This window comes from Melospiza melodia, chromosome 22 (genome assembly GCF_035770615.1).
Source record: "Melospiza melodia melodia isolate bMelMel2 chromosome 22, bMelMel2.pri, whole genome shotgun sequence".
Classification (NCBI taxonomy): domain Eukaryota; kingdom Metazoa; phylum Chordata; class Aves; order Passeriformes; family Passerellidae; genus Melospiza; species Melospiza melodia.
Genome location: NC_086215.1, coordinates 1,462,894 through 1,534,982, shown reverse-complemented (window position 1 = coordinate 1,534,982; position 72,089 = coordinate 1,462,894).

Sequence of the window (72,089 nt, the reverse complement as noted above, 5' to 3'; positions counted from 1 at the left end):
CCTTTTACTTTTCCCTCAACTGTATGCCTTCATGGCCTCTTTCTTAAAGCCATGCTTGAACCAGACTCTCCACAATCTTGCATCTCCGTGCCAGTGTCCATTGTCCCTTCCCCACAGCTGCATTACCAGCTTATTGCTGGGGACATGCTGTTGCCTTCACCATCCAGAACAGGACCCTCTGTCCCCAAAGGTGCTGGCCCTGGTGTCCAGCCAGGCCAGGAGGTGCAGTCCTCCTGCCAGGAAAGGGCCTGAGTCCACCAACATCTTTGGCCTTCAGCTCAGGTGTCTGTGTGCTACCACCAGTGCTGGCAGAGCTGCTTGTCTGGGCACAGCCAGGGCTGGGCAGACAGCAGCTGGGCACGGGGCTCCTGAAAAAAAGCGACCCCATTTTGTCTTCATTTGACATTTTTACAAAGCAGAAATTGTTCACAATATTCAGAAACAGTTTTTGTTGAAAAAAAATCCCCATATATTTCTTCCCTTTTCCCACAGGAGTTCAGGATTTTTCAAAGTAGTTGTAGAATTCTGAAAAATCTAGAACACTTTAATACTTGCAGAATAAAAAATAAAACTGCATTTAATTTGTGATCTTTACTCTAAGAAGAACTAAGTCATCACCAGGCACCCAGCATACTGGAGAGGCTCTTTGCCCACTGGACATTCTTACCGAGCAACAACAACCAACGTAAAACCTTTTCCCTGATATTTTCTGGGATTTCTGAGAAGCTCAACTCTCAGTCTTCAGAGGCAAACTTTGAGCACAGTGGGAATCTCCTGCTGGGCAGGAGGGTCTCTGTGTGCCAGCTGCAACTGGGAGCTCAGCAACCTCCTGTCTCAATAGGCGTCCATCTGCAGCTTCACAGGAGCGGCCAAACGCCTCAGTCTGGGACACCTGTTCCAGACATTCCCCATTGCCATGCCCATGCCCGATGCCCCTGTCACAGTTGCTTTACCAACTTGTTGCTATGCAGGTGCTGCCACCACCCAAACAAGGTCCTCTCCCCCTGAAGGCACTGGCCCTGATCTCTGGCCCCTACTGAAGGTGGGCAGAGCTTGGCCCAGCATTTCTGTTGCAATAAAGAGATGGAGCTGTCACCCCAGTGTCTGGGTGGCAGCAGCAGCAAAGCCCACCTGGCAGCCGCACTGGCTCAGCTCCGGTCCCAGGAGCAGCCATGGATCCCCACGGTGTGGGCAGGCAGGAGCCAGGCAGGGGCTGCTGTGACCAGCGGCGGGGTCCCGAGGGCTGGGGGAGCCCATGCTGAGCGTCTCTGGGCTGAGGGCACATTTCCTTCCCTGGCATCATCTGGGCCTGGACCTCCTCCAGTGGCAAGCCCAGGAAAAGAGGGAAGCCATCAAGAGCATCTCCATGGACACAGTCTTACCCACAATGTCAGCAGGTGACAATTAAGGTTTTGCTGAGCAATGGACCTGGGATACACAAAAACAATCAAGGCAGTCCATTTGTACAGATGCGGGCACACTCTGGGGGTACAGCTGAGGCCATGAGGTCACAGCAGGCTGAGGTCACAGTTGGCTCTGAGGTCACAGAGGTGCCAGACCCAGTGGTTGCACAGCAGCACAAGGAGCGAGCAGTCAGTCCTTGAGCACAACTGTTGCGGCAGCAGCGGCGGTGGCAGCAGTGGTGCTGACATTGGGACAGCACTGTCAGGACAGCTGTGGCAGCAAGAGCTGTGGGACTGGTAGAGGGCAAGGCACCATGGCCCTTGCTCTGCGCCTCTTCCTGCTGCTCCTCCTGGCCATGGCCCTGCCTGCCAGGGCTGCCCAGGCTGCTCCGCTACAAGCGTGGCGAGCACGTGAGCCGACAGCCTGGCTCCCCTTTCCTGGGACAGCGCTCCCTGCTCCCCGGGAAGCGCTGGGGATGGTTTTCCCCAGGGCTTTAGGGAGGGTTTCCTCTGGGGGAGGGAGAGAGCTCCCATGACCCTGGGCAGCCTCAGTTTCCTTGCCAATGATGTGTCACAGGGCCGTCATAGAGGGTGCAGAGCCCGGAACAGCAGGAAGGGATTCATGGCAGCCTCACTGCCCTGCTGTTGCTTCCACGCCCTGCAGGGCAGTTTCCCCGCCTGGCCTGGCTGCAGCTTCTCCCCCGCCTCTACAGGAAGGCATTGGGCATCAGCTGACAGGCAGACCAAACCGCAACACAGGCATGAGATGCCCCACAATTTCCCATCTCCAGGCAAATCAGAAGGGGCACCTATATGGAGAAGGGAGAGCCCTGCCCTACCCAAAAAGTTGAAAGGGATTTCCTGAATCTTAACCATGTCTTTGAGAGGCATTGCGTCCTGAAGATGCCACTGCTCCAATGGGGAACAGCCCAATCTGATCCAGCTCTCTCTTTTCTTTTCTCCAGAAGCAGATGGAGAGGCTGTGCAGAACAAAGCATTTCCTAGAGGAACCAGTGGCTCATGGACAGCCTCTTCTGCAGGAAGGGAGGCGATGCCAGGCACAGTCACACGAGGTAATTGCTGTGCCTCTGGGCCTGAGCCTTGCTGAGGCTTGAGCTGCCCTCTCTGCTGCTTGGCACTGCGGGCACAGCCCACACAAGATGGGCACAGCCCAGAGGAATTATCCCGAGCAGGCTCAGGGCACTTGGGTACCGAGCTGTCCTGGTGGGCTCCCTCCGTGGGAGACACGTCCTGAAACCTGGGAGCGGCTGCATGGGGTGCCCATGGTGGGGAAAGTGTAGAGGGGGAGAGCAAGGCTCCACTGTTTCCTGAGAGAGCCTGGTCATGTGCCCGTGTGCTGGGGAATTTGTCCCAGGGGAAAGACGGTTGGAGGGATAGAAGTAGGTTGAAGGAGAAGGAGAAGGGGCAGGAGGGATGGAGTGGGACAGGGGGATAGCTGTGGCACTGCCTGCTGCAGTTTTCCCCAGGGATTTAGCAAGAGTTGCAGCTGTGGAAGTGAGAGCTCCCAGGGCCCTGGGTTGCTTCAGCCGCCCCACCATGGATGTTGCACAGGGCATGGAAAGAGGGTGCAGAGTGACCAGGAGCCTGCCCAGAGCTCCCGAGGCCCCTGTGCAGTTTGACGTTACCCATTTACATCTGGGTCCCACAGCCATACCTGACCCCCTTGCAGTGCCAATTCCCAAAGGCAGAAGGGGATCCCAACACACTCTGAAAAATGTTCTCATCTCTGCTCTGTTGTAGATGAGGTTGCTCGAAAGGCTTCCCCATTCGATTGGTTGAGAAAAGTGTTGAAGCCTTTGGAGCCTCCTTCAGGTATGTTCTCACTGTCCTACACAGTAATAATTGTTGACAACTTCACAGCAACCAGGTTATACAAGCTACTGTGGCTGTTGTGTTCCAGATGTGTCTGCAGGGAGGACTTTTCCTGCCCCTTTGCTGATTTCTACAGAGAAGCCTGGCTCCCATCGCTGGGGTGAGTAGTGCTGTCCCGGCTCACCCCACAGGCTGAGCCCTGCTTCTGTGGCCTCCATTCCTAGGAAATGGAACTACTTTCCATTAAGGTCCTCTGAGAGGGAAGAACAAAGCCCCAGGACACAAGAAACCACATGAGCCAAACAACATCTTGAAACGAATAGTGACAGAACTGCTCAAAGGGAATGGTGAGAGCATTTCCCTCAGCCTTGTCCTGGGGCTCAGCAGCTGAGGGCTCTGGCTGCACGTCTGGACACGCCGTGCCTGGAACAGCGGGAAGGGATCCATGGCAGCCTCGCTGCCCCGCTGCTGCTTCCATGCCCTGCAGGGCTGTTTCCCAGCGTGGCCTGGCTGCAGCTTCTCCCCAGCCTCTGCAGGAAGGCATTGGGCATCAGCTGCCACACAGCCCAAACTCACCAGGGATCCCCTGCATTTTCCCAGTCCCCAGTCACATCCTGAGGTGTGGCTGCTTGGAGGAGGGAGGGCCATAGCCAGCCCCAAAGGCCTGGGGGGATCAGAATTTTCCTGATCCTTATCCATGTTTTGGAGAAGTATTGCCTCCTGAAGAGGCCACCTCCTGGATGTGCAATGATTCCATCTGATCCAGCTGTGCCTCTTCCTTTCTCAAGGGATGGACAGAGAGGCTCTATGGAAGGTGGCATTTCCTGCAGGAAGGGAGGCGATGCCAGGCACAGCCACAGGAGGTAATTGCTGTGCATCTGGGCCTGAGCCCTGCTGAGGCTTGAGCTGCCCTCTCTGCTGCTTGGCACTGCGGGCACAGCCTGGACAATACAGGAACAGCCCAGAGGAATTATCCCGAGCAGGCTCAGGGCACTCGGGTACTGAGCTGTCCTGCTGGGCTCCCTCCGTGGGAGACACGTCCCGAAACCTGGGAGCGGCTGCATGGGGTGCCCATGGTGGGGAAAGGGCAGAGGGGGAGAGCAAGGCTCCAGTGTGTCCTGAGAGGGCCTGGCTATGTGCCCGTGGGCTGTGGGAGCTGTTCCATGGGCAGGTGGGCAAGCAGGAGGGAGGGATGGAGGTTGGGAGAGACAGCAGTGGCACTGCAGATTTCCCCAAGCATTTAGTGAGAGTTTCCTATGTGGGAGGGAGAGAGCCCCAGGGCCCTTGGCTGCTCCAGCTGCCCTCCAGGCATGTTGCACAGGACCTGCAAAGAGCGTGGAGAGTGACCAGGAGGCAGAGGATCCCAGAGCCTTATCCCACCCCCTTGCAGTGCCCAATTCCCCAAGGCAGAAGGGGATCCCAGCACACCATGGAAATGGTTCTGTAGCATCTGTGCTCCCTTCTCGACTAGGATCATGACTTGGATTAGTTGGAAATGCTGGTGAATGGTTCTTTGAAGACCTTGCCAGATGTTGGAGGCAAGTTCTCAAAGTACCTTTCCTGACAGAATAATCCGTGGCTGTGTGGCAAGATCTCACTTGTGCCATTTCCCTTAAATTTCACTGAAGGTTGATCAGTTCTGGAAACCTTGCCCTGCTCCCTTCTGGAGCCCTGAGGGATCCCACAGGATTGCTGTCAGTTGGAGGAAGGGGCATTTGGCTGTCCATCCTCCTCCCATGTGCAATGCCACTGTGTCCTTCTGTGTGCTCTGTGCATTCACAGAGAAGAGCAGAGAGGGAAGGGACTGGCACTGTGCCCCAGGGCTGAGCCTTTCTCAGCTCCTTTGGTGTCCCCAGGGAGCCTGAGCTGCTCCTGCTGCCACTGCCAAGCCCTGGCCCTGCCTGGGGCTGGGTTTGGAGCTGCTGGCAGCTCCAGGGAGTCCTTTCTGCCCCAACAACCCCGCAAGGGGCTCCTTCCATCCATGTGGGGCCACTGCAGGCACGAGGTCCTCCTGGCCCTGCTCCTGAGTGGAAGGCAGAGCCAAGGGAGTGCCTTGGAGGGCACCCATCACCCAGGTGCCCTCACTGCCACTCGGGCCTGAAGGAGAATCTTCAGCAGTGCCATTGGAACTGTTGTGTCCTGCCTTTCGTTGCAGCTGAGCCTGTTGGTAAAGGTGATCTGGCTTCCCAGCCCACGTTCAGGATTGAGCCTCTGGGAGATGGTGAAGGTAGGTCAAGGCCTTTCCCCTGGGAGAGCTGCCAGCTCAGAGCCCAAAGCTCAGCCAGGGGGCATTGCTGCAGGTGCCAGGACAGAGCCATGCACGTGTGTGCCCTCGCCCTGCATGATCCACTCACAACTTATGCTCTGCACTGGCAGCTGTTTGCAAGAAGGTGGGCCCTGGCCCAGCAGAAAAAGCCTAGATGATTTGTTGATTTTACCTGATTTTGCATAAGCATGACGTCCTGAACATGCTATCAAAGTAATGGAGAATTGTTCCGTCTGTTAAGGTACACTTTTTGTTTCTCAAGGGATGGGCCAAAAGTCAGGACAGAAGGAGGTGTTTCCCCAACAAAGCAGAGGCCGATTGGCAGCCCCTGCCGCAGGAAGGAAGGCCAAGCCAAACACAGGCATGGGCATGGGCACAGGCTCAGAAGGTAAATTGCTGTGCCGGGCTCAGCGGGGCTCAGCCATTGGCAGGGCTGTGTGGCAGCAGCTCTTCCCCCAGGGCCTGCCCTTGCATGGCCCAGCAGCAGCCAAAGCTGGAGGTGCCTCTGGAACTCGTTCACAGCCCCGGGGAAAGGGGACTCGTGCACCAACGTGCCTCCCGCTGCAGCTGCTCTGGAGCTGGCCCTGAGTGCCCAGAGGCCGAAGGCACAGGAGCAGCCCCGAGCGGGAGCCCTGCCGCGAGCCCAGGGCCAGAGCCAGCCTTGGCTCCTGACTGGGCAGGGGCTGCACTGGGTGCTGACTGGGCCTGACTCTGTGCCCTGGGACTGGGGGAGCTGTCACGGGGCAGGGAGGGCCAAGGCTGGCAGTGGCTGCTCAGGGATGGGTTTGGCCTGTGTCCCTCCAAGCAGCGACTGCCCAAGAAGCTACGCTGCCCCTGGGCTCTCCTCCCGGCCTGCTGGGCTTTGTTGGGTGGCATAGCCTGTGCCAAGTGGCAGCAAGTTGCCTGAAGGCCCCAGCTCTGGGGCAAACGGAGAATGTCCTGCCTGCATCCACCGTGCTGCCAGCTCAGCAGTGCAGCACAGCACGGACTGACGCTCCCCATTGCTCCCACAGGTGCAGCTGGAACCACAGCACATGTTCCTGATGCTCAAAAGGGCCTTGGAAGGGGTTTCTGTCAGGGAACAGGCTGCTGGCTAGGGTTACTGGCAGGCCTGCCTCTCTTGAATCTGATCTTCATCTTATGCTGTGTCCAAATTTGGACTTGCTGGAAGAGAAAAGGGTGAGTGTTTAGTTCACCTCTCCCTCAAACAGCTTCTTTTGAAATTGTACTTCAGACAGAAAACATTCCCAGTGAGGCTGCAGTGTAGGTGTGGCCAATCCATGATTGTCCAAAGAACTCTGCTGAGGGTTCTGCTGCTGCCCAGAGCTTTCATTGGCCTCCTAATTGCTTGGCCTTGTCCTGGGGGGCCCGCTAGGGCTGCAGCCAGTGCTGGCTCCCACTGAGGCTGCCTGGCCTAGAGCAGCCCCAGGGGCATGGGCCAGAGGCAAAGCACGGTGGGGAGGAGAAAGAGAAGGGACCAGATTGCCCTTGAAAGGCAGAGGCGCTCTGGGGCCCGCTCCTGTCCAGGGAGCCTGCCCAGAGCCGTGCCCTGCTGGCCGGGGTCTTGAGGGGCAGCTGTGCAGCTGGGCCAAGCTGTGCCAGCAGCTCCAGCCGTGCTGTCCCCAGCTCTGGGCCAGCTGTGCAGGAGGGTCCCTGTGTGCCACTGGCAGCTGGGGCCTCAGCCACCCCCTCTTTCCACAGTTCCACCTCTGGACAGGAGTTGTAAGACAGTGGCTGCCCCTCACACCCAAACAGCAGGAGCAGCTCCTCCAGCAGTTAGAAGGGCCTGCACAGCCCTGTCAAGAGTTCTGAGAAGAAGACTGCAGAACAGCCATCAACAAGGAAATCTCCTATTCTCCTGGAGATCCCACTGACACCTCCTCTCTCCATGTATATCCCCAAGCTACTTCCATCTCCGTTTTGATCCTCTTCTGTCCCGTCCCAACTTCTTCTACAGATCCCAGGAGCAGCCCAGCAACCTCCAGCCCCTCCTGAGACTAACATGTCCTTTCCTCTGCCCCTGAGACCCCTGGTCCTGCCCTCTAAAAAACACTGAAGTTATCCCCGCTCTCTGCCAGGCCAAGTGATGGCCCTTTCTTTTGTTGCACTAAAGGGAAGGTGCCGTCACCCCAGTGTTTGGGTGGCAGCAGCAGCAAAGCCCAGCCAGCAGCAGCACTGGCTGAGCTCCATGGCCAGAAGCAGCCGTGGATGCCCACGGTGTGGGCAGGCAGGAGCCAGGCAGGGGCTGCTGTGACCAGCGGCGGGGTCCTGAGGGCTAGGGGAGCCCAGGGGGCAGGCAGCAGCATGGGGCTCCCAAGAAAAAGAAACCCCATTTGCTTGGTTTTTCAGTTTTAGAAATTAGAAATTTGTAGAAATATTTCAAAATATATTTTCTGTAGAGAGACACCCCCAAATATATCTTCCCAATTACTATAATGTTTAAAGATTTTTGTAAGTAGTTTTAGAATCGAGAGAACAAGTGACCTCATTTTGTCTTCACTTTTCATTCTTAGAAATATTTAGAAATATCTTTTGTAGAGAGAAATCCCCAAATGTTTCATTCCTGTTTCCACAACACATCTCTATATTTGAAACTAGTTTTAGAGTTCTGGAAAATATTTCCCCCTTTTACAATAAAAAATAAAATTGCATTTCAGTGGTAATCTTTCTTCTAGGAAGAAGTAAGACCCCTTCAGCCAGCCAGCCTGCTGCAGAGGCTCTTTTCCCGCAAGAGCTTTGTACCTAGTCGCAACCAACATACATAAAACCTTTTCCCATATATTTCCTGGGATATTTGACAAGCTCCCGTCTTAGTCTTCTCAGACAAACTTTGAGCGCAGAGGGAATCTCTTCAAGTTACCATCTTTGTTTGCTTCTGGTGGAACTCCCTCAGTTCTAGAGCAGGGCCTTCTCTCAGCTTCCTGCTGGCCCCGGGCTCTGCTCCCGGCCTGCTGGGCTTTGTTGGGTGGCACAGCCTGTGACATTGCTCCCACATGTGACTGAGGGCACAGCTTAAGCAGAACCTATCCATCCTGTCTGCAAAAACATTTATCACTGAAAGACACCAGGTTTCTGAAATAATTTGGGGAAAGTCTTGGTCATGAAGCTTCTCCAACAAAGGTGGGCCTTTCCAGGTGATATCAGCCCACCTTTCAGGGTGGGCAGGTGCCTTACTGTGCAGAGAACTGTCTCCCAACCCACTGGGCCTGAGGGGCATTTACTCTACCGCAATGCCAAGATTTTGGCTGCAGCAGGAGGAGGAGCTCTGCTGAGTGAGAAGCTGAATCAGAAGCTTCAGAGTGCTCAGAAAGTCCTCACAAATAGGTACCTGTCAGTGGGGATGTGGATCATTCCTCTTGGGTTCAGGTGCAAACTGGGCATTTTGAGTAACATTTGCAGCCTGTACTGGCTCCCTCAGGCCTTACACAGCCCAAGGCAGCAAAGGAAGCTTGGAAAAAAACATTAATTCCATAAAAGTGGTGTTAGGAAAGCAGGAGATAGCAAAGCACTGCTGAAAGCATGCAGTGTATATGATGTAAAATTATTGTTTATTGATATACTGCAACATATTGTTCTAATGGTGGGAGGTAAAAGAAATAATGATCAGTTATCTCATTATTAATAATGTTCATTTTCTCTTCCAGTATTGCCAGCGGGTTGAGTTAATTATTAAGCATGACAGTTGGGCTTTAATATATCAGCTGTAGATTCCAGTCACAGCAGTCTAGTTTATTAACTGGGTTTCTTTCTCCCTCATTTTGACTATAGCATACTTATAGCAATTATTAAAATTCATCATATCACAAAAATAAAGCATTTGAAACCTCACCAAAAATTGCAGCACAACAGAGCTCTGCTTAGCATTTAGTGGAGAATTCAGAACAGTTTCTTGGAAAACAAGGAACAGCTTCTCTGATAATTCAACAGCCACAATGTGAACATGGACACTCAGTGAAAGTCAAGAGTGCTTCAGGTGAGCCAAGGCAGTGTTGAATAGGCTGCTATCATTAAAAAAGTGCATTCAAACTTCACAGGAAATTCCCTCTGAAAATGCAAATTCATATGTGGTTCTTTAGCTATAGGTAGTTCAGCCAAGCCATGGCAGTTTACCAGCACTGGCAGAAAGTTGTTTCAACACTGCATCATCAAACTGTTCTGGAGACTTCACAGTCTGCCTTGGAATGGCTGTAGGTGCCAAGTGGACACAGCTTCTGCTGTGAGGAACTTAAAATCCTCCTTACTCCTCCTCCAGACTCTTTAAAGGCAAGGTTTAACTTCCAGCATGAGCACAGCTCTGCAGAAGCTCATTGACCCCAAAACCTATAGGCATCAAGGCACCCAGCAGAAATCCTGCACATTCCCACCATGCCAGAGAGAAATGGGGATTATTCAAGGACTGACAAATAGGCAAGACTTTGAGGGGTGAGAGTGGAATGAAAATAGAAAACTTGAGAAAAGCCTGGTGTTTATAGTTTTGGGAGAAAGGGCAGCAGGACTGTAAGCTGCATGCTCACCATCTCCTCCTCCAGGTGCACACAGGGATGGAGCAGCCCCAGTGAGTGGTTTCAGGCATTGAAACCACTGTAGACTTGGAATCAATTCACAAGTGAAAATAAAGACAGAATAATCACATAATCCCAGACTGGTTTGGGCTGGAGGGACCTCAAAGCCCACCCAGTGCCACCCCTGCCATGGCAGGGACACCTCCCACTGTCCCAGGCTGCTCCAAGCCCCAGTGTCCAGCCTGGCCTTGGGCATTGCCAGGGATCCAGGGGCAGCCACAGCTGCTCTGGACACCCTGTGCCAGGGCCTGCCCCCCCTCACAGGGAGGAATTTCTTCTTAACATCTGACCAAGTACCTGGTTACACAGACACCAGGAAGTGTCTCACTCTGCAGCAGGCTGCAGTGAATGTCTGCTGAAATATGATGCACAGAATCCACCACAGGTTCCTCCTGCACGCATTGCCTGCACTCCTCTCAGGACACAGCTCTCAAAACCAGTCCCAGAGTGCTCCTGCTGCCCAGGAGGAGATGGGAAAGGGCTGTGCCCTGGCTACAGCCTTGGCAAGAGCTCAGCAAGAGCCATCGGTGTCACTGCAGCCTGAGAGACAGAACAGGGAGAGAATTTCTATTTGCCCTTTGAAGCTGAGAAGGGACCACTTTGTGTCTGAACAGCATTCCTTCACACCTCCCCATATTATCTAAAAGTAGGAGACCTGGCAATTAAGCAACCCTCAGATGAATAATTGAGGAAAGGTAAAGACTGGAAAGATACCAAAGGTTTCCCTCACAGGACTGCAGAGTGATGCATTGCTTTGGAACTGCAGATAAACCAGGCCACAACCAACCTCATCCTCTGGCCACTATCTAAGAGCCAGGAGGAAAAGACTGGAAGCAAGAAAACACCAGCTTACTACAAGTTTTGCCCTGAAACTCCAATGGCACAGGGGCCCCAGGCTTTCCTGCATGATGCTTCGTGACTCCACGATGCTGTTACAGCCATGCTCATCTGCTGCACAGCCCATGCATCGTTCACTTGAGCAGCCTGAGCCTGCGAACACCAGAGAGTATTATCAGAGCACAGGGAATGCTGCTCTAATTGTTGGTTTGCAATGTTATGTGGATAAATGATCATCTGGGGAAAGAAACATGGTGTATGTATAGCTAATCTACTTAGAATTTGTTGTAAATTAATCTTATTGAATATTAAAACTATTCCCTATTCTCACATTCAAATAACTCCTCAGTATTTTCATCTGATCTTACCAGAAATGATGAAGCTGGACTTTTCTATCCACCTCTCCCATTCTTACCTCTTGCACTGCCAGGAAAGTGCTAAATAGATGAATTGCCAGCTCCCTGCAGCAGAGAGCTGATCTTCTGGGCCCTGTGACACACAGACAAGGGAGTCAAACCACAGAAGTCTTTGAAGGCTAAAATCCTGTGTCTGTGGTGCTCACAGCAGCTGGTCCCAGGCAAGAGGTGAGCAGCTGCACAGGTGACCCAAGGTCTGTGGGGAGTTTGAAATCCCACATATTTTGTTCATGTGTCAAATCTGGGCTCTGTTTCCTGTGCTAACCCCATAAACTCCATAGGTGAATGTGGAAGGGGCTAGCAGCGGGCCTGTTAGTTAAAGGAGCGAGAAGTAAGAAGAAGAAGAAGCAGATAAGGAGCTTTCTCCAAGGCCGTAACCAAGGAGATAGAGAGAAGATAGATAAGAGCATTCTGCAGCTGGATGAAGCATTTTTAGAAAGTTAGGTGGAGTCAGAATAACTTTTCACCAATGGCATGGTATTGAATTATTGTGGCCAATAGCTAAGGTAGAAGAAGGATAAACAACTGGAAAGTGTATAAAAGATCAGCCATTTTCACTAATAAACTGTTGTCAAGTGTTGCCAACTGAAACTGCTTGTGGTCTCTGCTTCATGTCGTGACTGCCTCGACTGCGACAGGTGAACTCACTAAAAACGGCATCACAGAGATCCCTGCAGATCAGCTAAGTGCAGATATCAGGTATAAGACTGGACTCACTCACCTTGGAGATCCTTTGTGATGCCTGACTGTATAAACTGAAGCTGGTCTTTTGCTCATACTGCATTTTTGTCATAGCTTCTGAATCAATTCCTTCAGAACATCAGCTAAACAAGTATTGCTCTCCAGGCAGCTTCTCACACAGTGGAGGGATGGGCAATAGAAACCACACAATTTTTTTTTACAAAGGTGTCTTTGTTCTTTTCTAGGACAATTTTGGAATCAAGTGCTGTAGCACAAACATGTTTTTTCAGGTTTACAATAGCCTCTCACCTTTACTGGTTCTGCAAAGCCAATTGGGTGCTGAATACCACTCACACATGAATTAGTGGCCAATTGGCCAAAACTCCTCTTTCTTGTCTCCAGCCCAGCTTTAGCCATGACTCTGCACACTCAGAAATCACAGGGCAATGGAAGATTTGTCCTCTTAACAGCAGTAATGCAAGATGACTGCAGATGAAATTTTACATTCTAATTAAATGCTTGGTCCCCAGTGATGCTCCTGAGGGTCCTGGCTGTTCAGAGGTGTCCCAGATCCCTCAAATACAACTGCACCAGCCAGGACATCTCATTTCATGGCCTGTGGCAGCAGAAACGCACTGCTACAAGGCTCTGATGCCAGTGGGCTGCAGCTACAGAGCAGATAATCTCCAGCAGGGGTTGGAAGAAGAGTTCTGCTTTGAGCTCACCTGAAGATGATCAATAGCTGCACCCACCAAATTTGTTTATTGTTGCCCATCAGAACTAAGGAGAAGAATTTCTCAGGAGCTCCTGCCAACCACTGTCGTGAGCTATTTGAACTCATGTCCTTGTCCCTTTCCCAGGTCTGCTGTGTGAGGAGCCACCTCCACAGTGCTGCCGGACACCCTGGGGCCACCAGCCCCTCGCTGGAAGGGTTCCAGCCAGGTACTGCCAGCTCTGCCTGTGCTGGGGATGTCACCTCCTGCACACACACCTCGTAAACGCCCCATAAACCCCCGGCACTGGAGTGGTGCGTGTGCATTACTATCAAGTTATGTCACTGCTTCCATAATAAAATTATTTCAGTGGGTTGTAAGTCAGCTATAAAACTTTCTTTGGGCTAAAACTTGGCATGTCCACATATGCAAACACACTCACACAGCCTGATTTCTGGGAAGGGGAGAGACTGTGCATTACTCCTGAATTCTGCACAGGGGCAGAGGGTATTCTCACGGGGAGAAGCTGCAGAGCACCCGTGAGGCCAGTGGGGGAAGGCAGAGACTGCTGGAAATGGGACGGCCACAAACCCACCCATCACTGCCATTCCAGCCTCCTTTTTCTCCCCCAGCTCCGGGAAAGGGGGACAGCATCTTGTCTGCTCTTGGGGACGGTGAGCGGAGGGTTACATGTTTTCCCAGCTCTGTCTGAAACTCAGAGGGTGCAGGGACACTTCAGAGTCCCCCTGCATAGGCTGCTTCAAAGGAGTCGTCCTTGGAAGCTCACTGGCACGAAACCCATTCTTTAAACAAGCTTTGCTTTGCAAGAGTTTGGATGCTCCTTGACTGTTACTGCAAACTGCAGAGGGAAAACGTTTGCAGTGCCAGGACTGTCCTGGGATGTTGTGTTGTTTCTGTATCTGGACTTTTCTGTTCCCCCTATCATGTAATGGTTCTGCGCTGGTTATCTTCTTCCCTTGTGCCACCAGTTATCCCAACTCCTTCCCAGTTGCCTTGGAAACTAATTTATCCTTTCTCAAATCCCTCCCTGGTGCCCTGTCCGTCACTTGGTGCTCTCATCCTTCTCTCTAGAAACTTCCAGCTAGAGCGTTGAGTGATTGGTTCAGGGACCAGGGCCCCACCCTCAAGTTATCCCCATTGGGGTTCTCCCTAAGTCAATCTTTTGTATCCCGCTCCCCTCTAAAACTCTATTCGCCAGAGGGCCGACTCCTCCCCTGTCTCCCTCCCTCCTTAGAAGCTGTTACAAGTGCATCCCACTCCTTCCCTGTCCAGCTGTCGGTTCCCCTGGGACCCAGTGTACCTGGATTCCCCACAGCTGGAGAGCGCTCTCTTTTTTCTGCTGGCTGCAGCCATAAGCCATGCCACGTCCCACTGTAAGGTGTGACTGCTGTCATAGCACAGGGCGTTTGCCTCAGGCGCTGTCCTGAGCCACGGAGATTGGGATTGGGACAGTGCTGCCCTGCTGCTAGCGGTGCTGGCCGGGCCATCCGAGAAGGACAATCCTTCCCCAGCTTGACCGCTTCACTGGGACATGGCTGCTGTTAAACAGTGTAAATCCCACTGCTCACAGAGGTCCCTCCTGCAGAGCCCTGCGAGCTTGGCACTATCACAGGAAGAAGAAATCTGCCCCTGGAAGCTGCATCCAACAGTGCCTGCACAGTTAATGGGAAGAGGGGAAGGATTTTTAAGAACCATAAAGAAAAGGGGAGCATAGAGAAAAATGGAGCCTCCTGCTGTCTCTTGAAATCTTCCCCCAGCCTGAACAAGCTCTCTTTGGGGCTAGAGACTCCCAGAAGCAGAATGGGGCAGTGCCTGCTGTAAACACAGCATCCTTCTGATGTCTGCAGCTGCAGGTGTTTGTACACTCCACCTTTTGTGATAAACAGTAAGGACGTTTCCTTCATACTTACTTTGTAAGTCTTCTAGGAAACACACCAAACTCCAGGTAGTCATTTGCTGTGATGTTTTGTTCCCTGAATAACACAAAACTCCACCTTTATGTCAGTGTTGCTCTGGTTTGTTGGGCCAAAATCCACGTCTGGCCTGAGGGAGATGAGTCACTTGCCCAGGTGCTTCCACTCCTGCTGCAGCCCTGAGATGGTCCACATATAGAAAGAAGAAATATAGGGAAAGAATGATAACAACATATTATCATGTAATCAGGTGGTAAAAAAGGGGAGTGTAATTGAAAGTAAGGGTATTCTTCTTTAATTTCATGCAACTATATTTAGTGATATTAGTAGTTTGAGCATTGCTGTGCATCCTCCCAGCTAGAAATTATCTGGTTCCACCATGTGGACTCAGGAGAATGTAACAGCTCCATCTTTTCAGGGAGGAGGCAGCACTTGGACCACAGTGATTGTTTCACGCAGTAGACCTGAGCACACAGTTTGCTCCAGCTTGGAGCATGGGCTCATCCCAGCCTAAGAGCTCCTGAAGGCTAAATTATTAGAAATAGCATTACCACAGGACCTATGATGGCTATCATGAGATAATCATCACACATCTGGATTTTTAAGACACAGAGCATAGTCTGGTGCTTTCCAGTCCCTGGTGACATGACCTAATAGCAACACGTGCCTGGAGCTGCACTAGTGCAGCACTCTGTGCTGGGGGAAGGAGGCACTGCTGGCCTGGGAGAGCACCCAATTGGCAGCCCATGACTGTGATTTACACAAAGCTGTTTGTGTCTTGTAAATAGATTTCTTTTCCTTCAGTGGTAGGGAGCCAGGAGATGCATTGGTCAGCAGCAGAACAGAGAACATCTTGGTGCAGAGCCAGGAGCAGGGGAAGGAAGGAAGGACAAGCCTTCCAGCACAGGGTACTCACATGGCTTTTGAAATGAAGAGCTGCAGCAAACATGGAAGAGTAAATAAGGCCAGGAAATCTTTTGCTGTATGAATGAACTCCCTGCTATTTATGATGCAGAGTTTCCAGGGATGTTGCTGTGGAGCTGGGCTCCTGCTGGGCAAATGATTCTTCCCAAACTGAGGTGGGTGCCATGTTATCATTCCCTGGCTCTACCTGTCCGTGTCTGGCTGCTCCTCAAAGCTCTGGCTTCAGCCCAGTCTTTTTCCTTCTGAACAGCAAGATTTAAATGGTCCTTATCATTCAAATGACTTGACTTCAAATTGAAATGATTTGATTATTTTAACAACTGATTAAATCAGCTCCCTCTGATCTAATGGTGTTGGTGTCTGGGAACAGTGCAGCCAGGACTGGGATGCTCAGTACAGGCTGCAAAACCTGCTGGAAATGCACTACAGTATTTAGGTTGTTTATGACATTCACCTCCCATTTCCTCATGCTGTTCCTGCACCTGTACTGGGTGGGCGAGGCTGTGCATGCCCTTTGAGCAGAGATGAACTTTTGGGGTCAGCTGCCAAATGGCCAGGAGGTGCCAAACTGTTTGGGTCACTGGTGTCCTCTGCCTGCCCTGCAATTCACAGCCACCATTTCTCTCACCTCTTACTTCTTCTCCCTGGTACCTCTGCCACTACTTCAGCTTCTCAAACCTTTTTTTCTGTGTCTCCTTCCCTCTGGAAGTTGCCGGATCTTCTCTTCTCTTCCCAAGGAAGTGATGTGGCTCATTTTCCTTCTCCAGTCTTCACACCTGGTTTGTTCCTTCCATGTGCTGGAAGATGCATTGGCACATGGATGTGGAGAAAACATCAGAGAGTGAACCAAGTCGTATACACCAAGAGAGATTAGATTATGTTATCACTGGGTTGTTTAGAATCATGGAATCAGAGAATCCTTAAAGTTGGGAAAGACCTTCACAATAATCAATTCCAACCATGAAGCACCACCATCACTATGTTCACCACTAAACCACATCCCAAGTCCCGCATCAACATGTCTTCTGAGCTCTTCCAGGGATGGTGATTCTACCAGTGCCCTGGGCAACCTGTTCCAATGCTTTACAACCTTTTCCAAGAAGAAATGTTCCCTAATTTCCAATCTAAACCTCTCCTGGTGCAAGTTGAGACCTTTTCCTCTTGTCCTGTCCCTGTTCCCATGGGAGCAGAGCCCCACCTGGCTCCAACCTCCTGTCAGGGACTTGTGGAGAGCCACGAGGCTCCCCCTGAGCCTCCTTTTCTCCAGGCTGAAACCTGGAGAAACTCAAACTCACAGTTTCAGTTGATTCAGAGGAACCAACAAATCTGTTTTAGGTACTTTTAAATGATGCTACCTGCTCTTAGTAGTAAAAACCAGCAAACAAACGAGATATGCCCAGGAGCTCAGTGTGGTGAGTTGTGCTAGGAAAGAGCCCACTCCAGACTCCAATGGCACAAGCATCAGCACGAGATTCTGCCTGGGATAACCTCTGTGAATTCCTCCCTCAACTTAGGCAGCTGAAATAATAACTGATCCACATGAACCAAATCTTGACAGTGGGTACATTTTTTCCCTACTGTTTCCAAACAAAAATCAAACATAAACAGCGAGAAATTATTTCATCTCTACTAATGAGTGGCAGCATGAGAACTCAGCAATATGTTAAGAGAAAATCTCCCTGGTACTCTGAATTACACTTCTCCTGGAGTGAAGCAAGAACCCTTGTGATTGAAAAACTCCCTTTCCAGATTCAGAGATTGTTTTTTATAAAGTATTTTTAAAAAGTATAATGTTCCAAAACTCAGCCAGGAAAGCAGTGGTAGTAATTCTTCCCTAATGCCTCTGAAATTAAGCTACACTTAGCCTGAATTTTTTCAATCTGGAGTGTATGTGCACACAATATTGCTAACATATCCCTGCGGTAGATGTGTGCAGTGTGTGCTGCACTGCCCAGCTGCTGGCTCTGTCACCCCAGAAACTGCTGCTCCATGCTCACAAGCTGCAGGCCCCCATGGGCAGGGCGGGGCCGTGGGGGCTGCTCCCCTGTAAGGCCTCCCCTTCACATCCCTGCCAGAGCCATGGGCAGCTGCCTGTGGCCCCCGAGCACACTCAGGAACTGAACATTGCTGCTGGAGGTCTTGGTGCTGAGCCCCTGAATCATCTCTCACTGGGACATGCTCACAAACAAAGGAGGAACAGGGCCTCAGTGGCCCGAAGAGCTGCCCACAGAACCAGGAGGACCTGGACGAGTGGGATTGCAGAAGCGGCACGGGGAGAACATCCAGGCAGGCTGCCAGGGGCTGAGCCTGGGGCAATGGAAAATCTGCAGTGGGAAGGAAACAACACAGCATCTGGTATTTTGAAACACAGCTAGAGTTTTCCTGTGCATTCTAACTAGGAGTCACCAATGGTAGGCTGTGAAATTCCTAATACCTGTCTGGCCCTTGGGGCTTAGCTGTGGGATGAAGCTCTGGGAGGAGACCTGGGAGAGATCCTAGAGTGAGCCAGGGTCCCCCATGTCAGAGCAGAGCCCAGAACAGCAGGAAGAGATCCATGGCAGCCTCGCTCCCCCTCTGCCCTTTCTCCACCATGGGCCAAAATACATCCTGAAGCACATCGTGAGAGAACCGCTCAAAGGGAATGGTGGGTGCATTTCCCTCAGCCTTGTCCTGGGGCTCAGCAGCCGAGGGCTCTGGCTGCACGTCTGGACACGCCGAGCCTGGAACAGCGGGAAGGGATCCATGGCAGCCTCACTGCCCCGCTGCTGCTTCCATGCCCTGCAGGGCAGTTTCCCAGCCTGGCTTGGCTGCAGCTTTTCCCCAGCCTCTGCAGGAAGGCATTGGGCATCACAGCCCCAACTCACCAGGGATCCCCTGCATTTTCCCGGTCCCCAGTCACATCCTGAGGTGTGGCTGCTTGGAGGAGGGAGGGCCATAGCCAGCCCCAAAGGCCTGGGGGGGATCAGAATTTTCCTGATCCTTATCCATGTTTTGGAGAAGTATTGCCTCCTGAAGAGGCCACCTCCTGGATGTGCAATGATTCCATCTGATCCAGCTGTGCCTCTTCCTTTCTCAAGGGATGGACAGAGGGGCTCTATGGAAGGTGGCATTTCCTGCAGGAAGGGAGGCGATGCCAGGCACAGCCACAGGAGGTAATTGCTGTGCCTCTGGGTCTGAGCCCTGCTGAGGTGTGAGCTGCCCTCTCTGCTGCTTGGCACTGTGGGCACAGCCTGGACAATACAGGAACAGCCCAGAGGAATTATCCCGAGCAGGCTCAGGGCACTCGGGTACTGAGCTGTCCTGCTGGGCTCCCTCCGTGGGAGACACGTCCCGAAACCTGGGAGCGGCTGCATGGGGTGCCCATGGTGGGGAAAGGGCAGAGGGGGAGAGCAAGGCTTCAGTGTGTCCTGAGAGGGCCTGGCTATGTGCCCGTGGGCTGTGGGAGCTGTTCCATGGGCAGGTGGGCAAGCAGGAGGGAGGGACGGAGGTTGGGAGTGACAGCTGTGGCACTGCAGATTTCCCCAAGCATTTAGTGAGGGTTTCCTGTGTGGGAAGGAGAGAGCCCCAGGGCCCTTGGCTGCTCCAGCTGCCCTCCAGGCATGTTGCACAGGACCCGTAAAGAGCGTTGAGAGTGACCAGGAGGCAGAGGATCCCAGAGCCTTATCCCACCCCCTTGCAGTGTCCAATTCCCCAAGGCAAAAGGGGATCCCAGCGCACCATGGAAATGGTTCTGTAGGATCTGTGCTCCTTTCTCAACTGGGATCATGACTTGGATTAGTTGGAAATGCTGGTGAATGGTGCTTTGAAGACCTTGCCAGATGTTGGAGGCATGTTCTGAATGTACCTTTCCTGACAGAATAATCCATGTCAGTGTGGCAAGAGTTCACTCATGATCCAGTTCCCTTAAATTTCACTGAAGGTTGATCAGTTCTGGAAACCTTGCCCTGCTCCCTTCTGGAGCCCAGAGGGATCCCACAGGATCGCTGTCAGTTGGAGGAAGGAGCATCTAGCTTTCCATCCTCCTCCCGTGTGCAATGCCACAGTGTCCTTCTGTGTGCTCTGTGAAGCCACAGAGAAGAGCAGAGGGGGAAGGGGCTGGGCCCAGGCCTGTGCCCCGGGGCTGAGCCTTTCTCAGCTCCTTTGGTGTCCCCAGGGAGCCTGAGCTGCTCCTGCTGCCACTGCCAAGCCCTGGCCCTGCCTGGGGCTGGGTTTGGAGCTGCTGGCAGCTCCAGGGAGTCCTTTCTGCCCCGACTGCCACGCAAGGGGCTCCTTCCATCCCAGTGTGGGGCCACTGCAGGCACGAGGTCCCCCTGGCCCTGCTCCTGAGTGGAAGACAGAGCCAAGGGAGTGCCTTGGAGGGCACCAATCACCCAGGTGCCCTCACTGCCACTCGGGCCTGAAGGAGAATCTTCAGCAGTGCCATTGGAGCTGTTGTGTCCTGCCTTTCTTTGCAGCTGAGCCTGTTGGTAAAGGTGATCTGGCTTCCCAGCCCACGTTCAGGATTGAGCCTCTGAGAGATGGTGAGTGTAGATCAAAGCCTTTCCCCTGGGAGAGCTGCCAGTTCAGAGCCCAAAGCTCAGCCAGGGGGCATTGCTGCAGGTGCCAGAACAGAGCCATGCACGTGTGTGCCCTCGCCCTTCACGATCCACTCACAACTTCTGCTGAGCCCTGGCAGCTGTTTGGAGGAGGGAGGGCCCTGGCCCAGCTGAAAAAGACCCGATGATTTGTTGATTTTACCTGATTTTGCATAAGCATGATGTCCTGAACATGCCATTAAAGAAGTGGAGAATTTTTCCGTCTGTTAAGGTGTACTTTTTGTTTCTCAAGTGATGGGCCAAAAGGCAGGACAGAAGGAGGTGTTTCCCCAACGAAGCAGAGGCTGATTGGGATCCCCTGCTGCAGGAAGGAAGGCCAAGCCAAACACAGGCATGGGCATGGGCAGAGGCTCAGAAGGTAAATTGCTGTGCCGGGGTCAGCAGGGCTCAGCCCTTGCCAGGGCTGTGTGGCTGCAGCTCTTTCAATAGAGCCTGCCCTTGCACGGCCCGGCAGCAGCCAAAGCTGGAGGTGCCTTTGGAGCTCGTTCACAGCCCCGGGGAAAGGGGACACGTACACCAACGTCCCTCCTGCTGCAGCTGCTCCAGAGCTGGCCCTGAGTGCCCAGAGGCCCAAGGCACAGGAGCAGCCCCGAGTGGGAGCCCTGCCGCGAGCCCAGGGCCAGAGCCAGCCTTGGCTCCAGCCTGGGCAGGGGCTGCACTGGGTGCTGACTGGGCCTGACTCTGTGCCCTGGGGCTGGGGGAGCTGTCACGGGGCAGGGAGGGCCAGGGCTTGCAGTGGCTGCTCAGGGATGGGTTTGGCCTGTGTCCCTCCAAGCAGTGACTGCCCAAGAAGCTGCGCTGCCCCCAGTTTCTCCTCCTGGCGTGCTGGGCTTTGTTGGGTGGCACAGCCTGTGCCAAGGGACGGTAAGGTGCCTGCAGGCCCCAGCTCTGGGGGAAACGGAGAACGTTCTGCCCGCATCCACCGTGCTGCCAGCTCAGCAGTGCAGCACAGCATGGGCTGACACTCCCCATTGCTCCCACAGGTGCAGCTGGAACCACAGCACATGTTCCTGATGCCCAAAAGGGCCTTGGAAGGGGTTTCTGTCAGGGAACAGGTTGCTGGCTGGGCTTCCTGGCAGGCCTGCTTGTTTTGAAGCTTATTTTGATCTTATGCTCTGTCCGAATTTGGACTTAGTTGAAGAGAAGACAGGAGTGTTTAGTTCACCTTTCCCTCAAACAGCTTCTTTTGAAAGTCTACTGTACGTAGGAAACATTCCCAGTGAGGTTGCAGTGTAGGTGTGGCCAGTCCATGATTCTCCAAAGAACTCTGCTGAGGGTTCTGCTGCTGCCCAGAGCTTTCATTGGCCTCCTAATTGCTTGGCCTTGTCCTGGGGGGCCCGCTGGGGCTGCAGCCAGTGCTGGCTCCCACTGAGGCTGCCTCACCAAGAGCAGCCCCAGGGGCACTGGGCAGAGGCAAAGCACGGTGGGGAGGAGAAAGAGCAGGGACAAGATTGCCCTTGAAAGGCAGAGGCGCTCTGGGGCCCGCTCCTGTCCAGGGAGCCTGCCCAGAGCCGTGCCCTGCTGGCCGGGGCCTTGAGGGACAGCTGTGCAGCTGGGCCAAGCGGTGCCAGTAGCTCCAGCCATGCTGGGCAGCCTTGCAAGCTCTGGGCCCTGCTGTGCAGGAGGCTCCCTGTGTGCCACTGGCAGCTGGGGCCTCAGCCACCTCCTCTTTCCATAGTTCCACCTCTGGACAGGAGTTGAACAGCAGCTACACCTCACACGCAGAGGGCCTGGGCAGCTGTGTCAAGAGTTCTGAGCAGAAGATGCCAGAACAGCCATCAAGGAAACCTCCTAGGCCCCTGTAGATCCCACTGACACCACCTCCCCTCCTCATGCGTATCCCCGAGCTGCCTTTATCTCTTTATTGATCTTCCTCTGTCCTGTCCCAACCCATTTCCGAATTCTTTTAGACACCTCAGGAGCAGCCCAGCACCCTCCAGCCCCTCCTGAGTCAACATGTCCTTTCCTCTGTCCCCAAGCCCCCTGGCCATGCCCTCTAAACAACACAGACATTGACTCACCTCTGCAGGAGTAGCTGATGGCCCCTTCTTCTATTGCAATAAGGAGATGGAACAGATAGCCAGTGTCCGGGTGGCAGCAGCAGCAAAGCCCAGCTGGCAGCAGCACTGGCTGAGCTGCATGGTCAGGAGCAGCCATGGATTCCCACGGTGTGGGCAGGCAGGAGCCAGGCAGGGGCTGCTGTGACCAGCGGCGGGGTCCCAAGGGCTGGGGGAGCCCTGGGGGCAGGCAGCAGCATGGGGCTCCTGAGAAAAAGCAACCCCATTTGCTTAGTTTTTTAGTTTTAGAAATTAGATATTTGTAGAAGTATTTCAAAATATTTTTTCTGTAGAGAGACATCCCCAAATATTCCTTCTCAATTCCTATAGTCGTTTAAGATTTTTCTAAGTAGTTTTAGAATCCAGGAAAAGTGACCTCATTTTGTCTTCACTTTTCATCTTTAGAAATATTTAGAAATATCTTTTGTAGAGAGAAATCCCCAAATGTTTTGTTCCTGTTTCCACAACACATCTGTGTTTTTGAAACTAGTTTTAGAGTTCTGGAAAATATGTTCCCCTTATACAATAAAAGATAAAATTGCACTTCAGTGGTAATCTTTATTCTAGGAAGAAGTAAGACCCCTTCAGCCAGCCATCCTACTGCAGAGGCTTTTTTCCCACAGGAGCTTTTTACCTAGTCACAACCAACATACATAAAACATTTTCCCAGATATTTCCTGGGATTTTTGACAAGCTCCCGTCTTAGTCTTCTCAGACAAACTTTGAGCACAGTGGGATGTCTTCAAGTTACCATCTTTGTTTGCTTCTGGTGGAACTCCCTCAGTTCTAGAGCAGGGCCTTCTCTCAGCTTCCTGCTGGCTCCGGTCTCTCCTCCCGGCCTGCTGGGCTTTGTTGGGTGGCACAGCCTGTGCCAAGGGGCAGTAAGGTGCCTGCAGGCCCCAACTCTGGGGGAAATGGAGAACGTTCTGCCCACATCCACCGTGCTGCCAGCTCAGCAGTGCAGCACAGCATGGGCAGACGCTCCCCATTGCTCCCACAGGTGCAGCCGGCCCCACCACACATTTTCCCTATTCTCTGAAGGGAATTGATTTTTGTGAGGGAACACACTGTTGGCTAGAGTTAATGGCAAGCCTGGCTTTTCTCTGGCATGCAGGGTATGGGGGACTCCTGTCATGCTGGCCAACGACCGGGCTCCGTCATGAGGCACACGAGCTGGAGGGGCAGGTCTTGTGGGTGTTGAGTTTTGCACTAAGATGTGCAGTTCTTTGGGTCCTTTGGAAGTGGTGCATGTGGCTGGGGTTCCTCATGAGCTTCTATGGGGATTTGAGATCTTTTCTATGGTGTTGAAGTGACTGGAGACATCTGTAAGGCTGGCAGGGGCTTGACTGCCTCGCAATTACTGTGGCGGTTTAGTGCTTGCTGTCAAGGCCTGTAAAGGAGCTGAGTCCTTGCTAAGGTGGGCAGGATACTGGGTTCTTTTGTGAGGCACACAAGGCCGTCTTGGGGTCTCTGCATTGGTGTTCACAGATTCCTTGTGAGGCACACAGGGGTATTTTCGGGTCCCTGCTGAGGGGAGTAGGGATCCCTCATGAGGCACAAGGGAGTAATGATGGTTTCTACTGAGGCTTGCAGGAGTCCCTCATGAGGTGTGCAGCAGGGTTTTTCAGTCTTCCCAGTGCAGCAAAGGCCAATCTCGGTCGACGCTGTGCAAAGTCAGCAGGAAGCTTCCTACAAAGCCTCAGGCCCGGCCTGCGGGCCAGGCAGGCTGGTGGAGCCCATCCTTGGGGGCCGTGCGGGGCCTCTGGAGCTGCCACGCCCCTGTCAAGCCAGCCCAGCCCTGGTGGGAAAGGGCCACGGCCCCGGGCTCCGCTGGGGCTGGCAGGCTGCGCCGCAGGCACAACAGCCTTGCTACACCCTGGCCTGTGCTGCAGCCCCAGGCATTTACAGCCATGGCCTTGCCCTGGAGCACAGGAGGCACCTGGGGCTAAAGGGCAGAGGAAAAGCATGGTGGGGAGGAGAAAGAGCAGGGACAAGATTGCCCTTGAAAGGCAGAGGCGCTCTGGGACCTGCTCCTGGCCAGGGAGCCTGCCCAGAGCTGTGCCCTGCTGGCCGGGGCCTTGAGGGACAGCTGTGCAGCTGGGCCAAGCCGTGCCAGCAGCTCCAGCCATGCTGGGCAGCCTTGCAAGCTCTGGGCCCTGCTGTGCAGGAGGCTCCCTGTGTGCCACTGGCAGCTGGGGCCTCAGCCACCCCCTCTCTTCACAGGAGCACCTCTGCATCTTCACAAGACCGGCCAAATAACTCAGCCAGGGAGAACTGGACCTGTCATCTCTCATTTCCGTGCCAGTGTCCATTGTCCCTGCCATGGCTGCAACCCTACTGAAGGTGGGCAGAGCTTGGCCCAGCATTTCTGTGGCAATAAAGAGATGGAGCTGTCACCCCAGTGTCCAGGTGGCAACAGCAGCAAAGCCCACCTGGCAGCCACACTGGCTCAGCTCCATGCCCAGGAGCAGCCATGGATGCCCACAGTGTGGGCAGGCAGTAGCCAGGCAGGGGCTGCTGTGACCAGCGGCGGGGTCCTGAGGGCTGGGGGAGCCCATGCTGAGCATCCCTGGCCTGAGGGCACATTTCCTTCCCTGGCATTATCTGGGTCTGGACCTTCTCCAGTGGCGAGCCCAGGAAAAGAGGGAAGCCATCAAGAGCATCTCCATGGACACAGTCTTACCCACAATGTCAGCAGGTGACAAATAAGGTTTTGCTGAGCAATGGACCTGGGATACACAAAAACAATCAAGGCAGTTCATTTGTGCAGATGCGGGCACACTCTGGGGGTACAGCTGAGGCCATGAGATCATAGCAGGCTCAGGGCTCAGAGCAGGCTGAGGTCACAGTTGGCTCTGAAGTCATAGAGGTCCCAGACTCGGTGGTTGTGATAGTGGAACCCTGGAAAAAGTTAAAGATAGAATCTATAATGTTAGGCTTTGTGCTTTCCCAGATCAACCGCACCTACGTAAGCAATATGATAACTTATATAATTGTTAGATGTGATGATTGTTTAGTAATTAAATGTAATTATTATATAACCATAAGAAGAATAGTGAGAAACTATGTTGGAAAATTCAGAAAGGGGCTAAATTTATGTATACAATAGAACAATGTAAGTTTAATAATTAACATGAAAATTATGTAACAATAGAGTATAAAACATGATCATTTCGAATGTATGCTCGGAGTCAGATTTGGGTTGAATATACCCCGATTCTCAGAGCTCTTAATAAAAAGCACCAAATAGAATCCCCCGTGATTATGTGTTTTTGAATGCTAAGATTTTGGTGAACCCAGAAGGGACCCTTTTGAGTGCTGCTGAGCGAGTTCGCGACTCGATCACGCTCCAGCCGGCACCAAGGGATTCTGGGGGAGCCCATCGGCCACAACCGCTTCTGCTGCTCACAAACGTCCCCGGGAGAAAGGCAAGGTGCTTTTTACTTTGGTTTGGATGCCTGCCAATAAGACGCAGCGAAAGCTACGCTTGGTTGGGCTAAAGGAATCCCTGTTGGTGCAAGCCTAGGCGCCGTTCCGTAAGACAATCGCAAAAGCGTTGTGGGTTCGGTATTTGTGGTATTTTTGAAATGGAGAAACTTAAAGGGATTTTGGGCAGTAACGCCCCCATCCCAAAAAATTCTCCCTTGGGGTGCTTATTAGCACATTGGAAACAAGGTAACTTTGGGGATGGATTATGTAAAACTAAGTTGATTGATTATTGTAATTCATGGTGGCCAGAATATGCCTTGGAGAATGGTGAAAAATGGCCAAAATACGGTACTCTGCAATATAACACTATTTTGCAGTTAATGTCGTTTTGTAAACAAGAAGGAAAATGGGATGAAGTCCCATATGTTGATTTGTTTTTCTACTTATGGGGAAAGCCAGAATGGCAGGAGAAATGTGGATTATTAATGGTTAAAACATCTGCAAAGTGTGGGGTTTGTGAGGAACGTTGTTTAGAACACTTGGGGTTAAGAGAAAGCTTGAGTAGGGAAAATTATACAGATATTGATTTACAAGTATCTCCAATAGGAACAAGAGAACCTAACCCTATCCCACCTGTTTCATCTGTCCCTGTCCCACTACCTGCTCCTCACCCACCTACCCCTGAACCTGTCTCGTCTACTACACCTTTCCCTCTTTATCCTCCTCTCCCATCATCACCCGATCCCTCTTCCTCGGAAGATGAGCAAAACCTAACTGTGATAGAAAGGAGAAAGAGGTATGCGAGTGAAAAAGATAGCAATGGTAATGAATCAGTGACCCCAATAGCCCATAGAACCTGGGGTCGGGCAAAGCTTGCTCCAGTTGTGCATAGAAAAGGCATAAGCAAACAAAAACGGACTGTGATTGCCCCCTTGTGACAAGGTGTCAGAGTGGAAGGGCCAGTATTTGTAAAAGTGCCCTTTTCCCCAGGAGACTTAGTTATTTGGAAACAGTCAGCCAGAACTTTTAGAGAAAATCCTGATAAAGTGGCACGCGTAGTAAAAATGGTTATGAAAACTCAAAATCCTGACTGGGATGACATACAAGTAATATTAGATACTCTGATGGATTCTACTGAAAGGGAAATGGTACTTAAGGCAGCCAAAGAGAGGGCAAGAGAAGACACTAGAAATGGGCTGGTAACAGGGAATTTAGATGTGAATTTCCCAATTGAGGATCCAAATTGGGACCCTAATTTATTGTGCGATATGAGGAAATTATGGAAATATCAAGAGTGGATCCAAATAGGAGTTCAGAATGCTGTGCCCAAAACTATAAATTGGTCCAAACTATATGAGGTTCGACAGGAAAAGAAGGAATCTCCCACTGCGTTTTTGGAGAGGCTTAAGGGGGTAGCAAGGAAATATACAGACCTCCAAATGGATACAGAGCAAGCAAAGGTTCAGCTTGCTCTCATATTCTTGGACCAATCACAGGATGACATTCGTAGAAAACTGCAAAAATTAGAAGGGGAAGAATTAAGGAATTTGGATAAGTTACTCGACGTTGCTTGGAAGGTATATAACAGTCGGGAAAAAGAAGCTAGTAAAAGGCAGCAGCAGAATGTTTTGTCAGTAATAAGGGGAGAGGGAAGCCAAATTTCAGGGGGCGTAACAGGAATGGTTGGGGTAGGCGACCAGTTACCCAAGGGTTAAGCTTGAATCAATGTGCGTATTGTAAGCAGGAGGGGCATTGGAAGCGAAATTGTCCAGGTTTGAATAGCCAGTTTGACCAGGGCAATCAGTTCCAGCAGGCTACCAAGGAGAATAGTCCTGGGGGAGTACACCAGCTGACTAGACGTAGAACCGGTAGAATAAGTTAAGAAATCTGTTATAAATATACAGTTAGGGCATAAAGAGGTTAGATTTCTAATAGATACGGGAGCTACTTTTTCTGTATTGAATGATTTGCAAGGACAAATTGGGGACAAGGAAACGACAGTAGTCGGCGCTACAGGAAAAGAGGAAAAACAGCCTTTCCTGCAACCCCTAGATATGTGTTTTGGAAACAAGGTTATAACACACGAATTTTTATATGCACTTGAGTGTCCAATTCCGCTTTTAGGGAGAAATTTGCTAGCAAAACTTGATGCAGTAATAACCTTTGAAAATGGAAAGCTTATAATGAAAATACCTGAATCAAAGACGGGACAGATATTAATGATCAAAGAAAAACCTGTCCCCTCTATCCCTAGGGAGGTAGAAGATGCAGTGATTCCCTCTGTATGGGAGACAGATATACCAGGGAAATCTAAATTGGCACAACCAGTGCATGTAGAGTTAAAAGAAGGGGTGAGGGCTGTACAAGTCAAACAATATCCCATAAAACCAGAAGCATGGCAAGGAATAGTAAAGATTATTGAGAAATTCTTGAAATACTGAATTTTAGAAGAATGTGAATCAGAATTTAATACACCAATATTTCCAGTAAAGAAGCCAAATGGTGAATATAGATTAGTGCAGGATTTGAGAGCAATAAATAAAATAACAAAGGACATTTATCCAGTGGTAACAAATCCTTATACATTGCTAACATCCGTAAAGGAGATATATAAATGGTTTACCGTAATTGATTTAAAAGATGCCTTTTTCTGCATCCCCCTTGACAAAGAAAGTAGGAAACTGTTTGCCTTTGAGTGGGAAAACCCAGGGAACGGAAGAAAGACCCAGCTCACCTGGACACGACTCCCACAAGGCTACAAGAACTCGCCCACCCTATTCAGAAACCAACTGGCAAAAGAACTGGAGATTTGGACTGAAAATGGGCAAGTACCAAGAGACCAATACTTATTGTTGCAGTATGTTGATGATATACTAATAGCTACAGAAGAAAGAGCAACCTGTATAAAGGTAACCATTGAGATTTTAAATTCACTGGGAATGGGAGGCTATAAAGCATCCAGAGGAAAGGCACAAATCGCACAACAGACTGTGATTCACCTGGGATGTGAAATTTCACAAGGGCAACGAAAACTAGGTACGAACCGTATCCAAGCTATTTGTGCTATTCCAGAGCCCCAGAATTTACATGAGCTGCGAGTCTTCCTTGGGATGGCAGGATGGTGTCGCTTGTGGATCATGGACTATGGACTGATTGCGAAACCCCTGTATGAAGCTCAGAAGACGCAGCCATTCACCTGAGGCAAACCACAGAAGGAAGCCTTCCTAAAATTAAAGGAAGCACTGACAACTGCTCCAGCATTAGGGTTACCTGATCTGTCTAAAGATTTTCAGCTGTTTGTACATGAAAGGCTGCGCCTAGCACTAGGAGTCCTGACCCAACATCTGGGAAGCTGGAAAAGGCCGGTGGGCTGCTACTTTTCCAAACAACTCGACAACATAAGTGTCAGGTGGTCCCCATGTCTGCAGGCAGTCGCAGCTACTGTGATCCTGAAACAAGAAGCCAGGAAACTTACTATGGGAAGGCACATAGATGTCTATATACCACACATGGTAACCACTGTCTTAGAACAAAAGGGGGCCATTGGCTATCTCCCAGCAGGATGATGAAATTCCAGGTAGTCCTGACTGAGCAGGATGATGTCACACTAAAAACAACTAACCTTTTGAATCCAGCTTTGTTCCTAGGTACCACAACTGAAGAAGGCCCATTAGAACACGACTGTGTAGAAGTAATAGAGTACACCTATTCAGCAAGAGAAGACCTGAAAAACGTCCCACTAGAGCAGCTGGAGTGGGAGCTGTTTACAGATGGGAGCAGCTTTGTGGAAAACGGAACCAGATACGCTGGATATGCGGTAACAACAGTCAATACAGTGGTGGAGGCAAAGGCATTACCACCAAATACATCTGCCCAGAAGGCAGAACTGGTTGCTTTAACCAGGGCACTAGAATTAAGTGAAGGGAAAAAGGTAAATATCTGGACTGACTCAAAATATGCTTTTGGAGTGGTGCATGTACACGGAGCACTATGGAAAGAAAGAGGACTGTTATCTTCTCGGGGCACGCACATTAAACATCAGGATGCAGTCCTGCAATTGATAAAGGCAGTACAAAAACCTGAACAAGTAGCAATCATACACTGCAAAGCACACCAATCAGGAAACTCCAAAATCTGTGAGGGAAATCGAAAGGCAGACTGGGCAGCCCAATAGGTTGCTTGAGAGGTACACGATGATCCTTTCGGATGTATGGTCGGAGTCAGATTTGGGTTGAATATACCCAGATTCCCAGAGCTCTTAATAAAAAGCACCTCATATAATCCCCCGTGATTATGTGTTTTTGAACGCTAACAATGTCAAGCACAGTCTTATCCCTCTCATCCCTCTTCATGATGGCTAAGGCAGAAGCATGTTCATGTGGCCCAAGTCGTACAAGTTTTCATCACATCACATGCATGGTACTAAGTCTGGGTTCCTAGCTGTTACATCATCTGAGAAGATAATCTCTGCCCCTGCCATTTCTCTCAGGCGTTGGATCCCTTGCTCTATTGTCTTCCACTGGGTTTGCTGCATATAGAGATCGTCTGCGCACAGGTACCTTTCTGCTACACTTCTTAGGACCCGTTCCCAGAGGCTGTGAGAGTTAGTCCCCCTCATCATTCCTTGGTCTATGACAGGATCCTGTGACAGGGATCCCAAATGCTTGGCTTCAGTGCCATCCAGAATTGTTGCCTCGCCTGCAGCGTCCCAGAGACGGATCAGCAAACTAATTATGGATTCATCAGACCTTCAAGTGTTATCCTTCCGTAGGCCACGAATGTCCTTCAGGGTAAAGGACTCAATATTTGCATCTGATCTTGCACCTGCTGCTTTGACTCCTGATTTTATGTCAGGAGGCATCGAGGTTCCTTCTCCTTCATCATCATCATCATCATCATCCACTGGTTGATTGGTCTTGTCTGTGCATTTCCCACTTCCAGTGCTGGTAGCAACAGCCATGGGTTTAGATGCTGGCTTTGAGCCTGGGGTGTTGGCTGCAGCCTGAGTCACCGGGACAGTTCCTGATTTATCTCCCTGCCCCCCTTCCTCTGTCTGCTGCCCGACAGTATCGAGCAGTGTGCGATAAGCATATGCCAGGGCCCAGCTCACTGCAATGACCTTCCTCAACTTAGGCTCATCCTGGTACTTCTCTTTCAGATATTTCCCCACCTCAGCTGGGTTCTGAATTTGTTCACGGGGAAAATCCCAGACTATAGGGTCAGATAATTCCTTCAGGATTTGGCCCATATCCTCCCATTTCCCACACCACTTAGGATTTTCCACACCGGGGTTTACTCCTGAGTCAGGGGTCTCATCAGCCCGTCTGGAAATCTCAGCCCTCATTCTAGAGAAGCAGCAGGCTGTATAGAGGAAGGTTACAGATTGAATACCAGAAAGATGGTTTCTTTAACATTGAGGGGAAACTGAACATCCTTCACTAGCGATGCAACTGATTCATAGGAGAAGAAGGAAAGCAGAGGCTGAAAAACCTCATTCCCTCCTGCTCCTCCTGCAACAAACTGGATGCATAAACATAGCCATGAACCATTCATACCTGGAGCAGACCCTAGCATGTTTATAAACTTCTTGCACATTGCCACCAAGCCCAGCAGGATAGCTACTCTGGTCACTGCCCCTCTGATGTAAAAACCACGTGTTAGGGAAAATACTAAAGCTATTTCTGGATAAGAAAATAAATCTAGGGACCAGAGAGGTATTAAAATCTCAAAAAACCCTAGGGATCAGAAATGCATGCAAACCTCCACCCCAATAGACATTATGAATTCAAAAAGCATGGCTATTAGCTGATTTAAATGAACACAGAGTAATAGCAACCAAAATGCAGTCAAAACAGAGGTTTTCCACTCTCTCTCGAGCCCCTCATTTGGGCACCAATATTTTGTCCTGGTTTAGGGCAAACTTGTTAAAGAATCTGCAAAGGAGGGCCCCTCCAGAAAGCAAAACCCACACGGCCCCTCCCCCTAACCGGTTCGGGAAAAAAAATTCCTCGGAGAGCGGTGGAAAGAACCTGTTTATTTGACTGGCCCAGCACCCCCCAGCACACAAAATGTACAATACCCGATGACACCGCTCTGAGAAAGATGACAAAATCAGAAAGTCTCTTTCGGGGGTGGTTGCTCTGTTAGTCCCTCTGGCGCTGGGGCAGCTGCTGCAGCCAAACGGTGCAAACTCTCGATGTTCCCAGGTCCCAGTCCGGAGCAGGTTCGAGATGGTTGAAGAAAAGGAGAGGAGAAACAGTCCAGGAAGGATTTTGGACTGTTTAGGTAGAGCTAGCTAATAAGCAGAGGCCAAAGCAGAGCAGAAGTAAGAGCAGAAAAGAGAGCAAGCAAAGCAGCAAGGTGAAAGCCAGAAGTGAAAACAGCCCTAAGTACTGCCTGTCTCTGTGTCCCTGATAAGAGAAACCCAAACAAAACTTCCACTCTTCAGAGCCAGTCTTAAAGGCACAGAACAGATGAATGGGGATACAAGCATCACAACGTCACCCCAGGACAAGAGGCATGCTCTGTCTGGAGGGCCTGTGGTTAGAAAGTTGGGCTCTGTCAGAGGAGGGCTTGTCAGGATGGGACTATGGGCAAATAGGGAATCCCCAAGGGAAGGAGTAGAAATTGAGGCAGTACCAATAGTTATACCCCGAGATGGCCCACTGGGAGGGAAACTAGCCCTGTGGAAATATGACCAAAATACCAGAGATAAGGATGAGGTCAAAATGATTCACTATTGCATGGTAGAATGGACCAGAAGAGAAATTAGGAGCAATCATGTATACTGGCTGAGATATCAGTCAGATGAAGGGTGGATGTGTCAGGCATTAAAAATCCATGTAAGAGCCAAGAAACCATTCAATCAGGTAGAGAGTGACTATGCTGCCTGCTTGGGAGGGGTAGACCTCACCCTCAAAGGTGAGCATGTTTAAGGTATCAGAAAATAAAGAATGGGACCCATTAGAACACTTACCCCTCCACCTCCAATAGCCCCAGATGCACCTCCCCTACCCCCAGATGGGCCTAGTCAAAACGCCAGAAACAGGGTGGCACAATGAGAGGAAAGCAGATCAGGGAATGGGAACCAAGCAGTGGGATTATATCCCCTGAGGAAAGTACCCTTGTGTAGGGTGCAGGGAGGAATTAGATTTGTAACCATGCCTCTCAGTTCTTCTGATGTGAGAATGTTCAAGAAATAATTGAAAGGATTACTAGAGGAACTCATTGGATTAGTGAAACAGTTAGACCAGTTTCCGGGGCCCAATATTTATACATGGGAAGAGATGCAATCAATAATGACCATGCTATTCACACCAGAAGATAGATGATCTGAGTGGCTGAGATATGGATATGGGAAAGGGAGCATGTGCAAGGACCTCCTGGGGATCTGAAAATGCCTATAGTGCACCCCACCAGGAACCACAACAGCACTTTGGGGGAGGCAAGACATGGAGGAATATAGAACATTGATTATAAGAGGTAGCAAAGAGGCAGCTCCATGTAATTAAAATGCTTATAAAGCTTTTGATGAGCAGCAAAGTAAGGAAGAAACCAGGACAGAGTGGCTAGAAAGACTGAGAAGGAATATGAGGCAATATTCAGGGGTTGACCCTGATACATTTGCCAGAAATGTCTTACTAAAGATAAATTTCATCACTCATGCCTGGCCAGATATACAGAGAAAGTTAGAAAAGTTAGATGGTTGTCAAGAAAGGAGGTTAGAGAATCTTTTAAGGAAAGCACAGAAAATGTATGTAAAGAGGGACGAAGAGAGGATCAAGACAAAACCCAAGGTAATGGCAACTGCCATTAGGGAAGGGAACCAGCATGCAAAGAACAACCCATGTGAGGGAGGGTGACCCCAAATCAGAGAAGATAGACAGAGAGGGGAAACCGGTGCCTTGGGACTGGACACAAAAAAGAGTTTGGGAAACACAGGAACCTAGGACCAGTTTGCTTTTACTGTAAAGAGAGTAGGCATGTCAGAAAGAATTTCCCCCAGAGGGAAAAGGAGCTGAGGGTCTATGAGACTGAGCAAAAAGGAGAAGCCGAAGATTAGGGGTATCAGGGGCTCTACCTCCTGTGGACAGAATACCATCAGGAGCCCTTGATAACTTTAAAAATAGATCCCCAGGAGGAAGAAATTTAATTCTTAGTAGACATGGGGGCTGAAAGAGCTTGTGTTTGTAGAATCCCAAATGGGTGCAAAAAGGGTCAAGATATTGTGCAAGTAGTGGGTGCTAAAGGGGAAGGGTTCAAAGCCTCAGTTATAAAGGAAGTAAAGTTTGAAGAAACATATAAAATAGGAATTGGGGATGTTCTAGTAGTTCCAGAAGCAGGGTGAAATTTATTAGGACAGGATTTACAGGTGCAGTTTGTAATTGGAGTTCTCCCAGAGGAAGGGAAAATGGTAGTTAAGTTTCTCCAATTAAAGGAAGAAGATGAGAACAAAGTTCATGAGATGGTGTGGGCAAAACTGAAAAACTGAGGTAAATTGAACATGAAACCTATAGTAATAAAAATAGTTAATGAGAACCATCCAGTTCAGGTATGGCAATATCCACTCTCCCTGAAAGGGAGACGAGGACTGCAGCTGCTGATCCAGGACCTACTTGAGGACAGGACCTTAGAACCATGTATGTCCCCCCATAATACACCCATATTACCGGTAAAGAAGTCAGATGGGACTTACAGGCTTGTCCAAGGTTTGAGAGAAGTGAACAAAAGAACTGTGAATTGGTTCCCAGTAGTGCCTATCCCCTATACACTACTGAGTAATATCCCCCCTTCGCACCAGTGGTTCAGTGCGATAGACCTAAAAGATGCTTTTTGGGTGTGCCCACTGGCAGAGGAAAGTGGGATATATTTACCTTTGAATGGGAGGACCCTGATTCTGGGAGGAAGCAACAGCTTTGGTGGACTAGGTTACCCCAAAGGGTTTTCCGAATCCCCAAATCTCTTTGGTCAAACCCTAGGAGAAGTAACACAACTCTTCTCCATTAAACCTGAGAAAAAACTCATCCAATGTGTAAATTATTTGCTTTTCTCAGGACAGGAAGAAAAAGAAGTTTGGGAATCCATTATAGTTTTGTTAAATTTTCTGAGGGACCAAGGCCTTCAGGTATCAAAAGGGAAACTCCAATTTGTAGAGTGGGAAGTAAAATTCCTAGGACATGTGATTTGTCAAGGGAGCTGGTGGCTGAACCCTGAGAGAATTACGGGGTTAGTCTCACTCCCACCGCCAAAAACAAAGAGGGAAGTCAGAAGGTTTCTATGCTTGTTGGGATATTGTAGGCTATGGATTGAAGGATACACACAGGCCATCAAGTTCTTGTATGAAAAGTTAGTGGAAGAGAGATTAGGTGGAGAAAAGACGATAAACAAAAGTTTGAAGCTTTAAAGCAAAAATTAGTGAGTTCACCAGCACTGAGTCTTCCTGCCTTAGACAAACCCTTCTATCTGTTTGTGGATATAGAAAAAGGGGTAGCACATGGAGTACTCGCCCAGGACTGGGGAGAATCCAGGAAACCAGTGGCCTATTTATCAAAATTACCAGACCCTATCAGCCGGGGGGGCCAACTTGCATTCAGGCTGTGGCAGTGACTGCCCTACTCCTAGCAGAAAGTGAAGAATTAACCTTTTGGGGGAAAATTGAAGATATATATCCCTAACTCAGTGAGGAGTATCCTAAGCCAAAAGGCTGAGAAATTACTCACTGATTCCTGAGTGCCAAAGTATGAAGCCATCTTAGGAGATAATGGTTTAGAGCTAATCATGAGTAACCAATTCAAACCTGCCCAGTTTTTGTACGGAGAACCAGATGAGGCACCAATACATAATTGCCTAGAGGTTATAAACTATCAAATTAAAGGAAGAGAGGACCTAACAGATCAACCACTCCAAGGACAGAAACGATTGTACATCGATGGATCTTCACAGGTAATAAAGGGGCACAGGGTATGGGGTATGATATAGTGCATGAAGGGTTAGAGGCCATAGAAAAGAGAAAGCTACCTTCCAACTGATCAGCCCAAGCATGTGAGTTGTATGCCCTGAAACGAGCTCTGGAAATATTAGCACAGAAAAGGGGAACAATATATACAGACTCAAAATACGCTTTTGGAGTAGTGCATACCTTTGGAAAAATTAGGGAAGAGAGGGTGCAATTAAATATAAAGGGAAAGAGACTGATTCATGAAAAATTTCTTTTAGAAGAGTTAGAAATTTTACAATTATCAGAGGAAGTAGCACTGGTATTTAATGAAGGACATCAAATAGGAGTGACTCAGGAGGAGCGATGGAAGAATTTAGCCGATTTAGAAGCTAAAAATGCAACTGAATCAGAGACAGAAAAATTAATAATAGTATTAACACCCATTAACATATTAGGAAATGCAAAAAGTCCCCATATTCAGTGGGACAGAAGAGGAAGAACTCCTTAAAATAGGAGTCAAGAAAGGTAACAAAGGGAAGTGGAGATTAGCAGATGGGAGGCAAATGTTGAATACACCTTTTACCAGGAAAATGCTGGAAGGCATACATGGAACAGCACATTGGGGTACACAAGTGCTAAGTGATCAATTTCTAAGCAACTAGGGATGTGTAGGAATTTTCAGAATAGCTAAGCAAGTAACTGAACGGTGCGTGATATGTCAAAAAGTGCATAAGAAAATCGTGAGGAAAACACCCAGGGGAGAGTGAGAACTAGCCTTAAGGGCCTTCCAAAACATCCAAGTAGACTTTACCAAGCTTCCCAAGGTACAACGGTGGAAGTTTTTGCCAGTGATAGTAGATCACGTGACACTGGGAAGAGCTGGTACCCACTGTGAAAGCCAATGCCAATGTTCTGAGTAAAACACTTCTAGAATCAATCATTCCCTGATATGGGATGGCAAACAGGATTGATTCAAAATGGGGAACTCATTTCACATCGAAGACATTACAGAAAGTTGATCAGGCCCTGGGAGTAAAATAGGAATTTCACAATCCAAGGCATCCACAGTGTTCTGGTCTGGTTGAGAGAATGAATCAAACTCTTGGAAGAGCTCTAGTTAAGCTAAAGACTGAAACCCAAATGTCATGGATAAAATGTCTCCCTTTGGCCTTATTAAGAATTAGAACCCAACCCCAGTCAGATCTGGGGGTGTCAAATGATGTTTCGGTTACCCTTCCTCGCCTTTCCCTAGAAGGTTGCCACCTATGAGGAAGGGGAAGCCAGTGCCAAGAAATAAGTTATGTCTATAGCATAAACCTTAGAAGGGCTAAGACATAAAGGGGCAATTTCTCAAACTACTACCCTGGATTCCAGAATCATTCATATTAATCCCAAGGATTGAATGATGATTAAGTCATGGAGACATCAGCCTCTAACTCCTCAGTGGGAAGGTCCCTTCCAGGTACTGCTTACCACCGAATTGGCTGTGTGAACTGCAGAGCGGGGATGGACTCATGGCAACAGAGTCAAAGGCCCAGTAGAAGAACCGAAGGAGTGGACTGTAACATCCAGGCCAGGTGAAACAAGATTGACTCTCAAGCAGAGACTGAGAGACAACCAGAAAAACACTAAGATGCCCAAAAAGTAGAGTCAAGCTTTCAACAACCAGCTTGAGAACTGACTTCCTGTTTTCATGGGTGAGAATTACCAGCATCTGTTGAGGGGAAGTACACAAGGGACTGTTAAAGGTAATGGGACAGCTTCTTTAAGAAAATAAGACAAAGAAAGGAGTGCACGACCAAGTTGGCCCCTTTGTTTGCTACCAAGAAGGCTCCATAGCCCTGCTGTGGGTAGCAACCCCATAGGCACGGTAAGGTAGGGACAAAAGGCCATACCTGACCTCTGTCATTCCTCAACTGCATTTTAATTGAACAGGGACTGGAGGGCAGCACTGAGTTGGCCTCTGTACTCACCCCTAAGATACATCAATTATGGATAGCAGCCACATAGCATGGTAGATGGGAGTCAAAGCAATACTGGACCTCTGGGATGCCCTTTTGTCCATTCCAAAGAAGTGTGTTGGAGGAAAACCTGAGATGTTTTTCTCCTGTTCCCACTGTCCTTGCCCATATCAACAGATGCTGGTATGACTCATTCAAGAGAGAGATTTTTTTTTTTATTTAATTCTTTGAGCAAAATGACTTCTAGAAAAAGAAAAGGGGGGTTTGTTATAGATGAGTAATTCTATGGTTGACTCTCACAATTAAGGGGTGAATATTAAATATATGTTAAGAGAAGTTTTGTAGATGTATAGTTATCCTTTCCCTCCCCCTTGCATTGTTATCACAGGATGGCCTCAGTAGTCAGAGCGTTTGGGAGGGTTGGCTTGTTACTAAGGCAGCACCTGACCTCCAATCAAGGGGGAAGACAGTGATCTCCACTGGACAGTGAAGAAGGAGTCGATTGACAAGACTTCGGGAGGTGCCAGAGGTGTAAAAGACAAAACATCCATTTTGTAGATGAGCACATGGTGACTGAATCCTTTGCTCATGGTGCCGTGTTCTTTTCTTTATTTAGACTTCTGTAGTATTTTGATAAGGTCTTAATAAAACATTTAGGTTTTTGAAAGTAAAAATAATTTCTTACATGAGGTTAGGGAATGTGGGGCAAGGTTGTCCACACTGGGTCGGTCAGCTCTCAAGGTACAACTTCTCTGACCTGGCCAGACCTCCATTGGAGAGACCCTGGATCAATAACAATCACAGAATGCTGCAATCACCTCCTATATAATAAGAACAGCAAAAAAACACACCCTATAAGAAAGGAATACATATTACTTAGAAACTCTTTGAAATATTTCTCCATAACTGTAAAATGAAAACTTCCCAATGAACTGCATAAGAGCAGAAAAAAATCAAGGCAGAGTCATGGTTTGTCAGGACTTGCTTGATCCGAATGAGCCCTGTGGGGCATTTGGAGTTAAACCCTGGAACCCCAGGGCCTGAGAAGAGATTGCACAAATCTTTCCAGGAGTCAAAGTAAGACGAAAACTCCAAAGTGTCTCAAAGCATAAATGGGACCCACTGAGGTCCATCCCCAACACAGGATCCTCTTGACTCCTTGGAGGAGAGAACTGGAGGCCTGGATGGCACAAAAACTTCTCAGAGACTCTGAGTAGAAAGGAAAATCCAAAGTACCTTAAAAACCTTGAGTATCTCAAAGTATTAATGAGCCCCACTGAGTGTCAGTACAAAGCTCTCAAGGGACTCATTAAAGCAGATAATTGGGGCTATGATTGCACAAACCTCTCACAGAGTCTGTATCAACAAAGAAACACCAAGTACCTTCAAATAACTGAAGTACCTTGAAGCATTAATGAGCCCCACTAAGTGTAATTACTGAAAAGGCTCTGCAGGGACTAATTACAGCAGATAATTGGAGGCCATGATTGCACAAACCTCTCAGAGACTCCAAGGCAAAAGCCACACCCAAAGTCCTTAGAAAAACCTGCAGTCCCTGCAGGGAGCATTCAGGAGCCCCCCAGGGCCATTCTTGAGCAAGGCCCCCCAGGGACTCCTTCCAGCAGATCCTGGAGGCCACTGGGATGTGGGCTAGGGGGGGATGCTGAGGGCAGGACAAGGGGCTGACAGTGCCCAGCCTGGCTGGGGCTGTGCCAGGAGGCCCCAGGGCCTCAGGACAAGGTGTGTCCTCGCAGCCCTTGGTGGCACAGACCCTGCTGTGCCCCAGGGGACCAAGACTTAGCTTCTCTTTGTCTCCACCTGTCCTCAGTGCCTCCAGTTCTCTGCTCTGCCTGGGGCCTGGGGAAACTTTCTCAGTCGTGTCCTTCAGTGGGACCCATTAAAAGTCCAAGAAACTTTGCAGCTGGATTCTGACTTGGAGTTCTGGAGAGGTTTCTTCAGCTCTCTCTCAGGGACTGATGTTCAGGGCCTGAGCACAAAAGCCCCAGAGGCTCATTAAAGTCCTTGTGCTGTGTCTGTGCTGCTCAGCTGGGCTGGGCTCCTGGCACAGAGGCAGCTCCTGGTAACCAAGAAGAGCTTCAAAAGCACATTCCTCTTGATGAGCAGCTCTTCTGCCAGCCCAGCAAGGCTGGGGCACTGCCTTCAGCCACCCTGGGCACAGCACAGAGGCACAGAGAGCTTCAATCAGGGCTGGGAAGGTGATGAGAAGTGCCTGGGGCAGAATCACTGCAGCCCTTGGACCAGGAACCTCTGGCTGCAGGACAATGCAGCTGCAGCTCCTGCAGTGATCTCCTCACGCTGGAACATCCCAATGCCTACAGACCCTGTGAGTACATTCTCTGATTGTCTCTTGTGCAGAGCAGGCAGGGGTGTTTTGCAGAACAGGGTCCTGAAGCCCAGAGTACTGTGCTGGGGCAGGGACTCTGCTGCCTGCCAGGGACAGCTCTCAGCCAGCCCGGGCAGCTGCTCAAAGCACTGGGGGACAAGATCTGGGCAGGAGGAGAGAGCTGGTAAGGCTTGGGAGTGTTCACCTTGTGTGGTGAGGATGCTGCATTGTTCAGAACTGCTCTTAGCATGGCATTTAACTGCAGAACATTTCCAAGAAGAGTATAGAGGCAGCAGGGTAAGGCAGGGACTGCTTAACGTGGAAAAACCTGCTTTTATAATGTACTGCTGTGGGTTGCCAAGATAGAAAATTGCCCATAGATGTTCATCTCTCTGTTCAGGCCGAGAAAAAAAAAATTCTCTGAAATCTGAATGAACCAGGAAGTGACAGAAATAAGCACAGGGCCCCTCCCAGGCAGCATCAGTGTAACTTTTCCAGCCTCCTCAGGGTTGCTCTTACATTCCTATCAGAGCCTGCAGAGCCAGAGCTTCGCCTGGGCAATGCCAGAGCTGGGAGGGGTCTGCAGGGCAGGGCTGCGCACCCAGGGCTGGGCTGGGCTCTGGCAGCACTGGCAGGGCTCGGCCCTGGGAAAAGGGAAGCAGCTGCTGGCAGGGACAGCTCCAGGCAGTAGAGCCCTGGGCAGGCAGGGGGGGGGAAAGTGCCCCCAGGCTGTGCTGGGATATTTTAAGTCCCCTCCAAACACAACTGTTCCATGATTACTTTATTTACAGATCCCCATGCCAAGGCAGTGCAAATGTCCAACAGCAGCTTCATCAGGCACTTCCTGCTGGCATTGGCAGACACGCGGCAGCTGCAGCTCCTGCACTTCTGCCTCTTGCTGGGCATCTCCCTGGCTGCCCTCCTGGGCAACAGCCTCATCATCAGCGCTGTAGCCTGCGGCCACCACCTGCACACGCCCATGTTCTTCTTCCTGCTCAACCTGGCCCTCACTGACTTGGCCTCCATCTGCACCACTGTCCCCAGAGCCATGCTTAATTCTGTCTGGGACACCAGGAACATCTCCTACACAGGATGTACTGCACAGCTCTTTTTCTTTTTGTTCTTTATCACAGCAGAGCTTTCATTCCTGACCCTCATGTGCTCTGACCGCTATGTGTCCATCTGCAAACCCCTGCAGTACGGGACCCTCCTGAGCAGCAGAGCTTGTGCCCACATGGCAGAAGCTGCCTGGGCCTGTGGCTTTCTCCATGCTCTCATGCACACAGCCAATACATTTTCCCTGCCTCTGTGCCATGGCAGTTCCCTGGGACAGTTCTGTGAAGTCCCCCAGATCCTCAAACCTCCAACCTCAGGGAACTTGGGCTTCTTGCTGTTAGTGCCTGTTTATCATTTGGCTGTTCTGTGTCCATTGTTTTCTCCTATGTGCAGACCTTCAAGCCGTGCTGAGGTTCCCCTCAGAGCAAGTACAGCACAAAGCCTTTTCCACCTGCCTCCCTCACCTGGCTGTACCTCTGTTTATCAGTCCTGCAATGTTTGCCTGTTGTTGCAGCTCCCAGCAAGGTAATAATTAGCATTGACTCCATGATTGCAGAAGGCTGATCAATCATTTCATTCTACTATATCATATCAATCATATCAATCATATCATACCATATCATATCATATCATATCATATCATATCATATCATATCATATCATATCATATCATATCATATCATATCATATCATATCATACTGTACTTATTAAGAGACTCATCCCCTTACAGACAGTCTGATACAGCTTTGACCTAAGTGATCAATCAATCCAAACACCATGCAGTGGCCAGGCAGAGCTGCCAGCAAAGGAACGGCCCAGCCAGGTGGGGCAGCGGGGGGATGCCGACAGCCTGCAGGGACAGAGGCGCAGGGCAGGGACACCGTGGGACAGTCTGGGCTGCACAGGGCACAGGGATGGGCAGCAGCTGCAAGACATCCTTGCCAGAGCCAACTTGGGCAGCACTTTGGCCATGGCTGCTGGGCCCTGGGCCTGAGGCAGGAGGGGAAAAGTGACCTTTGCAGGCCTGGGGCCTCATTGCCTCCTTATCCCTGCTCAGCAGCCTAGCAGGGGCCGCCCCACGGTGCTGTCCCTGGCGTTGCACATCCCCACATGCCAGTGCCCATCCCGGGATGAGCCCTGAGCAACGAGGGAGGGACAGGATCTGCCTGGCCAGGGGCTGGGGCTCAGGCCTTGTCCCTTTGCATTCCTGAAACACATCCAGGTGTGCTCAGCACCAGAGACACCTTTGCCTTTCTTGTCCCCACCTGGCATCACTGCCTGCAGGGTTCTGCTCTAGCTGGAACCTGGGGACATTTTCTCATTTGTGTCCCTGACAGGGACCTCTTCAAAGTACAAGAAACTTCAGTGTCTCAATAGAACTGAGTTCTTGAGGGTTCTGTGACATCACTGAGAGGGTGGTGACATCACAGAGCTGGCTGTGAGATCACAGAGAAGGGTGTGAGACCATAGAGCAGAATCTGCCATCATAGAGGGTGGCTCTGTGGCATCAGAGAGTGGGTTGTGACATCACCTGGTGGCTGTGTGACACCATGTAGCAGGCTGTGACATCACAGAACAGATTGTTACATAAAAGGATGACTTTGTGACATCAGTCTTCTGTGATATCACAGCACTCCTGTATGACATCACAAGGTGGCATAGAGTTGGTTCTATGACATCACAGGAGGCTGTGTGACGTAACAGGGGCTGTGTGACATCACATGGGCTGTGTGACATCACGTTGGCAGTGTGACATCACAGGAGCTGTGTGACATCACAGGGGATGTGTGACATCACAGTGGGCTTTGTGACATCATAGGGGCAGTGTGACATCACACGGGCAGTGTGACACCACAGGGGCTGTGTGACATCACAAGGAGCCGTGCGACATCACAGGGGCTGTGTGACATCACAGGGTGACTGTGACATCACAGGGGCTGTCTGAGGTCAGAGATACAACAGTGTGACATCACGGCGGTTGTGTTACATCACAGTGGCTGTATGGCATCATAGGAGCAGGATGACATCACGGCGGCTGTGTGACATCACAGGGGCTGTGTGACATCACAGGGGCTGTGTGAGGCCACTGGGGAGGTCACTCTGCTCCGCCCCCCCTCACAGCTCCCCCCAGAGCAGTCCAACCCTGCTCATGCACAGCGGGTTCCCCTGTCCACACCGGTCTCCCTGCCCCCGGTCCCACAGCCTCCCCCAGAGGATGTTCCACAAGATCGACCCCAGAGCCTGACATGGGGACGGGGGGCCGGGGCCCTGGGGGTGGCACAGGGGGACAGGACCCCCCAGCAGCGTCCCCGTGTCCCACAGGGCCAGAGCCTGGGCCAGGGTTCCTTCACCCTGCTACCAATGAGGCCTTGAGAGCGCTGAAAAAATCCCTGGCAAGAGATTTGCAAAAACCACATTGAATATTAAGGGACAGCAGCACAAAGTTCCTTGGCAAAAGTCACTCTGCTCCTGACTGGACACTTCAGGCACACCAGGGAAACACAGCAACAACAAAACCAAACAGAATCCAGGCAATCAAACCAGAAATTAACCCAGAACTGTCCCTGTGTGTGTGTGTATGACACAAGGACAGCGAGGGCAAGGATAAAAGGAATACGGCCTGAAAGCTTAACCGAGCTCAAACTTAACAGGACTTAACTGATACCTTAACCTTAACTGATACCTTCAACCTCACAATTTAGCATAAGAGTAGAGCATAACAGCATGTAACCTAACATAAACCTCTGACTTTACAATTTAACAGAGGAATAACACTTAACAATATTGAACTTAATATATAACTTATTTTAAAGGTAACCACTTAGCAAAAGAAAAACTCTCAGCAGAATTTAACTTCACTTAGGCCTTGTAATTTAACCTTCCCTACAGGCCTGACTGAATCAGCTTTCCAAAGCACTTCAACCCCTCAGAGAGCAGCATTTCTGCCACATTTCCCCAGCACAGGCACTCCTGTGTGCACACAGACACAAAGAGTCAGTGCAAGGCACCTGTGAGCAATTCCCCTGAGGGCAGGCAATGCTCACTGCTGATGCTTTGGCATCTCCCCAGCAAAGGGCCAAGGGTTGAGCCTGGAGGAGTGGGGGGGATCGGCCCAGGCTCCGTCGTTGTTCAGGATCCCTGAGTGCAGCAAATGGGAGAGTTCCCGGCTGGGAGAGGCCCCACTCAGAGGGAGTTGCTGGCCCAGGAGAGCTCCAAGGGCTCCTTTTGGAGCGCTGTTTGCAGGGCCCCAAGAGAGGGGCTTCAGTCCCAGCAATGGTTCTTCCTGGCCGCACTTGGCATCAACAGCTTTCTTTGGCAGTGTGAGAACAGGGATTTTGTGTTCCACTGAGGGAACAAAAAGAGTTCCCAGGGCTGCTTCTAAAGGAAGCAGGAGCTGGTTGGGCAGCAGCAGTGCCTGGAGCAGACAGTGTTTGTGATGTGCTGCAGAGGAGCTGAGCCCAGGGGCTGCTGGCCAAGGCCAAGGCCCAAGGAGCATTTCTCAGCTGGCAGGGCGGCCTGAGAAGGGGAGGAAGGAATGCACCAGCAGAGGGCCATGGAACCAAAGGACCATTGTGACACTGTTGGGCCCTGTGAGACCAAGGGACCATTGTGACACTGAGAGGCCCCATCAAACCAAGGGTCCATTGTGACACCATGGGGCCTCATGGAACCATGGAGACCATTATGACACTTTGTGGTGTCATGGAACCAAGCGGCCATTGTGACACTGTGGGACTCCATGGAACCAAAGGTTCATTGTGACATTGCAGGGCCTCATGGAACCATGGAAAGACATTTAAGACACTTTACAGCCTCATGGAACCATAGTGACACTGAGGGTCACCATGGAATCACAGAGACCATTGTGACACTCAGGGCACTCATGGAGACCATTGTGACGCTATGAGGCCCCATGGAATAAGCAAAGCATTGTGACGCTGTGAGGCCTCAAGGAACCAGTGAGATCATTGTGACCCTGGAAGGAGCATTGTGGTATTGTGGGGCCTCGTGAAACCAAGAGGCCGTTGTGACACTGCAGGACTGCATGGAACTGAAGGTCCATTGTGACACTGCAGGGCCTCATGTCATCAGTGGTCCATTGTGACACTGGACAACCAAAGGAGACCATTGTGACACTGCAGGGCTGCATGGAACCAAAGCTCCAGGGCGACACAGAGTGGTCTCCTGTCATCAATGGTCCATTGTGGCACTTTGGAGCCAAGGGAGACGATTGTGACACAGCAAAGCCCCAGGGTCCAAAGGTCCATTGTTACATTGCAGACCTCATGGAACAGATGAGCCACGGGACATTGTGTGGCCTGGGGAACCACAGAGACCATTGTGACACTGCAAGGGCTCATGGAATCCTTGGGACCATTGTGACACTGTGGAGCCATCTGACACCTGGGGACACTGTGACACTGTGGGACCCCATGGATCCAACGCACCAGTGTGACACTATGGAGCCCCATAAAACCAAGGGAACACAGAACAGGTCTGGCTGGTTTGGCTTCCCATGGACTGCCTGAGTGCTCCAGGTTACCTTTGCACGTTGAGGTTCACTTCTCATATGCTACTGAAACACTGGGGCTCTGTGCTTTCCTTCCTATGGAAAAGAACTGTCTTTCTACTCCAGGCACCCATGGCCAGAATTGGGATTTCACCTCCAAAGTTCCTTCTATCCAGGGATTCTTCGCATAGGAATATTGCCAGGACAAGTCTGGCTGGCAGTAGTTTCACAAGGGTCACCTCTCATCTGTCCCCAAAACACTGGGGGAGGCTCCATGCTCTCCTTCCCATAGGAAAAAACTCTCCCGCTTCTCCAGGTGCCCATGGTCGAGATTGGGTTTCAACCTCCAAAATTCCCTAAATCCAAAATCTGCTATTACTGACATGTCTAGCTGACCTTGGCCTAGTGAGGCTCTCACCTGCCTTCCAAACCTTGAGGCTATGTGCTTTCCTTCCCATGGAAAAGAACTGTCCTTCTCAGCCAGGTGTCAATGGCCGCAATTGGGATTTCACCTCCAGCATTGCCTGTTGTGACAGACCAGAGGAGATTGTTGGCTCTAAACATTTTGTATGTGGGGGAGGAAGGGGCAGGTCCAGCCTTGCCCTGCCCTGTAAGCCCAGCCCTGCCCTGCCCTGCTCTGTGACCCCAATCCCCCGAGGGGCCTCCAGTGGGTTTACAGTTTCTACCTGAACCACGGCACACTGAACCCCCAACACCACTGCCCCACCCTGGGCACTGGGGCCCTCTTGACTCTACTCAGTGCTGCTGCTGTACTCAGGGCACCCCGCTAGGGACCCGTTTCCCCCCACTCCAGTGATTGTGCATGACTCACACTACCCCAATCCTCCACACACCCAGAGCTCCGTTCAGGGTTTGCATGCTAACTCACCAATTCATCTACCACCTTTACTCGAGTTTGGTGCACAGGAAAAACACCAGCCAGATATTCGCAAGAGGTCAGGAATTACACAAAATTTTACAGGCAAAGTACAAAAAACCAAGAAACTTTGGAAGAGGATTTCATGCAACATCCAATTACAAAGAAAACACATCATAGCAGTAACTTCATTACCTTAGTTCATTTGACGTAGAAATCATTGAAGACGTAACCTGTTGAGGTACCAAAAAATGTTCCATATAAAGAGCATTAGAAGGAGAGGAAAGAGACAGAAAGACAGAACCTCTATAGAAAAGACACACATATGACTAACAGCTCCTAGGGTTCCAGTGTGTGTGAGACACAAACCCCAGGATAAGGCCGAGTCCATACCAGGGGCTGACGTTGCGCTCTGTGTTTTTAAGCCTCCAGGCCTTTGTGGGCCTCCCCCAGGTGGGATTTCTGATCACTCAGGCAATCAGGGCTGGGTTAGCACTGTCTCCACTGTGTGACTGATTGACAGCTCATCCCAATGTGTCTCAAGACATTGATTTCATCCATCCTCTGATAGTGATTATGGTGACACTGGGGAACGTCATGGAACCATGGGTCAGTTGTGACCAGGTGGGTCCAAGGACACCACGGTGACATCAGGGAACCTCGTGGGAACAAGTGGCCATTGTGATGCTATGGATCCCCATGGAACCAAGGGAACATGGAACAGGCTGATGCCTTCAGTTTTAGCTGTCATATTTCCAGATTCTCTACTGCATTAGTCTGTAACTCTGGACTTCATACACAGTGTTAGCAAGTTCTCTTCACAGTGTAGTCAGACAAAACAATCCTTTTCCAGCCCCAGAACTGGACACTGTTGCAGCTTCAGGCACAAAAAGTGCTAACAACAGCAAATTGAGGAGAGCAAACCGGGAGGATGGGACTAAATAACCTGAGGCTGTAATTGGACAACTAACCCCAATATTTAAATGGACCAAACCTTATAAAAGTGTGAAAACTCCTGACCAGTCATCCATTTTGAGTGTAGCCTCAGCTGGGCTCTTGTCCTGCTCAAGGTGAATCCTTTGAAGGCCTTTTAATAAATCACAGCAAGAGGCAGAAGCCATGAGAAAGCTGACAACTCTTTGTGAGAACCGAGTTGTGGAGCAGTGAAAAACAACTTGTTTTTCCTGAGAAAGAGCTCTAGGGCTGTGGAAAACAACCTACTTTCCCTGAAAAAGAGCTGTAAGACTGTGATAAACACCAGCCACCTGTATAAACTGTTTTTTCCCTCTTAGATAGAAAAATGAAAACTATCTCTCACAAACTTTTCCTGCACATATACACCAGGGGTTTGAGTGACCAGTCAATACAGGGTAACAACTTGTTGCTGACCAACTAGGGATAGACAGGGGATGTTCTTAAAAAACCCTACAAAAAAGCCTATAAAAAGACCGTATAATAATAGCACAGGATTGATCCTTTCTCTTTGCACCATAAAACGTGTCCTCCATCCCTCTTTATTGGGCGCTGTTGCTGTGCCCTTTTATTTCACAGCTTTTTGGATGGTCTGTTCCAGTTCACCCCCTGTATGTTGTCTTTCCCCAAGCTGGATTATTCCCAGGTTATATCCCTCCCCTTTTACCCTTCAATCATTATAATCCCCACCCTGTATTCCAGTGCCTTCCCTATCCATCCCTGTAAACTCTGCCCGTGTTCTGGACCCTTCCCTGTCAGTCTCCCGTAAACCCCTCCCCATCAGGTTCCGCCCCTCGGGAATTCCCCTCATGGATGACGCCCCCATTGGCCCATGTGACCTGCCCTCTCCACCCCCTTATCCCATTGGTCCCTGAGATGTATTCCCCTCCTTTTGCTCCTCCCTCCCTGATTCTCTATTGGCTCAGTGATCATGCCCACCCACAGTTCTGGTGCTATATAAAATCCTGAGCACAGTGGTGATTGAAGCTCTTTGGTGCTTGTTCCCTTTGCCAAATAAAGCTTCCTCAGAATCTCACACCAAAGGCCTCCCTCTCCTCTTTAGTCTGCTCCCTGATGCTGACACCATTCCAGCTGTGGAGCAGGTAGCTCCAAGGTTCAGCTCTCCCTGTTTCAGGGGAAGCTGTTCCCCACTCATGGCACCGCGGCGCACCTGAGCCAGCTGTGGACTCCAGCGCAGTATCAGCCTGGAGCTCCTGCTGGGCTGAGTCTGCCCTCAGGCAGGGCTCAGCTCCCCCACAGCATCTCAGTGTCACCTGTGAGCCCTGTGGAGAAGACACCTCTGTGCCCTCTGCTCAGAATTTCACTGCCAGGACAGCAGGAATGCAACCCAAACCTGCCTTCAACCTGCGGGGGTGAGGAACTCCTGCACCAGGGGCTTTCTGGCCATTCTGCTGCTCATGGCCAAGACGTTTTCCTTGCCCCTCTGCCAGGGCAATGCTCTGTGCCAGCTCTGCTGTGAGGCTTCCCTGGGGCAATGTCAGCACCAGTGGTTCCTTTAGTATTGGAACTGGAGTCAGCAAACACGACTGAGCCCTGGTGAGCTCTCAGGATGGCCGGGGACAACTGATCCACCTGGCTCACCCTGATATTCACCCAAGTCCTGTTGGAGCCGATGGACCCAGCAGCCAAGAAGGACCCCAAAGCCAGGTAGAACCGCTCGCCCTTTCCCAGGACACCGTGGTGGCTCTACCCCACCGTGGCCAGGCATTACAGGTGACCGTGTAGGGCCCCTCACCCAGGAAACCCCACAGCCCCGCAGGGCCCGGTAGACAGGTAGACCCAGCAGCCCCATCCCGCCAGGAAACCAAATTTCAAGACCAAGAAATAATTTCAACATACTTTTGATATAGGAAGATTTTTTTGGCATTTAAATTCTTTTGAGTAAATAAAGAATTTTGGGGGTGTTCCATTGTATTTGCAGGGATGCCTGATGAAGGCAGGAATGATGCATTTAGCTCCATGTTCTCAGAAGGCTAATTCATTACTTTATAATACTGTTTGATATTAAAGAATACTACACTATACTATACTATACTATACTATACTATACTATACTATACTATACTATATTATACTAAAGAACAGAGAAATGATACTTAGTGAATGTTCAAAAGACAATAATGAAAACTCCTGACTCTTTCCAGAGTCTTGACACAGCTTGGCCATAACTGGCCAATGAGTCAAAATAACTCACACCAGAATCCAACCAAACAAATCACCTGTGGGTAAAAAATCTCCAAACACATTCTGCACATGAGCACAACACATGAGAAGCAAATGAGATAAGAATTGTTCTCCTTTTTCTCTGAGGCTACTCAGCTTCCCAGGAGAAAAATCCTTGGCGGAGGGATTTTTTCAGAGAATGTGAATGCCACAGTGTTAGAGATGAGTAATGAGATGGTTGGCTCTCCCAATTAAAGGGTGAACATGGTTAGTATGTTAAGAGAAGTTGTACAGATTTATAGTTCTGTTACTGCAATGTGTCCCCCCCGCCCAGCATTGTTATCTCAGGATGATCTTGGTAGTCTGGGCATTTAGGGAGGGGCAGATTGTTCCTAAGAGGCACGGCTTAGCAACACCTGCCCTCCAATCCAGTTCCAAGAAAGCAATCTACACCAATGGACAGCGAGAAAGAGTCAACAGACAGCCTTTGGGAGGAGCTAGGGCTGCCTGTTGCAGCAGCAAGGATATAAAAAGGAGAGCAGCCATTGTGTGGATGAGTCAGCCACATGGTTACCAGCCACAAAACGGGAAGAAAAAGTTTTAAAAGAAAGCTTGTTTTGAATTTTTATTTTTCTTTTAAACCCAGGCCATTCCTACCACTTTCACAGTGAACCATGAAATAAACAGGGTTTTCTAGTCTCAGCGTCTTTGTTCCAGCTGAGGTCTTTGCTCAGGGCGAGGGGCAACAAAGGTTCTCAGCATCTCCGCAGGCTCAGTACTTTGCTCCTCACATCCAGACATAACTTTGATCTCTTAATTCTGTGTTGGCTTGTTGTTTTTGGAGTCTTTTCGGTAAGTTTGGTAGGGTGGCTTCCCATGGCATGCTGGTCTCAAGGTTTATTTTGCATGCCCTCTGATGCCCTTTCCCCCACCCCATGTCTCCTCCTTTCACTGTCCAGGGAGAAGGGCTATTAACTTAGCTTTAGGCAGGGCCATACTGATACAAAAGGAGAAATTAACAAAAACAACCAGTGATTACAATAACAAACAGGTAGAACTCCACCTTGGCAGCAACTGGTGTAACTGGTTCACACTGCAACTTTTTTTTTTTTTTTAATTGGCATTTTTTTTACTTATAACAACCTACAACCTTTCTCACCACCTGGACACCCACCCCCCCAGTCAACCCACACCCCCTGGACTCTGCACAACTCCCAAAACACCATTTGTCTGGGGGAAAGCACAGACTGTGTGAAAGCAGCAGAGCCCAGACCTGGCCTGACTTCCCTGGACCGCCAGAAAGGAGGAAATCCAGACCCACAGAAACACACATGGACACAGAGCAAAGCTTTGCTCAAAGTGTTTACTGATTCTTGATGAATGATTATTCAGGGGAAATGGCCCAGGGCTCAAAGGGTTCAGGGGGTTCCTCCAGGGATGATCATCTCCTCATGCCACTGGAGAGGAAAAAGTACAGTGGTCCTTCACACCCGAAAAGACAAAGCCCAGAACATGACCACTGGAGCCCAATGGGCCATGGATGGACTTTGTCCCCAGCCCTGTCCCTGCAGGCACGGCTCACCTAGGTATCAAGAGAGGCAGCCAGGTGCTTCTGCCGCAGGAGAGCCCGCAGCTCTTTAGCCACAGGGGCCTGGGGACAAAGGCAGCATTAGAGACACACTGGGGGCACTGGGCTGCACTGGGAGGCAGGGGAGAGCAGGGGGGCCTTGGGGAAAGGGTTGTGGCAGAAATGGGATGCAGGAGTTGCTGTGCTGCTGCCCAGAAGCACTGGGCTCCTGGCCAAGAGGCACAGCTGGGGAAGGGGCTGTGTCCTGGCTCATCCAGGGGGTCCTGGGGTGACTGGGATGGAATGCAGCAGGGCCCTGGGCAAAGGATTCACTGGGGAGGAGCCCTGGGGCAGGGCATTGTCTGGGCTGTCAGGAGGGGTGCACTGGGCTGTGCTGGGACACACTGGGATGGCCTGGGCTGTGGTGGCCATGCAAGGGGAGGGTCTGACACCAACAGAACTCGTGGTACCCACCAGAGGCGTCTCCAGGACCGCGACATTGTCTAAATCCAACTGCAGAGAGACCAGGAGACCTCGCTGGTCACTGGGATGTCCCCAGTGCCAGCAAGGGATGGGGGGACACCACTGCCCCCCAATTCCCTGAGGGGATGCCCTCCAATGCCAGCAGCCCACTCACCTCCCGCAGATCATCTTGGGTTCCTTCCAGGAGTGCCTGGAAAGGAGAACAAAGACAGGGTCTGGACTGGACCTTGTGGGGCTGTCCCTATGGGGGTAGGGAGCAGGGCACAGGCAGAGGGATGGGAATTCAGGGCCTCCAAAAAGATCTGTTTGAGGTGGAGGGAGACCCAAAGACAATGATCTGGGGTCAACTGAGGGCCCAGGGGACAGGGCTAGGAGTATGGAAGGAGCAGTGTGTGAGGTATGGGGGAGGAGAAAGGAATTGAAGTGTAGGTACAATGGAGTGCAATGGAGGGGCTTGGTGGGGACAGAAGAATGAGGATGGATGGGGACAAAACCAACACTACTGGGAGATGCTGTGGGAGTGGGGGGTGAGTCAGGGAATTGTACAGGGAGACCCCTCTGCATTGGCCAGGAAGAAAGGCAAAGGATTGAGGGGGGACATGGAAGGAAAGGCCTCAGGTATGGTCAGTGGGAGGGCACCTGGATCCAGTCCACTGACTGCTCCCACTCCAACTTCCTGCACGCGGTGGCTGCCCATGGTGGGATCCAGGCATCTTGGGCGGTGGGCAGCGATGCAAAGGCATCCAGGGACCCTGTGGGGACACCCCCAGTCCAACACAATCCATCCTCCAACAGCCCCCAGGGCCAGATCCCCCATCTCCTGCTGCGCCTCCCCTCCCAGAGCTTTCCCTGGGGGACACCCCAGAGCTGTGTCCGGCCCCAAACTCAACATGTGGGAGAACAAGGGGAACAAGCAACATGTGATCAGGTGGCTGATTGGCATCTCAGTCACTGCAGACACTGGGGAGCACTGGGCAATGCTGATCACCTGAAGACAAGGCTGAGGGTTGGGGAATGGCTCAGGTCTGGCACTTCCCACATGGGAATACCCCATTGTTCCTATTTCCCTACAGGCTGAAAACCAGTACAGTCTCCAGCCCCAGAGCTGAGTCTAGAGAGAAATATGCCCCGTCCTGTCCCTCATCCTTTCACACCCACAGCCTCAATGCCATCACAGAGGACCTGGGTCCTGCTCTGATTCACTTCGGTGTTTCAAGGAACCATCCCAAACAAGGATCAAACTGCAGCGCTGCCTCTCCCTGAGACTTGCCCACAGTTCTGTAGGGACATGAGAGTGCAGGGGAGGGGCTTGGTGGAGACAGAAGAATGAGAACAAGTGGGGACAAAAGCAACAGGACTGAGAGAAAACTGGGGGGGTGGGGGGAGATGGCAGAAAGTGAGACAGAGAATTGTACAGGGGGACCCCTCTGAAGTGGCCAGGATGAAAGGCAAAGGACTGAGGTGGGACATGGAAGGAAAGGCCTCAGGAATGGTCAGCAGGAGGGCACCTGGGGACCCTGAATGAGACACAGAGGAGGGACCAAAAGGGTGGGATGGGAGGCCAGAAAGGGCAGGATGTGGGGACAGTGTTTGGCTGGTGCCTCACCTTGGCCTGTGCCGGGGGGCACAGCAGGATGGAGAAGAGCAGGGCCACGCTGAGCACAGCCACCTTCATCTTCCTCTGGCTCTGGGCAGCGCTGCCTGAGGCTGCAGCAGGTGAGGAGCACCTTTATCCCCGCCGGGACTCCTCCCTGCACCCTCCCTGCCAGCCCCCAGGCCAAAGGCCGGCTTGGCACAGCCCCAGCCCTGGCCACAAGCCCAGCCCTGGCACAGAGTCCATCCCACCCCACCTGTGGCACACATCCAGCCCCCTCGCCCAGCATCCCTCCAGCTTCCTGCACAGGGCAGCTGCCCCTGGAAGGGCCCAGGCACCTGGGGGGCCAAGGGGGGCAGGCAGGGAGCCAAAGGCACCTGGGGACCCTGTGGGGACAACCCCCAGTCCAACACAATCCATCCTCCAACAGCCCCCAGGGCCAGATCCCCCACCTCCTGCTGCCCCTCCCCTCCCAGAGCTTTCCCTGGGGGACACCCCAGAGCTGAGCCCAGCCCCAAACCCAACATGTGGGAGATCAAGGGGAACAAGGGACATGTGATCAGGTGGCTGATTGGCATCTCAGGCACTGCAGACACTGGGGAGCACTGGGCAATGCTGATCACCTGAAGACAAGGCTGAGAGCTGGGGAATGGCTCAGCAGTGACAATTCCCACATCCACACAACCCGATATCCCTTTCCCCGCAGATGCCAAACCTGACCAAGCTCCATGCCCAGAGCACTGTCCAGAGGGGAATATGCCCTGCCCTGCCCCTCATCCTGTCACACATGCAGCCATGGAGCCCTCCCAGAGCACCTGGGTCATGGCCCTGGCTCTGGGCCCAGGCCAGCACTGGCCCTGAGCAGGATGTGCCCATCCCAGGGACATGGGGAAGTGGGCACCTGTCCCCAGGCAGCCACTCGGAGCTAACTGGGGTAACAGATGTGCCCTGTGAGGAGGAGGGGTGTTGGTGCCCTGCCAGCATCTCTGACATCTCTGGGCCTATTTACCCAGGCCCTGAGGCACCAGGAGGACATTCAGACATCCTGGGCTTCCAGTGTTTCCCAACTGATAAATGACACAAAACTCGGATAAGTTTTGTGGGTGCTTTATTAAGGGCCCGGGGAACTGGGGGACTCATGTCCCTAAAACCCAAGCCCCCAAATTCACGTATGGGTGCTTCCCTCTTATACATGCAATTCACAACAAAGTCTCCAAGAAAGCGTTCCCCGTTCCCCTTGCCTAGTCTCCAAGAAAAATTTCCCCGTTCCCCTTGCCTAGTCACAGACCCCTTGTGATACATTCCTTGGTTCACAAACAAGATCATTAATCTTCTGCTTATCTTATTCTAAGAGCATTGTATGCTGCCTCCAGACAGGTTAGCATTCTTACTTTCCTGCACTAGTTTAATTATTTATTAAATCTCTAAGACTACCTGCTAGGTTACACACAAAACCCAACACACTTTCAACAGCTACAAAACTACTTTTTAACAAACCAGTTCACACACAACTCACTATAATTAAACATTTTGCTAAATTTCATTTCTTTTCCAACATTTCCCCCCTTTTGAGCATCCTTCAGTCCTGCTGCAAGGATGCTCAATCAACAGTATTGACAGTAACATCTTCATAACGAGGTGGGGAGTGTTCTTCATTCTGCCGCCCGTGGGTCATCGCCTTCAGCAACCGGAGAGATCGCCTCTTTTCCTTTTCGATCACACCTAAGAGGCATCTATATACAATCCATATAGTCACTAAAAATACTAAACACATTAGTACATACTGTATAGCAGACGTAATCCAGCCAGACAGGTGAAGCCCCAAAGAATCAAATACTGCTCCTATCCAATTATGCTGTGCTTCCCTTTCAATTTCCTTGGTTTTTGTTTCCACTTCTGCCAGTTGAGAAATATCTTTCTCAACTTCAAGTGTAACATTTGGAATGTGTACACAGCAATGATCTATTCTCCTACTCAGGTAACCACAAACTCCATGCTCTTTTAACAGTAGCAAATCAAATGCCATTCTATTTTGTAGGGTCATTCTTGATGTAGCTTGCAACTGCAAATTTAGATCTTTAAATCCCTTCTTAGTAGCTGCTGCCAACCTTTCTGTCTGTCCTTACAAATTGTTGAGCATTTCCCTGTTTCGATATGTCGCTACCGGAGGGAATAATGACTCCAATATCCATCCAAATTGTACTCCTGAGCCAGGTTCATGCCACTGCTCCTCTAGGGATTCTTCCCTCTTTCTGAGTCCCTTCCTTTGGATCAACCTATTCTGTTTCCAGTATGGACACAATGTGGGAACCCCTAGGGTGATTTGTGTTACTGATCCATCTAGAGGTAAATGTGTGGTCCACTGTCCGTGTCCCAACACCCAGACTAGGTTTCCAGGGCTATGCACAGTAGTATAACTGCAATCTATAGGTCCATCCATGGACTCTCTGCTAACCGTGTGATCATACCCCCTACACTCGCATCCCGACTTTAATGCCATTTTCACCGGTACCAATCCAATTCGGTCTTCCGGTGTATCACATATAAAAACCTCAGTACAATTCCAATCCTCTTTCTGCGGTCTGAACTCTTGGGAAGATATAGACGTGATAAGGGCCCTATAATGTGACTGATTCTTTTACTCCTGACCATTGGATGCACCATTGTACTTCCCCAAGGTAATTATAGTGTTCCAAAACACTGGGTCCCCATAATGTCTTCCAACTATTCCAGGTGTCAAAATTCTGTGTGACATTCTGACAACTCATCTCATTTCGGTGGGATTTCGTTCTTATTTGTACTGTATTGCATGGCTCATCTACTGGGGTTGCAATTAAACACCTCCTGGTACTTTGAATCCAACCATAATGCTTGGGTTTCTTTTCACATTCCTCTCTAGTCATAGCCCGAGTGGTCATACACAAATCCCTCCATACATCTACTGGTTTGGGAACTGACTGGCAGGACCATGAAACATTCTTGAATGTTTCAGGCATTTTGGTTACCGGTATTATTCCCCAGGGAATTGGTTCACCTGCAGCCTATGGTAATGGCAGGCGAGCTGTTATTTTAGTCACGTTCTGCATGATCCCAAAATCTCTGATTAATCCTACCACTAAGTTTTCCTGCTCAGTATTTCGTTCCATTGTATCATTAACCTCTTGTCTACTCCTTCCACCATGTCTCTGTAAGGATAACATCATTCTGTCATGCCTCCACCATGCATTTCCTATTCTAGGATTAATGACACTCGACCACCCACAACCTTTGCCTTCCTTCCCCCACCAACTGGTCCAGTCCTCTATTCTGTCCCAGGTCAGTTCCCTATTTTGCTTCCACCATTGGACCCAAAGGTTCCTTTGATATCTTGATCTTACTAGGAAGGAACAATTTATTCTGAGAGGTGGCCCATCCCACATGTCCACTGCCATTGATACCGGATTAACCTTTATGTTTTCAGCACGATCCCATGTCCATGGCAAAACCCTCATACTCACTCTTTTGTAATGAAAACTATCCCGTATTTTGACCAAACATGTATATTCTCCCGTATCGTTTGTGGTTACCTTGGTAAGATTCAGTACCGTGTTTCCTTGTTGTTTATCCTGATCCCAACCGACTCCTATCTTGCCTCGGCTTCTTTCAGCCCCCCCGTTGCCATATTGCAATAACTTCACCGGCCTCAACTTTCTGGCTGTCAGATATAACACAAGTTAATTGAACATCCATCCCTTCCATGACTGTAACCTTTGTTTCTTCAACCTGTACTAGAGTAGACCCTTGGACGGGTACTAGTCTCATGATTACTAGCAGTAATATAATTAAGAAGGTGGCTTTGCGCGGAAGATCATCCAGGTTGGAGACACTATCTGGGTTTTCCATTGGAATGGTGCCTTCTTTACCCTGGTGTAATGGATCCAAGCATCCATCCCCTGGACCTTCACCGCCGTGTAGGTTGTCATCATCACCTGGTGGGGTCCGCTCCATGATTCCCGTAGCGGATCCGTGATCTACTTCTTGACGTACACCTGGTCCCCAGGCTGGATGTTGTGGACAGAATTCTCCAGCGTGAGCGGTCTATTCCACTGTAACATATTTCTTAAAGAATTCAAGATCTTATTAAGTGACATTACATACTCTGCAATCGCCTGGTCCCCACTCAAATGTACCTCCCCTTTTAATACAGTTGCATGATATGGTTTGCCATATAATATCTCATATGGACTTACGCCTACCTTTTCCCTTGGTTTAATTCGAATCCTAAGTAGGGCCAAAGGCAAAGCTTGAGGCCAGTGCAGTTTAGCTTCCTGGCAAATCTTTTTGATTTGTCCTTTCAGGGTTTGATTCATCCTTTCCACCTGCCCACTAGACTGAGGTCTCCAGGGGGTATGCAAATTCCAGGTTATATCTAACATTCGTGCTAATTCCTGCACTACCCCAGCTATAAAATGCGGACCACTATCTGATGACAATCCTAAAGGTACTCCAAATCTTGGTATTATTTCTTTTAACAAGGTTTTTACCACCTCCTTAGCCTGATTAGTTCTACATGGAAAAGCTTCCGGCCACCCTGAGAACGTACATACGTACACTAACAAGTATCTGTATCCCTGTGCCCTAGGCAATTCAGAATAATCAACTTGCCAGTAATCTCCTGGTTGTGGCCCGACTTGCAACTTTCCCATTTGTATTTGTCTCCTAACTACTGGATTATTTTTCAAACATACCGGGCACATTGCATTAACTCTTTTTGCCATTGTTAACATCTGATTAGAGATTATCTCATTCTTCAAAAATTTTACCAATACTTCTTCCCCCCAATGACATTTCTTATGTTCTGATTCCAAAATACATTTCATTATGCGGGTAGGTACCACTATTTGTCCCATTGGTGTAACGTACCACCCAAGTTGATTCCTCTGTGCCCCTAGCAAATTTATTAGTGTTCCATCTTCTATTGAATACTTGGGCTCCTGATTCAGGTATGGGGTAGCTGGATTTGTTCTTACCGGTACCAATGTCATTTGAGTCCATACTTCCCGTGCCACTTGCTGTGCTGTAACATCAGCAAATTGATTTCCTCTGTAAACCTCTCCTTCCGCAGTCTGATGTCCTCTAACATGCATTACTGCAACTGCTTTGGGACTGTGTACCGCATCCAGTAGCTGTAGCACTTCTTCCCGGTGCTCGATGTTGGTTCCCTGTGAATTCAAAAGCCCCCTTTCCTTCCATAACGCCCCATGTACATGAACCACACCAAAGGCATATTTAGAATCTGTCCAGATATTAACCCTTTTGTCCTTGCTCAAATACAGGGCTCTGGTGAGTCCAATCACCTCTGCCTTCTGGGCTGAAGTTCCAGGTAACAAAGCCTTTGCCTCTATTACCTGATCCAATGTTACCACTGCATACCCGGCATAGCGAGTCCCATTCTCGACAAAACTGGATCCATCAGTGTATAGTTCCCATTCAGGTTCTTCCAATGGTTCATCCTTTAGGTCGGGTCTGCTGGCATATACTTGTTCAATTACCTCTACGCAATCGTGCACCAGTCCCCCAGCCTCTTGGTCACTGCTTAAAAGCTCTGCTGGATTAGCATGATTAGTAGTCCTTATTTCAATATCATCCTGTTCTCTCAGGATGGCCTGGTATTGCAACATTCGACTGGATGATAGCCAGTGACCCCCCTTTTGCTCCAAAACGGCCATGACCATATGGGGAACAAACACTTTCATTTTTGCCCCCAAAGTCAATTTCCGGGCCTCTTGAATAAGAATTATTGTTGCCGCCACGGCTCGTAAACACAAGGGCCACCCGGAACTTACAGAATCCAGTTGTTTAGAGAAGTATTCCACTGGCCTCTTCCAGGATCCTACCTTCTGGGTGAGGACCCCCAATGCCAGTTTTTGCCTCTCATTCACGTACAACTGGAATTCCTTGGTCACGTCAGGGAGTCCTAGGGCTGGGGCCTCCTTTAGTGCCTGCTTCAATTCCTGGAAGGCCTTCTTTTGCTGTGTCGTCCACTCCAACCGATGCTGCTTCAAGGCCTCATACAGTGGCTTGGCTAGGAGACCGAAATTCATGATCCACAGTCGACACCATCCCACCATTCCTAGAAAAGATCTCAATTCCTGATGATTACGAGGCAAAGGAATAGCACATATTGCCTCTATTCGGTTTACTCCCAAACGTCTCTGCCCTTGTGTGATCTCACAACCGAGGTAAATAACGCTATTTTTGACCAATTGAGCTTTTTCCTTAGAAACCTGATACCCTGCTTGGCCAAGCATATTGCGCAATTTAATTGTTAATTCCACACACATTTCCCTTTCCTTAGTAGCCAGAAAGATGTCGTCCACGTACTGCAGGACTACATACAAGGATGGGGATATTGTTACCTGGGTTATCTTCCATTCCTCCAGCTCCTTGGCCAGTTGGTTTCCAAAAATAGTAGGGGAGTTTTTAAATCCCTGTGGGATTCTGGTCCACGTAAGCTGCTTCTTTCTCCCAAAATCAGGACTCTCCCACTCGAAGGCAAAATATTTCCTACTCTCTACTGCCAGCGGGATGCAGAAGAAGGCATCTTTAAGGGCAATCACTGAGAACCATTTAAACTCCTCCAATACAGATGTTAACAAGGTATAAGGATTAGCAACAACTGGATGTATGTCTTTCACTATTTCATTAATAGCCCTTAAGTCCTGTACCAAACGGTACTTACCATTAGGTTTCTTTACTGGAAAAATTGGAGTATTATACTTCGATTCACATTCCTGTAATATTCCTTGAACCAAAAATTGTTTAATTAATGGGGCTACTCCCCTCCTTGCCTCAAGCTTCAAGGGGTATTGCTTTATCCTCACTGGTCGGGCCCCTTCGTTTAGTTCCACCTTTACTGGCTGTGCAGCTTTAGATTTTCCGGGGACCCCTGACTCCCATACCCAGGGTACTACAGCCTGCTCAATTTCTTCTGGAATAGGAGAGGCATCCACTTCCTTGATCACAAAAATGCCTGCTATTTTTTCCTCAGGTATTTCCAATTTCACCCTTCCCCCTTCAAATATTATTTTCACATTAAGTCGGGACAACAGATCTCTGCCACAAAGGGGTGTGGGGCAGTTTTGCATATACAAAAATTGGCGATCTAATTCCTTCCCCCCAAACCTAAGATTTAAAGGTTGTAAAAATGGTTGTTCCTCTAGCTTCCCTGTTGCCCCCACCACCTGTACCGTTGTGTCACTCAAAGGTCCTAATCGTCTATTGAGTACAGAATACGTAGCTCCAGTGTCTACCATAAATTCTTGACCCTTTCCATCTATTTCTAAAACTACCCTCAAATCCTTTTCTAGTCAGCTTTGATTCTGATAGTTTCCCAAAACTAGTGCTTGAGCGGCCTCTGCTGATCCTCCCGTAAATCCTCCCACAGGAGCGTTCCCCATTGGAACTGTCCTTAATCCCATGTTTCCCATGCCCATACCTCCTCTAACCGGGTATTCATTTTTCCAGTGTCCCAATTGTCGGCAAAACGCACACTGGTTTGGATCCAACCTTCCCATGTTAGGTGCAAACCCAAATCCTCCCTGACCTCTTGCCAACCCCCTTTGTCTGCGATTAGCTCCTCCCCGACCTCGACCCCTAATGGGTCTTCCTCCTGCCCCTGTCTGTTGCATTACAGCCAGAATACTAGCTTGTTGTCTTTTTGCAGTTTCTTTTTCCCTGTTGTTGTATACCTTCCACGCGACCTCCAGCATTTTATCCAAACTCCTAATATCCTCTCCTTCCAGCTTTTGTAACTTTTTCCTAATATCCTCTTGTGATTGCCCCATAAACAACAATGCCAATTGAAGTTTTCCTGATTGATCCTCTACATCTAAATTAGTAAACTTCCTAGCCATGTCTTTTAATCGTTCTAAAAAGGCAGACGGAGACTCATTCTTGTCCTGCTTGACCGAATACAACTTAGACCAGTTCATAGTCTTAGGTATTCCTGTCCTAATTTCTTCCACCAACAATTCCTGATATCGTTTTACAGCCCTTATTCCTCCCGTAGAGTTTGGGTCCCACTTAGGTTCCTCACTTGGTACCAATTCATCAACTGTCTCATTTAGTTGTCTCAACCGAATCTCCTCATGAGCCTTTTCTCTAGTGGCTCTAATAACCATTTCTTTTTCTGTGGAATCCATTATAGTATCTAATAATACCTGTAAATCATTCCAGTCCGGATTCTGAGTCTTTATTACCATTTTAACCACCCTTGCCACCCTTTCAGGATCCTCCCGATAACTCCCCGCTGATTGCTTCCATATTACCAAACCCCCGGGAGAGAAAGGCACCTTTATAAGTATCCTTTCTCCCTGTGGTCCCACAGCTTCCCTTAATGGCGCAATTAACTGTGGCCCCTTCTGCTCCTTTCTTCCCTTGCGAGTCTGCCCTGCTAACGGAGTTCTTTTAACACTCTCATTCTTTTCACCATCACCACCATCACTATCACTCTCACTAGATCCCATTTTTATAGCTATATCCGCAGGGGGAGCAGGGGGCATGTTAGGAGCAACCGGAACCCTCGGAGGTGCTATACAATAAGACAAATCTTCCTCAACTGAAGGATACAAATTACGCTCCTTTCTTTCTTTACATCCCACACACTCCCTCTCATCATTCACTTCTAAAACCAAAATACCGCATTCCTTTTGCCATTCCTCTTTCCGGTACAAAATGAAAAACAAATCCAAATATGGTATTTCATCCCATTTCTCATTTCTCCTTAAAAATTGCATCAAAGATTCCATTATCCCCAATTCCAGTGTACCATTCACCGGCCATCCCGCTTCCCCAGTCTCATATTCAGGCCACCAATGATTACAATAATCTATCATTTTACTTTCATCCAATTCTTGATAATACTCTTCAATTTTCCACCGTTTCAATATACAACCTAATGGTGTATTTTCAGGTATTTTAACATTGGCTTGCACTAAGGTTTTAAAAGTTTTAAAAGACATCATATTACAACCTTTAATTCCACCTTTAATCCCAATAAACCAATATACCTTAAACCAATATACCTTCTCGCCGTCCTTCCCTAAAAAAAACCAAAAAAAACAGGAGGCGAGTTCCGGTCCTGTGTCCTTAGACGTCTTATGGCCGGAGCCTAGGCTTTTTTACCAACCACCAAATCCAAGTCCAATTATGACCTTTTTCCCAATATAAACCACCTTCGGGCTTACCTTGGCAGTTGTCCGACAGGCGCGGGGTCGGGCACGACCGATGTCTCCCCTAGAAGTGCTCGGTGCTGGCTTGGAGTGGATCGGGACGCGAACCGCCCCAGCAACCTTCGGAGTCCTGCCGTGGTCGCCAGAAAACTGTTGCCCGATTGATAAATGACACAAAACTCGGATAAGTTTTGTGGGTGCTTTATTAAGGGCCCGGGGAGCTTGGGGGACTCACGTCCCTAAAACCCGAGCCCCCAAATTTATGTATGGGTGCTTCCCTCTTATACATGCGATTCACAACAAAGTCTCCAAGAAAGAGTTCCTCGTTCCCCTTGCCTAGTCTCCAAGAAACAGTTCTCCATTCCCCTTGCCTAGTCACAGACCCCTTGTGATACATTCCTTGGTTCACAATCAAGATCATTAATCTTCTGCTTATCTTATTCTAAGAGCATTGTATGCTGCCTCCAGACAGGTTAGCATTCTTACTTTCCTACATTAGTTTAATTATTTATTAAATCTCTAAGACTACCTGCTAGGTTACACACAAAACCCAACACACTTTCAACAGCTACAAAACTACTTTTTAACAAACCAGTTCACACACAACTCGCTATAATTAAACATTTTGCTAAATTTCATTTCTTTTCCAACACCAGGAAGGAAAATCCACAGTGGAGTGGTTCCTGAGAGCTGTCCAAGGCTGTGATTCCTGTTTGACATTCCAGGGCATTAGTGACGGGTTCTGCACATCTCTTTCCACAGGCACAAAGTGGATCCATCAGAGAAGTGTATGACCCAGCTGGGAAAACATTTCAGGCCACTGCCTTGACTGTTTGCTCTGGAACTTGCTCCAGGAGCTGCAGGGCCCAGGAAGATTTTTCTGTGGAGAGCCCCAGGGCTGAGAGACCAGAAGTTACCCGTGGGAGATCCTTGACTGATGGACAAGAGCTGTGATGTCATTGGGTTGCTGAAGACACCATGGAATGGAATTGAGGACGTGTCCGCAGGATTCTAATTGCAGAATAATGGCCAAGGCGAGATCCAGACCTCCTTGGAGATCAGTGCCAGTCAGGGGGATGGCTCTGGACAGCCACTGACCATGTGCCACCAGCCCAGGCAGAAGGAGCTGGACAAGCTCAGAGGGTTCCAGTGTAGGCAGATTGGCCCTGCAGCTTCAGGGACCCCATGGGAATGTCCCTACCCCCCTCAGGGCTGTGCATGAGCTGTGCAGAGTCTCTCCCTCCAGCTCTCAGCAGCATTTCAGCAATGAACTATTTCCCCTCTTTGACTGACTGGTGCTTTTGCACAAACAATTTACATTGGAGTCCTCAGCACAGGAAAGGCTCAGACTTCATGGAGCAGCTCCAGAGCAGGCTGAGATGCTCGAAAGGGTTGGAGCACCTCTGTGACAGAGACAGGCTGGGGGAGTTGAGGTGGTTCAGTCTAGATCAGAAAAGGCCATGGAGAGACCCAATTGAGACCTTGCAGGACTTCAAGGAACCTCATAAGAAATGTAGGGAGAAATGTTTTAGTAGGGCTTGTCTCATTGGGGAAGGGGAAATGGTTTTAAAGCAGAAGAGAATAAGTTCAGACTGGAGATAAGGAAGAAATCTTTGATGCTGTGGTGGTGAAACACTGGCACAGGTTTCCCAGGCACCTGGTGGATGCCTCATCCTTGGAAATATTCCTGGTTGGATGGGCTCTGAGCAGCAGGATGGAGCAAAAGATGTCTCTGCTCCCACCTCACAGGAGGCCTTATGGTGTCAGCTTCCAGAGGGGTCAGTGTCTCTTGTAGGATTCAATTCCCTGGGAGAGCAGAGGGAACACACAGCAGCACAGATGGCAGGAACGTCCTCCCATGGAGATGGGAATATTCTGGATCCACAGGCTCAGGCTGCCCAGTTTTGTGTCTTTGTAGATGGACACCAGTGTCAGAAGAGACTGAGAACCAGGAGGCCCCACAGTGTCTCTGAGTTCCCTTGGTACCGGGAGGCCACACAGAATCCCAGGGTGTGGCAGTAAGTTCCTTTGTTATAAAACTGTGCTGTTATAAACAAAAGTACTTTGTTCCAGTTGCCGCCCAAGCATGTTGGTTTGTCCCAGAGATCCCATCCCCCTGTCCATCTCCCTCAAGAGCTCCCCCTAATTCCAGATCCTTCCCTGCCACTGAGGGAAACCCTGCCCTCCTCCCTTGTCCATTACAGAAACCCCACCTTTCTCTCTAGAAACTTCTGTGTCCATCTTGTATCCCTTGAATGCCCATTGCTATGCTCAGTCCACTCTCCTCCCCTGTTGTTCACCACTGGCTGCCATAATGTGTGCCCTGCCCTGTGCCCTTCCCCAAGTTTCTGCCATTGCTCCTGGTTTGTATCCTCCCCATGTTCCCTGTCCCGTACTGAAGCTATTGGAACCCTGGATTTGCTGTCACTTGTCCCTGCACCCTCTCAGAGATTAAATCCTCTTGGGAACCTGCACAAGTAATCTCTCTCTTTCCTTGGCTCTGGCTTTCTCAGCTCAGGACAACATCAGTGGCTACACAGAGCAGCTGCTGCTTCTGGGAGACAGCGGCCCTGCTTGTACCACCAGCCAAACCGGCCCCGCTTGTACCACCAGCCAAACCGGCCCCAAGGGCGGACAGGGAGTGGCCGCTCCTGGCACAGGCCAGGAGACAGGGCTGGCTGCAGACATCTCCGAGTGGCCACCGTGTCACCAGAGCCCCTTTGGCTCCATGAGGCCCCACAGACTCCCAGGGTCCCTTTGGCTCCATGAGGCCCCACAGACTCCCAGGGTCCCTTTGGCTCCATGAGGCCCCACAGACTCCCAGGGCCCCTTTGGCTCCATCAGGCCCCACAGAATCCCAGGGCCCCTTTGGCTCCATGAGGCCCCACAGAATCCCAGGGCCTCTTTGGCTCCATGAGGCCTCACAATGTCACAAGGACCCCTGGACACCACAAGGCCCTGAGGTATCCCAATGGATCCTTGGTTCAACCTGGCCTTGCTTTGTCACAAGGGCCTCTGGATTCCCTGAGACCCCACAGTGTCACAGTGTCCCCTTGTTTCCACAAGCCACAGGGTCACAATGAACATCTTTAGGCACCAAAGTGTCACAGCATCCCCTTAGTTCCATGAACTCCACAGTGTCACAATGTCCCCTTGGTGCCACTTAGTCCTGCAGTGTCACAATGGTTCATGGGAACCATGAGGCCCTGAGGGATCACAGTGGATGGTTCCATGAGGCCCCAAAAGTTGGCATCTCCTCTTGGTTCCACAAGGGCCCATGGCCACAAAGGGGCTTCTGGATTCTACAAGGGCCCAGAGTGTCACAGAGCCCCTGTGATCCCATGAGTCCCAGCAGTGTCACCATGTCCCCAGGAGGCCATGCAGTATCACAGTGTCCTCAGGAAACACTGCAGTTTCACAATGTCCCCATGAATCCTAGCAGTGTCACAATGTCCCCAGGAGGCTCTGCAGTGTTACAGAGGAGCAGCACTGGAGTGGGCACAGCCCCAGGGGAGGTTTGGCAGCGTTCCCCTCTCTGTGACACCACAGCGGTGGCAGCCACAATGCTCCCCACTCTGTGACACTACAGGTGTGGCAGTACCATGTCCCGTCTCTGTGACACCACAAGGGTGGCAGCCCCAAAATTCCACTCTTTATGACCCCACAGCAATGGCTGCCCCAACATTCCCTTCTCTGTCACACCAGAGCAGTAGCAGCACCAACATTCTCCTCTCTGTGACACCATAGTGGTGCCAATCCTGACCTTCCCCTTTCTGTGACACTGCAGTTAGGGAAGCCCTAAGTCCCTTATCTGTGACACCACAGCTGTGACACCCCTAGTCCCCCTCTCTGTGACACCAGAGGTGGCACCCCCAGTATTTCCCTCTGTCTGACACCAACACAGTGGCAAACCAAAGATTCCCCTCTCTATGAGAAAGCATTGGTGGCAGCCCCAACATTCCAACATCACAACGGTGGCAGCCCCAATGTTCCCCTGTCTATGAAAACACAGAAGTAGCAGCCCCAACATTCCCCTCTCTGTGACACTGCAGCAGTAGCAGCCCCAGTGTTCCCCAGTCTGTGACACTGCAGCGGTGACAGCCCAAAATTTCTCTCAGTGACACCATTGCTGTGGCAGCCCCAGTGTCCCCCTCTCTGTGGCACCGCAGTGGTGGAAGCCCCCAAGTTCCCCTCTCTATGAAACTGCAGGAGTGGCTGTCTAAAGTTCTACTCTCTATGACAGCACCACAGTGGCAGTTCCAACATTCCCCTCTTTGTGATATTTCAACATTTGCAGCCTCAGTGTTCCCCTGTCAGTGACACCACAGTGGTGGCAACCTCAGTGTTACCCTCTCTGTGACATGACAGCGGTGGCAATATCAATGTCCCCTTGTTTATGACACCAAAGCGATTGCAACCCCTGTGTTCCTCTGTCTGTGACACCACAGAGGTGGCACCCCCAGCGTTCTCCTGTCAATGACAGCATTGCAGGGGCAGGCCCAACCTTCCCCTCTCTATGACACTGCAGGGATGGCAGCCCCAAATGTTCTCCTGTTTGTGACACCACAGCGGTGGCAGCCCCAGTGTTCCCTTCCATGACAGCACAGCAGCAGCTGCCCCAACCTTCCCCTCTCTGTGACCCCACAGCCCTGGCAGCCTCAGTGTTCCCCTCTCTGTGACACCACAGCTGTGGCAGTCCTGTTTTCCAGGTCTCTGTGACACCACAGCTTTGGCAGTCCTATTGTCCTGGTCTCTGTGACACCACAGCTTTGGCAGTCTCGTTGTCCCAGTCTCTGTGACACCACAGTGGTTGCTGCCCAAACGTTCCCCTCTCTGTGACACTGCAGCTGTGGCAGCAGCACTTGAACAGAAGCAGCAGCTGTGGAACAACAGGGGAGCAGGGGAAGAGCAGAGACAGAGCTCTGGAACAGCAGGGGATGAGCAGTGGTAGAGCAGTGTTGGAGCAGTGGTGGAGCAATGGTGGATGAGCAGAGGAACTGTGCTGGAACATCCCCAGAGCAACAGTGGAGCAGCTTTTGAGGAGCAATGGAGTGACCATGGAAAAGGTGGAACAGTGGTGGCACAGGAAACACAGCCATGAACAGGGTGGCACATTGGTGACACAGTGGTAGCACATACGTGGCACACTGGTGGCATTTTGGTGGCACGTTGGTGGCACACTGGTGGCACATTAGTAGCACATTGGTGGCACACTGGTGGCACATTGGTAGCACATTGGTGGCACACTGGTGGAACTTTGGTGGCATATTGGAGACATGTTGGTGGCATGTTGGTGGCACACTGGTGGCACATTAGTAGCACATTGGTAGCATGTTGGCGGCACGTTGGTGGCACGTTGGGGGCACGTTTGTGGCATGTTGGTGGCACAGGCCCCACAGCCATGGAGCAGCTGAGACAGAGTAAAGATCCATTCTGAATTAGGTGAAGTGTCTAAGAGAGGTGAAAAGTCTGTGAGGCCAAAGCTGAAGGAAGAACTCGCATGCCGAGACAGCAAGGAGACAGAGAAAGAAAAACAGAAAAGACCACAAGGTTGATTTGCCCCCGACTTAGAAATTCCTTTGATAAAGAAGAACTGGTGCTAAATGTCACACGGAATGAATATGTATGAACTTATTGCGAAACTGTATGCATATGCATTTGGAAGGGGGATAAAAGAAGACCCGAGGTCTTCAGAAGTACGCATGCCTTGTTGGGGGACTTGCGTCCGGCGCGTTGTAATAAAGGCATACCGGGCTTTACAACTTTTACAAAGTTGTGAGGTTTCGTCTTTTCTCCGCAAAACATTATGGCGAGCCAGGTAGAAGTTCTCTGTCCCTGCAGGGGCAGGGGGGATAGACGGACCTCCAAGGCGCGCCCTAGTATTTTTTTCCTGGTGGGGGTCTGCTCATCTCAACTTGTCACCTGTGAGGACAGACAAGGACCTGCTGGCCTGTGGAGGAAGATACGGTATGTACTGAGGGGCCCCGGGGGAGGGAAAGGAGAGCAAGGGAGTAAACCACCCAGAGACGTCTGGGTTCAGCTGATGGAGCAGCTGTATTAGAGATGGGGTTCATCGTTCTGATAGAGCAGACCGCAAGCGGTTCTGGGGGTGAGCCGGGTGAACCCGTGTATGTGTGTTGGGGGTTCATAGTTCTGATAGGGTAGAACTGCTAGAGGCTCTAGGGGTGAGCCGGGTGAACCCATGTATTGTGTGTTGGGGGTTCATAGTTCTGATAGAGCAGAACTGTTGAGCCCGTGTGTGTTTTGTTTGTATGTGTGTGTGATGTCGGGACACTGTGTTGCTGTATGGTTAATGTGTGCATTGTGTGGTCGGTGCACTGTGTTTCTAATCGTGCAAGTGTATAAGTGTATGGTGTATAAAAGAGAATAAATCTACAGTGCGGGGGGGTCAGTACTACCCATGTTTGAAGCAGCCGAGTGAGGCCTGAGGTGCCGGCTGCAGCAGGCTGCGAGGGCAGGGACAGAAGTGCCCCGCAGAGAAGCGAGTGGAAGAATGTCAGTGATGGTATTTATCGTGTTTAGATGTAGTGATTTGTGTAGATCTGGTACATTTTAACCGTGAGTATGAGCTCAGAGAGTTCCTTTGCCTTGGATGTTTGATTTTGATCTCTAGACTGTATGCTGTTATTTTGATTGTGTCCAAGAAAATTGATGTGAGTAAATGCTGAATTATGGTATGCTGTGTTGTGTTGAGAAAAGTGAGCACTTTGAGAGATATGCCCTTTCCCAGTGGTTTTGTGTGGTGATTTTCTTCCGCTGCATTGTGGTAATTTGATTCTCAGATTGTATAGTAGTGTTTGTGGAGATTTTAAGATTTTGTTGCAACAAAAGTGGCATTTTACATAGGAGAACTATAGTACAGTGATTTATGCTTAATTATGATAGAGTTAAAGGAATTCCAAGAATTCCCCCCTCACAGCAATTCAAGCCTTGGCTCTAGCAAATTTGAGATAAAGGGGGGGGTGCAGGTGCGAGTGTTTGTGTCTGTGGGCATATCAGAGTTTCGGCTGTGACTAGCACAGCCTTTTTGCAAAGCAGTAAAACAAGTGTAAGTAGACACAGGGCTTAATTAGATTGTGCAAGAAGAGAACTAGAAAAGACTGATATTTTGTTTGATCAGAACATAATGTCTATGTCACGTTTTTGATTAGCATGCTGCGTGAGGTGACAGTGGCTGTCCCCTGGGCACAGGGACAGCTCTGGCTGCCCCGTCTCCCCAGGGAACACGGGAATGGCCTGTGAGCAAAAGCTGGATGTGCAGTTATTATTGCAGTGCGGTGTTTATGAAAAACACTGGTATTGCTGTTTTGCTGTTCTAATAAGTGTCAGGGCATATGTAAATTAGAGGTTTCTGGTCAAGCGGATTCAGAACCTAAGGTTCTAGAACTTGTGTGTGGGAACCACATCTGATACCTGCCACCTGGAGCTGTGTGTATAGGAGGAAAGTTGAGAAACTACTGTGAAGGTCTGTAAAAAGGTTTGAGTGGAAGCAAGATAGGGCAAGGAGAAATAAATAATGAGAACTGACCAGAGCAAAGAGGTTCCTAAATTAGCCCCTTTTGGGAGGGGCTCACTGGGAGAAGGCTGCTAGTAGGAGCAGTTCAGAAAATAAAAAGATTTATAATACTTCATTGCTGTTAGTACTGTTTTAAAATAGGAGGATAAATGGGATAGAGTTTTGTATGCTGAAATGTCTTTGTGTTTAAGAAATCACCCAGAATGGCAAAGAGACTGTAAGATCAGACCGCCCTCTGGTCTTGGCCCTTGAAAAAGGAAAACAAGGCAAAGAGAAAGCAAATCAAACATGTTGTTCAGCATGCAGCATAAGATAGCAACGTATGAAATCAGGCAAGGATTATCATGCTGAAATGCAAAACAATCACAGTTCACAAAATGAGTACATATGATTTGCTAAAGGCTCCTCCCAAGGTAAGGGAGGAAGGGTAAAGATGACCTCCCCAAAAGGGAAGAATTTTTTGTTGACCCAAGGGCCATATATTCAGTTTTAAATAAAGCTTTAGTACCTGTGGAGAATGTTTATGTTGCAGTGTGGGGAACAACTGAACAACTGGCCAGTCTGAGAAGGCATATTTGTGCAAACCTTTAAAGTAATATGTGTACCATGTGTACCTAAAAGCTTTTGTACAATTCGCTCAATTTGCTAAACATTCTCAAATGAGAAAGGTTACTCTGGAGGCAAATGATATAAAGATGTTAGGCTTAACATTAACAGACACTGAAATTAAGAAAGACATTAGTAAGGAGATATTAGAATAAGTCAATAAATGTTTTCAAGGGTATGGGCCTCTGCTGTACCAGGGAGACTGAAAGATGTTCCCCCATGAGCATCAAGCTTAAGGAAAGAACACAACTAGTGAGAACTGAGTAGTACCCTCAAAAGGAAGATAAGGAAGGAATCAGCCCAATAATTGATAGTACTGGACTAAGGGCTGTCAATAACATAACACAGAATTTATACCCTGTGGTAGCAAATCCATATACCTTACTAACTTGTTTAACACCTGCGCTAACCTGGTTCACTGTTTTAGGCCTAAGAGATGCCTTCTTTTGCCTCCCTGTCCACAAAGCCAGCCAGAAAATTTTTGCATTCAAACACAAGCTCACATAGTCCATGTGCCTGAAGGCTTCAAGATTCCCCACTCCGATTGGAGAACAGCTTGCAAAGACCCAGAGTCCCGGGAAGCTCCACAAGAGGAAAGGAGGCTGTTGCAGTACCTGGACAATCTTCTAGTAGCCACTCGGATGAGGGAAGCGAGAGAAGCCTGGACGGTAAGCCTTTAGAATTTCCTAGGACTCCAAGGACGCAGAGTCTCAAAGAAAAAGGCACAGGTAGTGAAACAGAAGGTAATCTACCTGGAGTAAGAAGTGAGTGCGGAGCAGCAGACTTTAAAGCAAAGAAGCCATATGCCAAACCCTGAAACCCCAGACAACAAAAGAACTCTGAACCCTCTTAGGCATGGAAGGGTAGTGCCAGCTGTACGTTTATAATTATGGACTGTTCGCCAGACCCCTCTATGCTCTTATTGCCAATGGAAACAGAGATCTCCAGTGGACAAAAGACACCACATGGGCCTTTCGCCAGCTAGAGAGAGTGCCCTCATGTCGGCTCCAGCTTTGAAACTTCCAGATGTAAGTAAACCATTCTTTCTATTTTTCCCACGCAAGGAATTGCCCAGGGAATATTGGCTCAGGACTTGGACCCTTACTGAAGGGCAGTTGCTTACTTCTCTAAGCAACTAGATGCAACAGCCAAAGGATGGCCAGGTTGTCTCAGAGCTGTAGCAGCAGTCATGCTGAATATTCAAGAGGCATGCAAGTTTACCCTGGGACAAAAATGATTGTGCTAGCGTCCCACACAGTGTCCGCAGACTGGAAGTAAAGGGTGGCCACTGGCTCTCACCACAGAGGTTTCTGAAATGCCAGGCCATCATGGTAGAGCAAGACGATGTAGAGATAGTGGTGACTAATATTGTCAACCCAGCTTCTTTTCTCAGTGGAATCAAGGAGAAGCAGTACACCATAGTTGCCTAGAGACCCTAGAGACCACAGAAGCTACCTACTCCCGCTGCCCAGACTTAAGGGATGCTCCTCCGGACGATGCAGAGACCTGGTTCAATGACAGGAAAGCGACATTGCAAAGTTCACAGTGACTACCTGCAGAGAAGTAATCGAGTCTGGACCCTTACCAACAGGTACCTC